At 38.4% G+C, this 62,330-nt stretch overlaps 1 protein-coding gene, 1 non-coding gene and 1 pseudogene across 2 annotated transcripts; all 3 read right to left on the reverse strand.

Moving 5' to 3' along the window:
* Positions 1-457: 457 nt before the first annotated feature.
* Positions 458-58,388, reverse strand: LOC129044322 (ankyrin repeat domain-containing protein 18A-like; annotated as a pseudogene).
* On the reverse strand, positions 40,264-40,366 carry LOC129044769 (U6 spliceosomal RNA). The gene has a single exon (XR_008504767.1). It is a non-coding gene; the product is annotated as a U6 spliceosomal RNA (small nuclear RNA).
* A 29-nt stretch (positions 58,389-58,417) lies between the features above and the next one.
* LOC134737941 (translation initiation factor IF-2) lies at positions 58,418-59,888 on the reverse strand. Its single transcript, XM_063650135.1, is given in 5 exon segments — positions 58,418-58,944; positions 58,946-59,002; positions 59,004-59,401; positions 59,404-59,480; positions 59,483-59,888. Coding segments are annotated over 5 exon segments (1,296 nt in total). The 3' UTR covers positions 58,418-58,586.
* Between the last annotated feature and the right edge of the window lie 2,442 nt (positions 59,889-62,330).

The following is a 62,330-nucleotide window of genomic DNA, read 5'->3' on the forward strand; positions in this document are numbered from 1 at the left end:
TGCTCTTGAGCCTGCTGCTCATTTCCTCTATGTGGCTCCACTTGCAGCACAGTTGTTGCACTGAGGCCTGTGCATGCCAGGCAAGGCCAAGCTGGCTCAAAGAGCAACCAGCCACCTCTGCAAGAGTGTGCCAGGAGCAGGTGGACCAGCCACCAACCTCACTCACTGCCAGTCAGGGTAAATCAGTTATTCTGCCCTGGAGGTAGGGCCCTAGTGCCATCTGCTTTTCCTCAGGCCTCCGCTCCATCAGCCGTCAGGTGGCAGCCCCTCAGGCTGTGGGAACCTGGCCACCCCTGCTTCCTTGAGTGGGTGAGGTTGGTGGCTGGTCCACCTGCTCCAGGCACACCCTTGCAGAGGTGGTTGGTTGCTCTTTGAGCCAGCTTGGCCTTGCCTGGCATGTACAGGTCCTGGGTACTGACACGGTACTCTGAGTGAGCTTGTCCTGTGTTTGGCCAAATTCTAACTCTGGCGAGGGCCACAGAAGGCTGGGTCCTCTGGGTGGTAATCCTGACTGCTGCTGGGGGGCCCATAGTGCCCCTCCCCTCCCAGGGCCCAGGATGAGGCCTGACTGGGCCAGGACCCTTTAAGTATGGATCTTTGTTCCCCAGCAGGGGGCCTCTGTCCCACAGGTTGGATGAGAAGATGCTGCTGGTTGCCAGGGTTGTTCGGATGCCACGTTCACCCTTTCCTCCAGGGACATCAAAGTTTCCAGCTTCCCCTTTAAGAATGACTTCCCAAGGCCCAGGTGCCATCTGGGGCTGCAGGGCAGCTGGCTGCATGCTGCCCTGGCTTCTTCCATGTTGTGCTGGTCACTACCCACCAAGGGGGGTCAGATGCAGGCACCATGCAGGGTGGTTGTCTCTGGACCTGTGTCTTGGTTATCATGGAGCCAGACTGGGCCTGGTGACAGGGCCATGATGGGGTTGTCCTGGTGGTCCTGGGAGTGTCCAGAGGAGATGCATAATGGAATTGCTGCAAGGATGAATGAAATGACTGTCAGCAGAGAACAGGCACCCGGTGAGTGCTCAGGGATTACCCTCAGTAGCTGCCCAGAGGCCAAAATCAACCATCTGATAGCAACTGTTCCCAAGCCAGGAGGAAGAGAAGAGAGCAGGTCCCACTCACCTGAGTCTGATCAGTCAGCTGTGTTGAGATGTGCCTTTCACCTAGAAAACAATCCTTCACGCAGAGCCACTCACAGAGACTGCTGTATGTCTCTAACTGCTCCACAACACAGAGACGATGGGGACTCAGCAAGAGTGACATCATGGGGTGACACAACCCACCACAACGGGAGCCTGCTTGAGTCAAGAGGGCCAAGAGTCAGTGTCCTCTATCCCCTGAACTGACATGTGTGCATGCATTGTGTTTGTGTGTGTGTGTGTGTGTGTGTATATGTGCATATGGGTGTATTTTTCTTGCTTCTCTGGCCAGGCCTAGCTGCTCCACTCACAGGTGCACCCAGGTCCTCATCACTAACACCACCAGGGCCCAGGGCCAGGATTAGAGCCTCCATAGGTGCTCCCCAATCTCTGCCCTCCCCACCGAGGGTGGTCCTGGGGATGAAGACAGAGGAGGGGCGCTGAGCAGAGCAGAGAGGGCTGGTACCCTCTCTAGGTGGAACCCAGGTTGTGTGTAAAGTTGGAGGTCTGCCAAGCAGTGCTGAATTCAACACATCTTCTGACATTCTCTTTCCAGCAACTCTCCAGGGTGCCCTGACTCAGTTGCCCTACAGATGGAGGCAAGGAGGCTCCACAGACAAACCCCTTGCCTGAGGTCACACATTGGCTAACTGGCCAGGTTCCTACTGACCAGGTGCCCCCAATGAGGCCCCTAAAGAGCACTCCTCCATTGACCAGGTCCCACTGATCAAGTCCCCACTGACCATGTCTCCCTAACCAGGCCCCCATTAGTAGGCCTCATGGACCAGACACCACTGACCAATTTCTCACTGACCTGGTCCCCACTGACTGAGTTCCCACTGACAAGACCACAATTTACCAGGTTGCCACTCACCTCACCCCCACTGAACAATTCTCCATGGATCAGTCCCCAGCTGACTGAGCCCCCTCTGACCAGACCCTCAATGACCAGGCTCCAAGCCACTAAGGCCCCACACTGACCAGACCCCTAATATACTGAATATATCCCACTGACCAGTTTTTTATTGTTTATGTTCCAACTGATCAGGCCCCACTAATAAGGCCACCATTGACCAGATCCCCACTGACTAGGCTTCCAATGACTAGGTCACAAGGTACCCACTCATGAGATCTTCACTGAGGAGGCCACCGCTAACCAGGTCCCTGCTGATCAGGTCCCAACTGACCAGGTCCTGATGGCTAGGTCATCTCTGACCATGGTCCACTGATGAGGCCCTTGAGCAGCTGTGTTCAAAGTCTCATTACAATGCCCCCATCAGCCCACAGACCCTTCCTTCCTGCATGTGTGCCCAGAGGTCAGGCCCTGGGGGTTTTCTTGGGCTGTAAGGCCTCTCCTCCAAGACACAGGGAGGGACAGTCAGCCTCAGGCTCCAGGTACCCAGCTTCACACTCACCCTCCAAGGCCCTCTAGGCCCATCTCAAAGGAGACAGTGAGGTGGCCTGGCACTGTCTAGACATGCCATGTAGCCTATTTCTGAGTGTCAGAGTAGGAGGAAGGGAGGGACATTTGGCAGATGACACACCCTGTGCTGCTGGGTCTCCCAGGGCCCTTCCCACAGAGCCCTGATCTGGAGACACAGCACAGAGGCTGCAGGGAAACTAATCCAGAACTCTTGAGGCTGAGCCAGGGACCACATGAGGACTGTCCCCAGACAGCTAGAAGGCCCTTTGCTAGTTTCTTGGTACCTCAGTGGATGGGGCAGCGGTTCTTCTGTTCGGCACTAGTGAGCACGTGCTGGGGAGGGCTCGCCTGTGCTTCCTCGGTGGCTCCAACTCTGCTTCTAAGAAAAATTACTCATTCTAGGGCTAGGGCAGAGAAAATACAAGATTAGTTTAGAACATCTTGTGCCAGAAAGTAAAAAAGTGCTGACAGAGTAACGGGGACAAATCAAAAAGACATAAAGTCAGCTTGAAATGTCTACCACTGGCCTAATCTCAGGGAATTGGAGCACCAGAATCATGAGCTTTCCCTTCTCCTTTATTTATTGGTTTTATTTCACCATGTAGAACAAAGAAGAGAATAAGAAAAATAATCATCTGGCAACTGTCACAGTAATACTTGTTCAAACACAAGTCATCCATAAAATGCTAAATCTAGTGTGTTTTGAGGAGTAACCAGATATTTACAGCGCCTCAAAGTATCTCCACACAAAATACTGTTGAACTACACAAAGAAAATCATAACATTAGTATGGACAAAGCTGGCAGATACTCTTTAAGTCTCCTATTATATATAGTAATAAAAACTGTAAAATGCAAAGAAGCCTTCGATGACCTTTACTAAAGTATCAGCGATGACTTGGTTATTTGGCTGTTTAAACAGCTGACATTCAGGCAATTTGAGTAGGTCAAACTCAATAATACTGGTGTTCATTTGCAAGATCCACTTAAAACTTAAGGAGGCTAAAAAACATCATTTAAAATAACATATAAATATTCATCATACATGATATGAAAATATTCTACTTTAGTAAAGATTGTGATGTTTTATATTTTATGAGAAACAATTAAAATTTCATGTAAATAGCCCAGTAATAAAGTTTTATGATCTTTTAAATCATACTTTTCCTTAAGATTTTATGGTTAAATATTCTCTTCATTAGATGTGGCTTACCAGTGGATTCTAGAGAAGAAAGTAGATGGGAGCAAGTGTCCAACACAGCAAAAGCTGGAAAGAAAAAGAAAGAATTGTGTTTTTTACCTAAAACATTTCAGTTAACAAAGTGTAAGTTTAAAATCTAAAGAGTTGAGAATGTTATCAGAGTTAATAAGAATGAGAAATATGTACATACAATTACAATACAAAATTACTATTAAATAATTTACACATGGCATTAATTCTAATTGTGGTTAAATGTCACAGCTTTTTCATTCTTCATTCATGTACTCAACAGCCACGTGCTAAGGTACTAGAACCAGCACTGGAATTACAAGATGAAGATGGCATGGTCTACCTCCCAATAGTCATATGCTATAACCTAAAAGACAGGCAGGTAATGTCCATATAGAGTCATAAATGCCATGACAGGTATACAGCAGGGCACTACTGGAACACACAGAAGGGACATCTATCCCACTTTTGTGTCAATATCATGGGCTTTCTGGTGGAGGGGATAGATAAGTTGATGCCTGAAGGACAAGGAAAATCTTGCCAGATAGAGGGAAGAGGCAAAGGCAAAGAGCCTGAGGTAACAAAGAGCCCTGCAGAGTTCTACTCTGTCCACTTTGGTGCTAGAGCAAAGGGCAGAGTGCAGTAAGTGGCAAAAGACAAGGCTGAGTAACCTGACAAGAATTACATTGACATGGGTGTTTTTATTTCATGGTGAAATTTTTGGAACTTTTCCTGAGAACAGATGTAAGCCAATGACACAGTAAATGACAGGAGATTTAAAATGTCACCTGTCAAGTGACTGCTTATGAAGGGTTATTGCTCAGCTAAGTATTTCTAAATGAATCTGAGGCCTCTTGGCCTTCAATTTCTACCAAAATCCTGAGAACCTGATGATGGCTTTGTTTTTGGAGAATTGTTTCAGTGTGCCAGCTGACAGTTCCATGAGGATGGCAAAAGTGAAGAAATTGTAGAGCCAGTAAAAAAGAGATGGATACACTTCTTGGGAATTTTTTTAAGCTATGGAACATGATGAATTAATGGTGCATAAGTATACTCTTCACTGTGAAAATTTTTGTTTTCACATCTTTCATTAGATGTGTGTGAGAAAAAGACACCGAACGTAGTATCTACTAACCCAACAATGAAAAGGAATGTCATTTGCTATTTACACTTTATTACTAAAATCAACCTAAATTTAATTAATACATTTTGGCAACATACTTTTCTTTGTTTCTGTAATTATTTGTTCTACACAGTCCGGCTCCATCTAAAATAAGTAAAAAAAAAAAAAGATAATGTTTAAGTTAAACAAGAGACATTATCATGAGATTAATATATCACTTACAAAATGTGGCCTTTAGTATTTTTAGTGACTAGACATAACATGAAGTTTGCTCAAATAGAAAAATAATCACATAAGTAAAGTAAAATTTCTACTTATTTTAAGTTGAGATAATAGAGGATGTATCTGTGTAATGCTGTTTAGAGTAATCTGACAAAAATAGATAATACTGGTCTATTAGATATACATAATTTTAGAAAGGTGGTGTTTTATTAGTACAAAGGTTAAACAATGGCCGGGCATGGCAGCTCATGCCTGTAATCTCAGCACTTTGGGAGGCAAAGGTGGGAGATCACGAGGTCAAGAGATCGAGATCATCCTGTCCAACATGATGAAACCCTATCTCTACTAAAAATACAAAAATTAGCTGGGCATGGTGGTGCGTGCCTCTAGTCCCAGCTACTTAGGAGGCTGAGTCAGGAAAATGGCTTGAACCCAGGAGGTGGAGGTTGCAGTGAGCCGAAATCGTGCCACTGCACTCCAGCCTAGTGAGAGAGCAAAACTCTATCTCAAAAAAAAAAAAGAAAAAAAAAGGTTAAACAATTAAAGTCATATTTTGCAATGAATGCATTGCTTTGAAATTCTTAGCAAAACTCTGTCCTTTATAAAAGTTTAATCCATTTTTTTCAATAAATTTTTTCTTAAAAAGGAATTTATATTCTTTACTTATTGAAAAAATTTGTAAAGTTTTCTTTTTTTTTTTCTAGTTTGTATTCTAAATTACAGTTGTACCTGTGTAAGTTTCTTTTAAAAGTATATTGAGGAATGCTGAAGTTTGGAGTAAAATTGAACCCATCACACAGGTAGTGAGCATAGGACCCAAGAAGTAGTTTTTCAACCCTGGCCCGCTCTGTGCCTCCCCATTCTTATTTCCCAGTGTCTATTGTTCCCATGTTTATGTCAATGTGCACCTAATATGTAGCTCCCACAAATGAGTGAAAATGAGATATTTGGTTTCTGTTTCTGTGTTAGTTTGCTTAGGATAGTGGATTCCAGTTGTATCCATGTTGCTGCAAAGGACATGATTTTGTTCTTTTCATGGCTGCATAGTACTCCATGGTATATATGGAATTTTCCAATCTACCTTGGGTGCACGCGGCTTGACTCCATGTCTTTGCTATTGTGAATAGTGCTGCAATGAACATACATGTGCACACATCTTTTTGTTACAATGGTTTATTTTCCTTTAGGCATACCCCTAGTATAGTAATGGGGTTGCTGCATGTGGGATTACACGTGCCTGTCACCATGCCTGGCTAATTTTTGTAGTTTTAGTAGAGATGGGGTTTCATTATGTTGGCCAGGCTGGTCTCAAATCCCTGACCTCAGGTGATCCACCTGCCTCAGCCTCCCAAACTGCTGGGATTACAGGCGTAAGCCACTGCACCTGGCCAAGCACAAAGCTTTTAATAGAAAAATGGAAATGAACCTTTCAATGTTTTGTTTATTTAATTCATAAAATGCACTTATTTTGGATTCTATTAAATAATAAATATCTATATGTGGTTAAGTGTTTGGTTGCCAGTCATTCACTTGTGATTATAGATGGGAAGAATTAAGATGGTGTAAAGAAACTTTAGAAGTGGTACGGGCTGGGCATGGAGGTTCACCCCTGTAATCCCAGCACTTTGGGAGGCTGAGGTGGGTGGATCACAAGGTCAAGAGTTCGAAACCAGCCTGGCCAATGCGGTGAAATCCCATTTCTACTAAAAATACAAAAATTAGCCAGGTGTGGTGGCGGGCACCTGTAGTCCCAGCTACTTAGGAGGTTGAGGCAGGAGAATCACTTGAACCTGGGAGGTGGAGGTTGCAATGAGCTGAGTTCACGCCACTGCACTCCAGCCTAGGCAACACAGCGAGACTCCATCTCAAAAAAAAAAAAAAAAAAAAAAAAAAAAAAAAATTATGTGAACCACAGACAAACTACAGTCAAGTAGAGTAAGACAAAGCATCTCCAAGTATACCATCAGTTATTAGGCAATAACATGCAATTTCTAAAACCTAACTTAAATGCAGCTTTTAAAGAAATTTTAAATATGCCAGTTTAGCCACATTTATTGAATAAAGTTAGCAAATGGGTGCCTCTTGAAAATGAGAGCTCTGGGGAATTAAAAAAATATAAAGTTCCCATTTCCTTTCTGTGTTAACAAAGCTAATTGTAATCTTTACTTAGCATGCATAAGTCAACAGAACAACTCAGTATTTCACCAAATTAAAAACAATAATTATATTAGAGAAATGAAACCCAAAAGAGAAATGGTCACATAACTAAACTCAGTCAAGGAGTTCTTGCAGTTATTTGAAGTCTGTGGGTTTGAAGTAGGAATTCTTATGGGCATTTTGGGAATATATTTTCTGTTGAGTCCTATACTATTAAAATTTTCAACATTTCAACTCTTCCTCATAGGAAGAGTGCTGAGAAAATATTTCATTCGCTCTTTCTCCATAAGGAGCTTGGTGCTGATCACTGCTATTTTCTTATCCAATCTGTAAAGAGAGCAAAGACAAATGCTCAGTATTTCATTTTTCCTTGAATGATTCTTAATGACTTGCATTTTTTGAAAAGTTGCCCTGAGAGTAAACCAAATTACCCACTAAACAGCGTTTTCACATTAATATGTGTGAGAGCATACCTCTTGTAAGTAATTATAATTTTAAAATCATTCTAAATAATTGTATGTGTTTCTAAGGTGATTTCTACTGAACAAGCAGTTCAAAGTAGACAGGGAAGAGAAATGGCTATCAGTGATGTACAGCTTAGTAGGTAACCTAGCTGCCTTCTAAAATAGCTCTACTTATAAGATTCTAAAGATTCCTTTAGAAATACTTGTATTTAAAGGGTAACTATGTGGGAAAATGATTATGTTAATTTGCTTGACTATAAGAACCACTTCACTATAAATAATTATATCAAAACATCATGTTGTACTCCTTAAATAATGTAGACTAAGAAAACTAAAATGAAAAAATAATCTAGAAAAAATCTAGAAAAAATAATCTAGAAAAAATAATCTAGAAATACTTGTTTAGTAAACCAGTTTCATGTTTCACCCTTGTACATTTCACCCATTATCTAAGAACCCTTAAGTATTTGGCACTGAGGAATAACTCAGAGCAACAACTCCTGGGGGAGAACTAGACTGGTTGGTTGGTGATCAAAAAGAACTAAAGCATCTCTGAAGGCAATTAGCTCTCAACACTGTGACCAAGGCACTGGAGGTGGGGTTGTTCTTTCTGCCTTCCACACAACCCTTCAGGCTGAACAAGGTGTTATTTTTGAACCACCTTGTTGATTACACTTCTTTTCATTCCTGTGATAATTATTCCCTATTTCACAAGGATGCCTTTATGTAACACCTTGAAAATGTTACACAAATAGTCTTTCTTGAGGCACCCTCTAGTGATAACACCTAAAGATCACAATCAAAAACAGTCCCTGCCTGAGTGCCAGGATGTGCCCAGAGTAGCAGTATCACTTGACACTTTGGGTTTAGGTTGTGATCTACCAAAAAATAAATTAAACTCATTAATATTTCCATTTAGGGAAATTCTGACAAGTAATTTTGTAAAAAGATCACTTTATTAATCATAAAGCTTCAAAAATACTTAGTGAAAAAAACTAACAGGTCAGGTTAACTACATGAGACTTTTCAGGGGAAAAAAGCCACATAAAAACAAAAAAAAAGAAGAGAGACAGAAACTATCCTTGATGAACATTTTAAAGGTAGGATTATTTACTAACATTATTTTCCAAAATTACATTATCAAATTAGCATTTACTTCCTACTGATCTCCTGAAGCCATCTCACTAAAAATTATGCTTTCAAAACAAATTAATGAGCTTAATTCATTTTCTATGAGTATATGTTTTGACTTACTTCATTATTTTTTCTGACATGGAATTGTTGGCTTTCAATGCTACTGCAAAGGCTTCCTTATATTCTTCTAATTCAGTTGTAACCTCTTCATAAGCAGTTTTCATTTTGGAGAATTTACATTCCACATCTTTAAGTGTGAGTTCCTTCTTTTTTAGTGAAGCCATATTATCCTTGTTTAACTGCTCTAATTGTTTTCATATTCTGCTTGCTCCTAAAACAAATGAAAAGAATACACTTTTAAAACAATTATAAGTTAATTACCAGATGTTTGTTGCCTTTCATTTTGAATCAGTGATTCGAAGAGCAATTTTGAATATGTTAAAAAGAGGCTGAAGCTTAAAATATTTATCAGCAATATCAACAAAACTAATAACTGAATTCAGAATTAAGTCTGATTTATAAAAATTTGAAATCATAATTATGTTAGTATTAATGTAATCTGGTCCTATAAAAAGTAATAGAATCCATTTATAATTTTAAAAAGTGAACAATGAACAACATAGCTTAAGAGCAATTCAAAAGTATCATATAATTTCTAAATCACAGTTTTCTCTTATGCCAACTGGTCTTAATCATCAAATTCCCCCTTTTTACTCTATAGTGAGAATCATTACTTTGAAAGATTGATTTTGTTATAATAATAATGGAAATTTAAATATTTAAAAGGAAAAAACATCACTTTTTTTTCTAGAACTCTACAAAGGAAATTGCCATAAAAGACGCAGAGGAAACACAATATATACATATCCAAAATATAGTTTGCAGTGAAATAAATGAAAGCCCATTACAGATAAACTTACCTGATTTTAAAAACTAACCTGTAAATGTATTTCTTCTCATTTTTCTATTGCCTGCATTGCCCTTTCATCCAGCTCCGATTTATATTCTTGTACTTTACCAAGTTCTACCATATCTTTTTCCATATGTGTCTTAAGATTTAATACTTCTTCTTCCAACATCTTTTTATCCTTCTCAAGTTTTTCACATTTCTCTTGTACTTTTCTCATAGATAATAACTCCTGATGAAGAACTTCATTGTCTTTGGCCAAATTGACACATTTTGAAGATACAGCTTCCTTCTCAGCCATAAGATCATCAAACTGCATTAATAAAATAATAGAGCTTGATAATGAAGTAGGCTGAGAATAATCTAACACAAAACCAATAGCAAATTTTGAAATGCATTGACTTGCAATAAAATGTTATCTATAATGCAGTAGATTCTTCAAATGTGAACACTTAAATTACTCAGAATTTTAAGAACAAAGTTAAAGCTACCATGAGTCACAAAAATATGCTTTACTGTCATCATCTTTGCCACAGAACTTTTGCACTTGCTTTTACTTTTATTTTTCTGATAATTCATTTTTGTTCCTCCTTAAATGGCACTAAGTTATCTCCTAGTAGAAAGTGTCTAACCCTCTTCCCTCATCATCATTCCCCAAAATTTGTCAAAAAAACTTTCAGAGATATCATATTGAGTTGTTTAGGCCAAAGTCAGTAAATGGCTCTCAGAATAAGACTTTGAAAATAATATAATAATCTATGCTAAGCATGGTGGCTCATGCTTGTAATCCCAGCACTTTAGGAGGCTGTGGCAGAAAGATCACTGGAGGCCAGGAATTTGAGATCAGCCAGAGCAACATAGTGAGACCACCATCTCTACAAAAAAACAAATTTAATGAATTAGCCAGGCATGGTGGCTCAGGCCTGTAGACCCAGCTAGTTGGGAGACTGAGGCAAAAGGATGGCTTGTACCCAGAGTTCAGGGCTGCAGTGAATTATGACCACATCACAGCACTTCTGCCTGGATGATAGACAAAGACCATATCTCAAAAAAACACAGAATAACGAATCCTGTAAATAAGGATTCTGATGCCATAAGCCTTTCCCCAAACCGCACATGTTTCATGCTAATTTGAATGCATTTTAAGAAGTAATGATTCTTGGGGTAAAGGCCATAGAATACAGCATCCAGAAATAAATCCACATATTTACAGCCAACTTATTTTGGAATAAGGTGCCAAGAACATACATCGGGGAAAGGACACCCTCTTCAAATGAATGGCACAGGGAAACCATTCATATGAAGAATGATACTAGCTTCCTATCTAACACCATATAGCAAAATAAACTCAGAATCAACTGAAGACTGAAATGTAGGGCCCAAAATTATCAAACTATTATAAGTAAACATAGGGAAAATGCTTCAGGACATTAATCTGCACAAAGATTTGTATAGGTAAGATATCAGAAGCATAGGCAAAAAACAAATGATAGACAAATGGTACTACAACTGAGTGAAGAGAAAACCTATAGAATGGAAGAAAATATTTTCAAGCTATTCATCTACTAGAAGACAAATATCCAAAATACACAAGGAACTCAAATACCCTGACAGTAAACAAAAATAATCTGAGTTCAAAACTAGGCAAAAGATCTGATTAGATATTTCTCTTTTTTTTTTAACAGAAAAAAAGAAATACAAATGGTCAATAAATACATTTAAAAATGTTCAGTATCACTAATCATCAGGGAAATACAAATCAAACCTACAATGTGATATAATCTTGCTCCATTTCAATAAATGGCTATCATAGAAAACACAAAAAAAGTGCTGGTGAGGTTTCAGAGAACAGTGAACTCTTACATGCTGTTGGTGGGAAGGTAAATTAGTGCAGCAACTATAGAAAACAACATGAGGTTTTCTGAAAAAATGAACAGTGGAACTGCTGAGGGATCCAGCAACCCCACTACTGGGTATTCAGGCAATAGAAAAGAAAACAATAGATCACAAGTATACTTGTCCTCATATGTTTATTGTAGCACTATTCACAACAGCTAATGTATAAAATCAACCTACATGTCTATCAACAAATAAATGGAAAAAAAAATTGTGGTACATATACACAATGGAATACTCACCATATAAAAAAATGAAATCCTCTTACTGGTAGCCACGTGGATCAGTCTGGAGGATATTACATTAAGTGCAGACACAGAAAGATAAATACTGTACATTTGCACTCATGTGTGGGAGCTAAAGAAAAACTGAGGGCTGGGCAACATGGCTGATGCCTGTAATTTCCTAGCACTTTGAAAGACCGAGGCAGGAGAATCACTTGAAGCCAAAAGTTCCAGAGCAGCCTTAGCAACATAGAGAGACATCTCTACAAAGTAAAAAATCAAACAGGTGCAATGGTGCATGCCCATAATCCTAGCTGCTCAGGAGGGTGAGGTTGGAGGATCACATGGGCCCAAGAGTTTGAGGCTGCAGTGAGCTATGATCAAATCACCCTCTAGTCTGGATGACTACAGTTGCCCAGAGCCCAGACTACACTAGCAAGACCCTGTCTCTTAACAATAAAAAAGCTCATAGAAGTAGGGGAGGGGAGTCTGGTTAATGGATACAGAATTACAGTTAGATAAGAGGAATGAGTTCTGATGTTCTGTGGCATTGTAGGGTGAATATGGTTAACTATGATTTATTGAATATTTTTAAAAAGCTAGAAGATTTTGAATGTTCACAATTCAAAGAAATGAAAAATGGTTGAAGTAGTAAGAAGTAGTACATATGTTAGTTAGCTTGATCATTACGCACTATATAAATGTATCAAAATGTCACTCTATAGCCCATAATTATGTATATACATGTCAGTTAAAACAAAAGAGAATCTATATTCATCCCATTAAAAGAATAGAATATGGGCCATCCTTACTGATGGCCTTCTCCAAATGAATAGAATGTAGTACAAGGGATACCATGTGGCTTCCCTATCTCAGACTGCTTTCCCTTCGAACTCAGCCCCCAGATTGTGAGAGAGATCAGTCCACAAAGACAGCCTGGGAGTGCCAGTGTCAGTGTTCATGCTGCCTGCCCCAGCCAAGGTTCCAGCCAATGGCCAACATCAACCATCAAACATATGGGTGAGCAAAGCTTCAGATGATTCAATTTCTCCAACTTCCCAGGGAAGCTGAAGGGAGCAGAGGCAAGCTGTCCTGGCCAATCTTTTTCCAAACCACAGGTTCATGAACAATATAAATGTTTTTCTTTTAAGCCACAAAACTCTGGGTAATTTTAGAAAAATAAGTTTTAAAAAGAGACAACAGGAAACATAACTTATGTAGCAGAAAAGAGTCTCCTTTAAAGTAGGATCTAATAAATGTTGAGATTAATTTATTGATGACAAACATTATTGAGAAGCAGCAGATGACCAGGAGAGAGATGTAAGCTGCTGAGGAGGAAGTTTTCCTAAAACCCCCTTCAATTATGAACTCTGATAACAAGGCAAGGGTGTCTCCTTACAATTTCCCCACAAGTTAGGAAATAAGACTGTGAAGCAAGAAGACGTATGATTTGCAAAACAACTGGAAATGCTTGGTTACATAACCAAAATCAGACATTTACCTGATTTCAATTAATGAAAATTCTAAAAGAAGAAGCTTTGAGGATTTATTAATCAATCTAGTATTCAATTTTCATTTTCCTTTTTCTCAATGAGGAAATAAGAAGAAAATTATGGAATGAGTTTTACTCTTCACAGAAGTAAAATAAGCATAGCATACTTTGAGTGTTAAGACATCAAATGCAATTTCTCCTTTACCTTACTTCACATTCGTTTGTATGGAGAAGTTAAGACCATCCCATCTCTATATTACACCACAATGCTTCTCTGTAGCACACAACTTGGCTCTGAAATTTTGAAATTCAAAATACTAATCTACTATTTGTCTCTGATAAATTGCCTGAATATTACTTTATTTTTAAGTGCCACACTCCTAGAACTTTTTCTTGGAATGAGTTAAAATTTTTATTCCAAGAATCCTCTACTGAGCTATAAAGCAGAGCTGGGCATCTCTGTTTCAGTAAAAGGAGGTCAATACAGAAACTGTGGTTTCTGAGAATGCAAGACCTGCACCAAGAAAAGGATTAGCCACAGTGCTACCCAAGAGAACCAGCTACCAGGTGGAAAGAGGATCTGCAAAGTGAAAGATGATGACTTCACTTGATTTCCACTGAGGAAAGCTGGCAGCTTGGACTTAAACTTCTCCTTCCTGGACGGTAAACACCTATGGATGATTCTATGAATTATAATGAGTTAGTAAAACATAAGGCACCAAATAGTAGACTATGTCAGCAGATTCTGTGACCAAAATTTACTGAAAATGAAACTATAGAGGGAGGCACTGGATAAGAGACTAAAGGTTTGAATGGGGAAAAAAAGAAATAGTGTGTCTTGTAAGCCTGACTTCCCATCATGTCTTAGAGCAAGTAAGGTATAAGCTGGCCACAGACTCCTTTGAGACACAAAAGGTGAAGTTAAAGATATTCTACTACATTTAATTTTTATTATGATATAAGACAACTGGTAATAGGCAACATGACTGAAAAAATTTTCTCATTAAATTTGATTTGGTCCTGGTATAAGAATAGACATAAACTAAGAATAGACACAAACTAAGAACTGAGAATCTGAAAATACACCTGCACATTTACAGTCAATTGATTTTATACAAGGTTAACAAAAAAACAGAATGGGAAAAGCATAGACTTTCCAATCAATGATATTGGAACAACTGGGTATCCATGTGCAAAAAAAATTATAAAGTTGGACTCTCACCTAATACCACATTTAAAAATTAACTCAAAATAAAACAGTTAACTGTAACAGCTAAAACTATAAAACTCTCAGAAGAAAACATTGGTATAAATCTTTGTGAAGATATAAAGATGGATAATAAGCACATTAATAGATGCTTAATGTAATTAGTCATTAGGAAAATGTAAATCAAAACCACCTTGTGGTATCACTTCACACCACAGGATGAAATCTTTGTTCAATAAAAAAAGAAAATAAGTGTTAGGAAAAATGTAAAGAAATTAAAGCCCTTATCCAATGCTGCTGGGGATGTAAAGTGGTGCAGCCACTTTGGAAAACAAACTGGCAGCTCCTAAAAAGGTTAAGCATGAAGTTTATGACCCAGAAATTCCAGTCATAAGTATATACTCCAGGAAAATAAAAACATATGCAAGCACAAAACTCATACATAAATGTTTACAGCAGCATTATTATTATTATTATTTTGAGATGGAGTCTTGTTCTGTAGCCCAGGCTGGAGTGTAGTGGCATGATCTCAGCTCACAGCAACCTCTGCCTCCTGGGTCTGGGTTCAGGCAATTCTCCTGCCTCAGTCTCCGGAGTAGCTGGGATTACAGGCAGGCACCATCATGCCCAACTAATTTTTGTATTTTCAGTAGAGACAGGGTTTCACCATGTTGGCCAGGATGCTCTTGAACTCCTGACCTCATGATCCACCTGCCTTGGCCTCCCAAAGTGCTGGGATTACAGGTGTGAGCCACCACACCTGGCCTATAGCAGCATTATTAATAAGAATCAAAAAGTGGAAAGAACCCAAAGGTCCATCACCTCATGAATGGTTACATAAAATGTTTGATGCATCCATACAATGGACTATTACTCAGCAATAAGAAGAAATAAGTACTGATACTGATAGAAGCAGGAGACAGCAAAATGCCTAGGCAGATATGGAAGGGTCCCCAGAGAATCTCCAGGCCCACAAGTGTCTACACCAGATAAAACACCTGGTACAGATAAGGGAACCTGCAGAGGGGCTTGCCTGGACATGCCAGCAGCAGACTGGAGGCCCTCATGCACTGGGGGGTTGGGGTGGAGTCACCAAGAATTCATGCCTTATGCAGAGGAGGAGCCTGGCCTCTTCAGCTAATGTGTGCTGGTCCTGGTATTCAATTGTGAAGTGGAAATCTGTTTGTAGGACCCCTCTCTTTGCTGAGAGCTTCCCTTTCACTTAATAAATTCTGTCCTTCTCACCCTTCAATGTGTCCACGTGGCTAATTTTTCCTGGTCATGAGAGATGAACCCAGATTTAGCTGAACTAAGGAGCAAAAGCCCTGCATCAATACCTGCTACAGCACAGATGCAGCATGAAAAATTATGTTAAGTGAAATAAGCCAGTCCCAGTAGACCACTTGCTTTTTATTTCAGAGGCTTATAGGCAAATCTATACAAAGAAGGTGGGTGGTTCCCTAGGGCTGAGGGAGGAAGGGAAAACTAGTGAAGATAGCTAAATGATGTGGGGTTTGTTTTTAGGGTGATGAAAATATTCTAAAATTGATTGTAATGATGATTACATAACTCTCTGAAACTACTAAAATTCAATGACTTGTATATTTTAAAGGAGTGAATTGCATGGTGTGTTAATTATTTCTCAATAAACCTGTTACACCCCGAAATTTATTTGGTACTAGTGATCTGGACACATGGGCTGCTTGGTTTCAGATCACTGGCCAGGGTTCAAAACATAAGAGAATCAACAGCATGTCTTTTGTATAGAAAAATATATACATATATATTTTAAAGTATCCTTTTTATTAGTATCAAGTCTGTAAAATTAAGTGAATAATCTTTCACTGCTTAAAGCACTGAGAGATTTATATTGAGGAGTAAGACTTTGTATTCTTTTGCCCCAGTTTCTATCTAAAGGGTCTGGGAATCACACCCTTCAAACAATCAAATCTCATCAGATGGGTTTTATTAACTCTTATAATGTGGCTTACTTTCTAACCTGATTCTGGTACAGCATCACAGAGAGAAGAAGCTGAAAAAAATCAAAGTATTTTACCCCCAAATATATAGTTTTTGACATATTTTGAAATGGCTGTTGCAGGGCCAAGAGATTCAAATGGCCATACAAAGCTGTCTTCTGTGGGGGAATTTGCATCTGTAAGAAGTCTGCATTAATGTAGTCCAATCTCTCCCCTTCTAGGTCTTCCCAGATCTAGTGAAGATTAACTAAGATCCTGATGCATTTAAAGTCTGAAAAGATATATTTACCATCTATTTTCTCTGAGGGCTGCCAGCTAGGAGGCTTCATCTACATAATAAGAACCTTAACCTCCATAATGACCTTATCTTAATTAAGGCCTTCCTTTATACCTATTTCCAGTTTTAGACAACAGATTTTCTTTATCAATTGTCACCTAAAGAATCCTTAATACCCACCTATGACTTGTTAGCCCCTCTTTTTGATGTCCCACTTTTAGGCTGACCCAATGTATGCCTTCCTCATATTGATTTATGATTTTCCCTACAACTCTGTCTGCTGGAAACATACAAAACCAAACTGTAATGTCACTGTCTCATGAAACATTCTCAAGAGCTCTTGAGATTGGGTAATCCGGGGCCACAGTCACCATACTGGCTCAGAATCAACCTCCTTAAATGTATTTTGGCCAAATTTGGGTTTATCCATCATTAATATTTCTCCAAATTACATAATTTTAATCCCCAAACTGATTTAAAATTACCTTACGTTTAAATATGAATTATTGTATTATAAAGATATATGTATTTGTATGTTCATTGCAGCATTATTCACAATAGCAAAGACATGGAATCAACCCAGATGTCCATCAATGATAGACAGGACAAAAAAATGTGGTGTATATACATCATGGAATACTATGGAGCCATACAAATGAATGAGATCGTGCTTTTTGCAGGGACACGGATGAACTCGAAGCTGTTACCCTCTGCAAACTAACACAGGAACAAAAAACCAAACACTGCATCTTCTCACTTATAAGTGGGAGCTGAATGATGAGAACACATGGACTCGGGGAGGGGAACAACAAACACTGGGGCTTGCTGGGGTCAGGAGGGAGAGCATCAAGATTAATAGCTAATGCCTATGGGGCTTAATACCTAGGTGATGGATTGATATGTGCAGCAAACCATCATGGCACACGCTTACCTATGTAACAAACCTGCACCTCTTGCACATGTAATCTAGACCTTAAGATAAAATAATAATTTTTTTAAATTACCTTCTGTTTTAGCTTCTTAAACAGAATATCCATTTTCAGTTGATCTGTATTTAAGTCTCCATGGCAACTGAAGTCTTCATTTCCAAATACATTTAACATATTTATTGTCATGTCTAGGCATTTCTTATATCTGCAGAAATGTAAGAACTAGTAAGTCAAGTATTTTTAAGAGTAAATATTTAATAATTGTTTAAACAGATATTATGTTATGGCATATCAAAGAAACAAATCTATAAACTATGATCCTCTCAGTTTCAACTGAACATAGTTTGAAAGCATTCTATATTAAATTATAATCTTAGATAAATAATATGAAGAACAATTTTATGGCATATATGGCAGGTAAAGTGATATTATAGCCATACAGTTTGTTTGTCTGTTTGTTTTTTTGAGATGGAATTTCACTCTTGTTGCTCAGGCTGAAGTGTGATGGTGTGATCACAGCTCACTGCAACTTCTGCTTCCTGGGTTCAAGTGATTCTCCTGTCTCAGCCTCCCAAGTAGCTGGGATTACAGGCATGGGCCACCATGCCTGGCTAATTTTGTATTTTTAGTAGAGATGGGGTTCACCATGTTGGTCAGGCTGGTTTTTAACTCCTGACCTCAAATGATCTACCTGCCTTGGCCTCCCAAATTGCTGGGATTACAGGCATGAGCCACCACACCTGGCCTAACCATACAGTTTTTTATAAATAAACTATTCATATCCATTTTGGTATGCTAAGATAAAATAACATATTAGTAAATATAAGGCATAACCAAGAGATGAGTAACCAAGATTTAAAAAAAGTAAAACACATATATGTTTGAAAAAGACACAAAAATACATTTTGATATCCATTGACCACAGTCTATAAGAAGAAAAAAAAGTACACACAAAAAGCATAAGGACATTATTCAATATAGAAAAAGAGAAGAAAACATCTTTAATGTCTGAATTGAGGAGAAAAAGAAAACAGGCAGTTTCAGAAAAAAGGAAAGGTGAAGAGAGATATGTGATGATTTAAAGACTTTGAAGAAGAGATCTAGAGATCTTTACTGACATAATGTCAACAAAATGAAAGATACAAAACCATGTAGAGAAAGGCAATGACAGAAAAATGTTGATTAGAATCAGAAAACCAACTTAAGTGCTCAGTAAATACATAGAAAAGTAGCTTTGTTCAGGGCTTCAAAGACACATTCCATTTTTTTTTTTTTAAATCTGTGATCAAAACATGAATGCTCATTTTACTCTTTTTTTAGGTTATGCTTTTCTTATATATAAAATTTATTTCTGTAAAACAGAAGTTTAATAAGATGTATACTTCATGTATACAATGGGGGTACCCATGTAAAATGAGTAAATTTCCATGATATGTTTTACATCTAAAAGAAAAACAAAGAAGCAGAAACAAAATACAAGCTATATATCAAGATAAATTTTGATGTTAAAGAAGGACACAAATAGGTCTTTAAAAAATTTGAATGCAGCAGAGAAGAATATTACAAAAGGAAGAAAAGATGACCAAATACAGCAAAAATGTCTTCAGAAATAAAAGTTCAAACTAGATAATGAACACTTGACATTACATGTCAAAGCGTTGTCATTATTGTTTTCAAAACCATTAAAGAATACGTTGCTAAGTGCAGTGGCTCATGCCAACTTTGGGAGGCTGAGGAGGGTGGATCATGAGGTCAGGAGTTCGAGACCAGCCTGACCAACATAGTGAAACCCCATCTCTACTAAAAATACAAAAATTAGCCAGGCGGGGTGGTGCACACCTGTAATCACAGCTACTCAGGAGGCTGAGGCAAGAGAATCTGTTGAACCCAGGAGGCAGAGGTTGCAGTGAGCCGAGATCGTGTCATTGCACTCCAGCCTGGGTGACAGAGCCAGATTCTGTCTCAAAAGATAAATAAATAAATAAAAATAAGTGTAATGTTTTGGCATTCAAAAAAATTTCAGATTGTGTTGTAAGTTTCTTTTTTCACATATTTTTAATATAAATTTTTTCATCCCAACCTTGCCCCAGCAGCTCAGCTGACTCCAACCCCCTGTTTCTCCCCTTCCACTGGACTCTATGACACATGGTCTCATCCAGAGATCTATTTTTCATCGCTTATTTTGTTTTTATACTGAAATTTGATTTTTTAAATAATTCCAACAAAAAAGTACAAGGGTCATGGACTCCTGCTCACATGCCTATAAAGTTGTGTTGTGAGTTTCTGAAATACATTTTAAAATAGAATTCGTTTAATCATGAAAATGCAGACATAAAATGAATTTGTATCAAGGTTTTAGTCAAGTAGAGTTAAATCAATTACTAAATGGTTAAAATGTTCTACAATATGAAAACCATACCCAGTTGCCTCTTCTTCTAATTCATGATTTTTCTTTCTTATTTGATCCACATTATAGTCCAGTGATGATATTAACTCAAAAAGTTTTCTGAATTCTTCATGTTTTTCTTCAGGCTTGAAAAAAAGTGTTTAAAATTATTTTTGTAAAATCTAGAGACCCTCTTCTATCTTAAAAATATTATTTCTCATAAATTGATGAATAATATGTATTTAGGCAGTTGTATAAAGTGCATTTTATAAACCTGATGCCAATAATGAGATTTCAAAACTAGTCATTTTCTTAAAACAGCTAAAAAAGATTCACACTTTCATCATTATCTTTTCTGAAATTTAAACTGCCAAAAATGTTTGTTAAAAATGAGAGTTTTTACACACAAAATACTAATGGTTAGTAAGATAAGAGTAGTTATATTTACATTTTAGTTTTTAAAGATGCTCTAGAAACATTGTCATTAACAGTTTAAGATATTCCAAGTTAAATTACATCTTACTAGGATGATTTTTAGAAAACTCTTATCTAGTTCCCATTACATTTTTGATCCTCATCTATCTTCAGGCTGAGCTAAATACTGTCATTCTCTGTAAGTATTCACCTGTAGGTTTCAGTTTTTCCCTGTCTCTTAACCATTTCTCTTTAAACAAAGTTTATTTTTTCTATAATAAACAAATAATAACTTTTGTCTACTTTTTGTGGCTTTTCTATTATCCTGTTTCTCCCCTTCCATTGGACTCTATGACACAGGGTCTCATCCAGAGATCTATTTTTCATCACTTATTGTGTTTTTATATTGAAACTTGAGATAAACCAGTGCAAGGCTCTTTAGAGCAAAACCTAGATAACAGACATCTGGGTTGCTTGGCAAAGATCATGTGTAATCCTAAATTATGAACCTGTCACAATTTAATTAATTGTTCTGCCTCTGTATTCATGCTTTCATACCACTGTAACTGTAAGCCTGCTTCAAGCTAGCCCACCCCGTTTTTGAAGTGTGTATAAAAGTCAAGTGCTGTCTTTGTTCTGGGCCCAGTTTGTCAGATGTTGAGTCTGCTGGGTCTGAGTACACTTGATAAAGACATCCTCCTGTATACACCCCAAGGTCTCTCTCTGGTCCTCCTGATTCTGCAACAGTGTGATCTCCACTCACTGCAACCTCTACCTCCTGAGTTCAAGCAATTATCCTGTCTCAGCCTCCCGAGTAGCTGGGATTACAGGTGCCCACCAACTCGCCCAGCTAATTGTTTGTATTTTTAGTATAGATGGTGTTTCACGATGTTGGCCAGGCTGGTGTTGAACTCCTTACCTCATGATCCACCCTCCTCGGCCTCCCAAAGTGCTGGAATTACAGGCATGAGCCACCATGTCCGGCTGCTACTCCTCTTTTTAAATTCTCTCAGAACTCCTAAAATCTCAAAATGTTAACACGATTACCTAATATAAATTTCCAGCTCTGACCTTTTTACTGAGGCCTCTTCCCTCTAGTAAACATATTATAGACAATATTCTCAACGACACACTCATACATTGCTATTTGGTGCAGATTACTTTTGTAGATAGTGAATCTTGTCTATTTTATGTTGATTCTTATGGATGTTACTTTGAGTAGTGTTATTTTCTAATCTTGAAGGGGGCTGTCTCACCCTTAGGATATTCACCAGTATACTTTGTCTGTCCTTCCTTCTTTCCTTCTTTCCTTCCTTCCTTCCTTCCTTCTTTCCTTCCTTCCTTACTTCATTCCTTCCTTCCTTTTTTTTTCTTTCTTTCTTTCTTTCTTTCATTCTTCTTTCTCTTTCTCTCTCTCTCTCTCCTCTCTCTCCCTTTCTTTCTTCTTTTTTGGACCAGTACACTTTGTCCATTTTTTCTTTTTCTTTTTTTTTTTTGAGATGGAGTCACACTCTGTCATCCAGGCTAGAGTGCAGTGGTGCCGCCACATCGGCTTACTGCAACTTCCACCTCCTGGGTTCAAGTGATTCTCCTGCCTCAGCCTCCCAAGTAGCTAGGGCTACAGTTGCAAACCACCAGCTAATTTTTGTATTTTTAGTAGAGACAGGGTTTTGCCATGCTGGCCAGGCTCTTCTTGTACTTCTGACCTCAGGTAATCCACCCACCTCAGCCTCCCAAAGTGTTGGGATTACAGATGTGAGCCACGGTGCCCAGCCCTTTTTTTCTTTTATAATGAAAACTTTCCCACAAGAAACAGATTATCAATTGTTTGCCTTTGTTTTCTTTTAAAGAATTTCCTTTTCCATAGAGATATTGCATGATAAATATCTTGTTCTAAAGTTTCTTTTGGGGGACACACAACTATGTCATTGGGAAGCTCCAGTCAAGTAGAGATCTCCCTTCTTCCTAATCGAGATTATTCATCTCAGAATGGGTCCACCAAATGTCTTAATCCAGGTAGTCTCCTGCTTAGGAATTCATGAAATAAGAACCTCTGGAGAAGTTAGAGGCTATTGATTGAGATGGTTTAAAGCTGCCCCTTATTATATGTTTCACTCCCAAGGCAGACATCAAAGTGGCTAATAATTCTATGCCTGATGTCTAACTCAATTCTATGGGAATCTATACAAAACATTTTATTTATGAGACAGTGTTGCTCTGTTACCCAGGCTGGAGTGCAGTGGCTTGATCACTGCTCACTGCAGCCTTGATATTCCGAGCTCAAGTGACCCTCCTACCACAGCCTCCAATGTAGCTGGGATTACAGGCATGCACCACCATACCACAGCTAACTGTTTAATTTTTTTTTTTTTTTTTGGTAGAGTCAGGGTCTCACTTATATTGCTCTGGCTGGTCTCAAATTCCTGGGCTCAAGCACTGTTCTTGCCTCAGCGTCCCCAAGTGCTAGAATTACTGGCATGAGCCACCTCACCAACCAGGTGTTCCATGGAATGGTTTGACAGGCAGTTCTACACAGAAGCCAGAAGGCCTAGGTCTGAATCCCAGATCTACCAGATACTAGCTGTGTGACCTTGAGCAAATTAGTTTTCTGTGTCTCTGGTTCTATATCTATGAAATGGAGAGAATAATACCATCTACTTCACTGGGATGTTGGGAAGATTAAACCAGGGACTGACATGAAGCACTTAGAAGAGTACGTGGTGCATGGTGAGCTACAGATAAGATTTGCTTAGAAGCACTTAGAAGAGTACATGTACATAGTGAGCTACAGACAATATTTGCTATTAGCATGATAATTTTTACTGTTTTTTATATCTTGACCATTGTATGTGCTAAGCAGGTGGCATTCCAAGGAAGTGGTCTCCTATAGCTGCACTGAATCATTCTTCACACCACTGAAAGTGGCAGCAAATGGGAAGCATATAATTTATAGCTTTTCTCTCTGTGTGACTCAGTGGGCAACAGTCATGTATGTACTACAATGTAAACAGCACCTCCTGGATTGAGTAGTACATAACCGACATGACCAGCAGAGGCAGGCTGAGCCACGGAGCTGAAAACCCTGGACTCTATTGCTAAATCAAGTCTTCTGAATCCCCTCCCAGCAGCTGTTGCTGTGGCACTGCCTTCACGAGTACTCTCCTGAGCACTCAGATTAAGGGGCTGTGCTATCCTTCATCAGACAAGCTGCAGCCAGAACTGTTCAGCTGACAAACCGGCAACCACCCAGAAATACAGTTTGGCTACATAGTGAAGGAAGGCAAATTTAGATTCTTTTTTCATACCGAGAAAAACATGAGCATTTGATTGAACAATTCTCCTCTATTAGACTAATTGGTTTTAGTTTCATATTTAATTGCTAAAAATACACTTAGAGTAAAAGATTTACTGTGTTAATGTCTCAAAGAAGAAATAATTGGTATGGTATATTTTGTTCTATGCTGAAAGCTGCCAAGCTAAAATATTTTCAATTTATACAAGGATAGGTGACATGCATGTCATATATTATTTTCCCTTTAAGCAAATTTATGTTAAGACAAAATTATCTTCCATTAAAAAATAAAAGCCATGTCAAATTAAGGGCTAAGTTGTTCTGCAGACTGGGCAACAAGTGCTTAGCTGTAAAGTCAGTGAGAGAACAGTCAGAGAAATCTTCATGAAGAGGAAATTGCCTGCCAGGTCTGAATGAATGAGGCTAGATGCGCAGGAACTGAGAAGGCAGGAAGGACAGCATGGGAAAAACTGGTGCTGACATCTGCCCAGTTAACTCTGAGGATAAAGTCCAATAGCAGGGAATTAAAAACATATGTCCATACAATAACCTGTAAATGAATGTTTGCAACAGCTGTTTTCATAATAGCCAAAAAGTGGAAACAACCTAAAGGTCCATCAGCTGATGAATGAATGGAAAACTGCTGTAGCCATGAAATAGACTATTACTTGACAATAAGAAGGAATAAACTACTGTTATGTGCTAAAACATGGATAAAATTCTGTAAACATTCTGCTAAGTGAAAGACCCAGTCAGAAAGGACTTCATATTGTATGACTCTATGTATATAAAATATGCAGACCATGCAAATCTATGGAGACAAAAGTGGATGGTGGTTGCCTACAACTGGGGTAGGTGGAGAGACATGGAGTGGGGTTGCAGTCATGGCTAAGAGATGTGGGGTTGCTTTTCAGAGTGGTGAAAATGTTCTAGCATTGATTGTGCTGATGACCACACAACACTGTGAATATACTAACAGACACTGAGTTGTACATTTTAAATGGTTGAACTGTCTGGCATGTGAATTATCTCTCAGTGAAACTGTTTTTAAAATCCCATGGTAGGATCCAGATAATTTTCTGAGCTCTCTATTTTGGATGTACATACTCTATTAGATCTGAGTATTTCTACGCCATTACAGTATATTTTAAATGAAAGGAAGATGAAGGCAATGCCTAACTTTTCAAGTAGTTTGTAAATTAACCTAAAACGTGTGCATTTCAAAGAACAGTATGATGGCCTTTCTGTACAAGTTAACCTAGAATCCATAAAATGAATAGGCACAGCTTCTATGTCCATTCACAAAAGTGAAGAAATAAGACAACTTTCTGGAATATTCCATTAAACATTCTCTTCTGACTTAATCTGGCTTGCCTTACCAAGGCATTAAGGAAATTATCTAAAAATACTGTTTAACAGAAAAAAAGTCAATTTTCTGTGAGGAATGATGTATCATTCTCAACTTTCCCAAGAGTAGATACTGTAAGAGAAAACATATACAACTATTTTTCAAAATGGCAGAACAAGAGCCAGAGTTGAAAAAGTACGTTATAAAGATAATAAAATGATAATGATCAATTATAATGAAAATACAAAATCAAGCTGTCCACTGAAATTAGTATCCTAAAACACTTTATATTATTCAACCAGCTACAGATTAACTGTCTACATGTTAAATTCCATACATACTTGACTTTCTACTTGAAATAATTTCTTCTTTGAAGCCCGTGTCTCATCCAAATTAATATGACAATATGATGTACCTTCCAGTGGAGACTCTGACACTGAAAATTGTTTAAGGTGATCAGCCAGTTCTTCTTGAAGTTGTCTTACAATCACCTGACAAAATATTTTTGTTACCAATTTTATAAAGTACCTTATTATTAAATTATGTTAATAATATTTCACTCTAGCATACATACTTTGAAAATTATTACCACACACACAGATTCACTTTCTTTCCCTTATATGTACACTTTCTTCTTTACTACTGAATTCAGTGAGGGACATAGAAGGCGTTATCTTCCCGCCAAATCATATTCTCTTACATGACAGATTGAATCAGCCCGCTATTCATTCACCTTAGACCCTCAACTCAACCTGAGTTCCTCACATATTCTGTCGCCTGTTGAAATCCTTCCAACAGATTCCTATCTCAGAATAAAAGTAAAATTCCAACGGCCTTCAAGTCCCTAGGTAACATGGCCTCTACCTCCCTCCCTGACCTCAGCTCCTACAACTCTGTCCTGTACTCACTTCATTCCCACTCTCCGTGAACTCTGCCGCCCCTCATTAGTCTGAAAATGGGGATTCAATGTCAAACTCATAAATCACAGACAGCTACAAGTATCTTTGTACTGGACAAAGTTATATCCAAATGATAGTCATTGAGACTTAAAATGTAAATTATGAGCTAATTATTCATAAAAATATTCACAGTAAATTATAAATACCTACCAGTGGAAACATTACATCAAAGATCTTTTGCTAAAATTTACCACATTTATTCCAAATTGGATTTTATAACAAGTAGAAGTCTTTAAAATACTAAGTGGTCAGAAAAATACATAATGTGAGACTGACATATTTTCAGACTTAAGTCACATTGGTATGAATCAAAACAAAGTTATACCAACTAAAATACATAAAAGAGAGAGCCACTGAAGGAAAAGCATCACAAGACACTGCAACACACTTCAGTTCATCGGGGAAATCTAGAATTAAGTGTCAAAGCGGCTTACTTAATTGAATCTTAATTTCAAAATATACATTTCAGGTACAAGCATTTCCACTTACCCTCTTCATTACGGTCTTAAAATGTGGCAACATAAAGACATTACATTTATTATTTCAGTAGTATAAGAATACATACCTTATCAACAATGCTCTGTATCTACTAAAATTTCATAGGTGACATAACGTCTTTACTCAAAGGAAAGCATCTGTCAGCTCCACCTTTTATTTCCTGGAAACAAAGTATGTTTCCAAGCTGATACAGTAAACCCTTTTTTTGGTTTATTAAAACAGCTTCGTTGAAATATGATTTTTATTAAAACAGCTTTGTTGAAATATGATTTATAGAATTTATCTGTTTTAACAAACAGTTCAAAGATTTTTAGTAAATTTACTGTGTTGTGCAACCATCTCTACAATTCAACTTTAGAACATTTTCATCACTCCAGGACAATCCCTCATGCCCATTAGCAGTCACGACCCACTTCCAGCCCCAGGGCTACACAAACATTAATCTTCTTTCTGTCCCTATACCTGTATTTCCTGGATGATTCATGTAAATGGAATTATAAAGTATGGTAAACACATTTTAATCTATTTATTTTTATATTGAACTAGGTTCAACATATAGCCAGAATGAAATGTTTAAATTTTCTTTCCAGAAGGTTATAAATAGTTTTCTTCATACTTCCTTCTCCTTCTGCTTCTTCTTTTTCATACTGAAAGTTTTTCTTTTAAATAATTACATTCATTCATTAATTCCATATTTTTTTCTTCTAGAAGATCTTCCTTTCCATTCTCGACAGCCTCGTTGTATATTAATGACTATCTCTTCATTATTGCCTTCCTTATGAGCATCCTCTAGTTGTTGTTCAAGCAAGAGATTTTTGAGTTCATGTTGACATATTCTCTCCTCTAAAGAGTTCTGTTTCAAGTGGATTGACTCTCCTTAGCTTCCTCATTTGGATGCATCTCCTTCATTTCCTTTATTTGATGCTGTGCTTGCTTTAGGTCCAGCTGTACACTTTCTAAAGCCAATGTCTTTTCCCTGAGAGCATCTCTTGTCTCATGCAGCTTAGCTTTTAAGGTACTGAACTTCACCCGAGCTTTAGAAAGTTGTTTAGTAAGCAACTCATTCTTATCTGTTAGTTGAGAAATATCAGAATCCATTTTTTCTTGTCCAGAAACATCATCTGCTGTCTGTAAAACTAGTTCTAGGTCTTTTCTTTCCAAAATTTCATTGTACTCATTTATAGCAGTGGCCAGGCTAGAATGGAAGGATTTGACTTCAGCTTCTAGTCTTTCTTTGTTGTGTTTTTCTTTCTCCAATTTTGAATTCAGCCTTGAATTCTCAGCTTTCAGATCATTGAACTCTTGTGAATACTGGGCCATTGTTTTTGTTATCATTTCTTCATTGAGTCTTACACTCTTTTCAAAGTTAGCATTTATTTCTGTAATACTTTTAATTTCATGAATATATTCTTTTTCCTTTCTGAGACTGTCATTTTTTATTGCGTATAATTCCTGTTTGAGCATGGCAATGTCTCTCTTCAACATATAATTTCCATACATCACATCCTTCTTTTTTCCATAACTTTGAGAATCCTAAATAAAACAAAAGAAATGTTTAGCTAGCACTCAGTAAAACAACATATGATGGTTATTTCTGAAGTGAAAGAACAACCTGTACATTCATGCAATTAAAAGTTGCTGTAAGTGGATATCCAACTGGAGAAAAAGTTAAAGCAAAACCTTAAACCTTAGAGAACATACATTTCAAAAAGTTCAAAAATTTATTTGAAGTCAATGAATCTATAAAATACACACACACACACACACACACACACACACACACACTCTAGAGAATTTTTAAGAATATCAGAATTGGAAAAGGCTTTCTCTGAATCACAACAAACTCAAAGCATGAAGTTGTTAAAAAATTTGACTAAATTAAAATCTTGGAAAAAGAAAATTGCATTTATACTCTGATATCTAACCCAGACACCACCCTATAGTAAGAGCTTTACCTCCACATCTATTTGGACAGATAAAATCTCTCAAAGTTTTAAAAGTTCTGTTTCCCTGATCATATTCTATTGTGATTTGACAATAGAATAAATATATAAGCAAGCTGCAGGATTTTTCTCTGGGCTTCTGACTCTACTTCTAGTTCTCCATCAAATCACAGTTACTTCTATGGTGTGAATATATCAACACAAAAACAGAGTAACAAAAAGACACAGGCATAAAATGTGTCTTCTGCCTTTGTCACCTGGATTCTCCATGGAATAGCCAGATTGAGAGGATGTGACCTTGTGGGTCTTCAGAAACAGAAAAGCTTTCCCTTTTCTGAACTAAGCTTATTTTTTCCTTTGGATCCTGGGATACCAAAAAAGTGAAGGCGCTCACTGAAATAGAGGAACCAAAGTTTGCCACAACACAAGGAGCCGAGTGAAACTGCTGAGTTGCTAGTGCAGAATCCTGGAAAATGAGATGTTCCTCAAGTTTACATTCAATTACCACAAAAGTTTATAGCTGGAAGATATACAGTAGAGTTGTCCACTCTAGCCCCATTATCTACTTGATAATGGAAGTAAAACCAAGAAATATTAAGTAACTCATCCAAAGCTCCTAAGGTGGCATTACCTAGTATTTCATGGCATCAAAAGGGAAGATACAATTACATATTGCTGAATTACATAAATTACCAGATAAATACATCAAATTTGTCAAATAAGTTAAAAGTGTGACTTTGGCAAAGCAATTTAATGGCTCAGAGGGTGGTGGGGAGCCTCATCTGCTTTTACTTTGAAAGAGGAAAATCTCTAGATTTTTGTCTATCTTTAGAACAAAATGTACAGAACTCAGCCTTCTACTATAGAGTCAAATGCTAAATTTTTGGCTGAGGAGTTATGCTACTTATATGATAAAATCATACATGCTAAATCCTACCATATTTTATTAAACAACATCATGTAAAAGTCTGATTCAACGAAACATTGGAGAGTGGTGATTTTCTTAAATATATGAAAGTATATATATTTGTTTCCAAAAACATTTAAAGTGGCCATGATGGAAGTATAAGTTTAAACAGTTTGAGTCAAACAGATAAACTTGCATGCATGAAGGCACATTAAACAGACTTGTTTGGCTGGGAATATTTGTCGCAACTCTCAAGGTCAGATACATTTTCATGTCTCTTCTCAGTCATTGCTTCCCTCCCATTGTATTACCATTTTGTCATTTAAATAAATGTAATTCATCTTCAAATGAATTTAGAAAAAAGAATCTAGACATTATTTCTTTAGCAATTTCCCTTATGCTTATCTGGTTCAGAAGGTCACATGGTATATGGCTAAATAATTTTCCCAGCCCATATGCCACCTGGAAGACTCACAGTGAGACTTAGGTTGATGAATGAGCAAAGATTATAAGAATGTTTTCCAGAACCGTCATTTAGATAGCAGCATTAATCTACTTTGACACATAATTACACATTTAGGTAACCCCACTGTAACTATACACATGAGATTTTCTTCAGTAGAAAACCAGAACGAATCAGATAACTTATAATAAGAGAAGCAGCAAGGGAACTGCTTTCTTTTTATAGTTGAAATTTTTTCTTCAAAGCCAGGAACTCTACTTGTAACAAGCCCATCTCATTCTTAAGCCTTTGCATATCTTGCTGTAAGTCTTCTTCTAGATATGCTTTTGATGTTCTGTCACTATGTGGTGGAGAATAACTCACATTTTTAAATTCAGGTTTCATGCTTTTATAGATATTAGCAGTGGGACTGTCATATGTGGGTCCCTGAAACACACTTGCCAAACACCTTCTAAGCTTTAGAAGAGCTTCTAAGTTCCATATGGCTTGTGGAACAAGTGCTGTATTGGTTTTCGGTTTTTGTAAGTGTCTGTAACCGCAGAAATACTGTAGCTTTCTATTTGTATCACATGCTTCCATTCTTTGGAGTGAGCAAACCACAAATCAAAAAGACTTTTTGGATCTCCAGACTGAGGCCAATGTCTAATGACTAATTTCCAATCTGTGGTATTTTGGGTTATATTTTCTTGTATTTGCATATCAAACTCTTGGTCTTTTTTCATTTCAGCCATAACTACTGGGTTCCTTAATTTTTCAATTTCTGTATCATTACAACAATTCTCTTTCTTCTTCATCTCTGTGAGAAAAAGGCTACATGTCTGCTTTGTTATAATTTTTACAGTCTGATCTATTTTCATTTGAATAAAGCTTAGAAGATGACTGGCAAGTGTGTTGGAGGGACCCAGAGTATAAATGCAACGACAAGACCTGAGTGAGATGGGCTCCTTCTGTTCAGGCAATGCCTAGAATACCACAGAGTTAGACACTCCAGGTGCATCTGCTTCCTCACCATCAGGGATAGGATTCATCAGATTATGGGGCACTCCCTTTAAGTTTGTCTCTCTTCAAAGTTACAATGTAAGAGCTCTTCCTCAGGACAAACAGTAATTCTGGATTTTTCAAAACTTTCACCAATCTTCAGTTGAACTTTTTTGCAATGAAATTTTTTTTTTTTTTTTTTTTTTTTGAGATGGACTTTCACTCTTGTTGCTCAGCTGGAGTGCAATGGCATGATCTTGGCTCAACACAACCTCTGCCTCCCAGGTTCAAGCAATTCTCCTGCCTCAGTCTCCTGAGTAGCTGGGATTACAGGCATGCACCACCACACCTGGCTAATTTTGTATTTTTAGTAGAGACAGGGTTTCTCCATATTGGTCAGGCTGGTCTTGAACTCCCAACCTCAGGTGATCCACCCGCCTCAGCCTCCCAAAGTGCTAGGATTACAGGTGTGAGCCACTGCACCCAGCATTGTAATGAATTTTAAAGAAAGTCCCGAATATACAGATATATCCTCTTTATTACAATTCTTACTCAGTTCTGGTTCTTGAGGCATTTTTTTGCAGGTCCAAAAGTAGAAAATTAATTTGCTTCTTTTGTTTCTCAGATGTCTTTTCTGACAGGGTGCATGTTTTAAAATTAATTTTATTCTAAATTAAGTATGAACAAAGAAAAAAATAGAAAATAATTAAAATTGAACTGTGAAACTTAATCTATGTTTTACTACCCCTAAGTTACTAGATTATAACTAAGAAGTAAGAAATAATTTGCCTTGGCTTAATATAGGAGAAAAACATGAACCAGGAAGCTTAACTCTGTTTGTTTGGAGTAAACTTAATTCATTATCAATTAAATCTGACAGAAATGGGTTCACAGATGATATGTAGTATTCTAAAGGCTTTCTCTCTTGAAAAGATTTTTACCTCAGCATACCCTAAATAGTGAACCCCTACAGTGAATTCATATTTCTGAGGATTAACTAAAGATTAGGCAAATGTTAAATTATTCGAAGCCAAAATGAATACCAATCAGGAAGAAAAGAAAATTTTTAGATTCTACTTCAAATGTTATACTGTAATATGATGGTGTTATCTAGATAGGTTATCTGCGTATATCCAGGTCTAATATATTCTAAGCTCCACTAGTGACAGTGGGTTAAAATTTTTAATAGCATTTTCTATTTATGTAAACAACAAGAAAGTTATTGTTTGTACACTGACACCAAAGTCCCATTCTGGAAGGCATAATTCTCTCAATAGGCAGTTGGGTTGCTTTTATGACCCCATCCTCTCCCTGAACATAGACACCGAAGGCAACCAGAAACCAAAAAACAGATGAAGCCTTTAACCTCAGCACTGGTGACCGGCAACATAAAACTGCAAAGTTTGAACTACTGGGAATGATGACTCCTTTAACATGAGGTGAACTCAGTGGCCATCACTGTTCAATTGTTCATAATTTCTCTTGCTTAGTAATACAACTCAATTTTTGATGTTACCTTCTTTATCATGAAGAAGATTATAAAAATAAAAGAGCAAAGAGAGTTCTGGAAATTTCTGGCCTCAATTCCAAGGGTACAGATAGCTATGAGTTACTACAGACTATAAGAATATTTTAAATTTTATAACAGGCTAAAATGTTTTAAATTCAGTATGAAATTATGCTCTGTTGGATTCTAAAAGGATAGTCTAAAAGGTCACTTCATTTGGACTATGCTATGTTATTAAAGAAAAACAAACAAACAAACCAATATTAAACCAGAAATTTAAATTGTTACATACCTGTGGCTGTTTATTTTCACTCCTTTCAAGCCTTTCTTGCTTTTCCTCTGAAGCCACTTTTAAGTTGTGTTCTGCTGACAAATCCATATGTTTAGTTAAAATGAATGACTTAAAATAAAGACTATCATCTTTATAAAAATTGATACAAAACAACATATACTTTTATAAATTGAGAGTTTAAATGAAGCTTAATGTTTACTGGAATATTTACATTTTTAAGAAACACTTCCAATTATCTAAAACTTTAACAAACCACTTGGGGAGACACTAGATATCAGCAGGTTCAAGCCACGCAAAAGTCTCAGGGTCATCCAAAAATTATTCCACCCAATATAAAAAAAAAACTGCTGGAAACAAAACAAAATTTAAAAATACAGTAAAAACATATAAAGTAACACTTTACTATTCTCTACTTCATAATAGTATCTTTTTAACAACATGCTAAGTAAGTTGTTATTTACTAATAATTTGCAAAATTTTTGTTACCGTTACATCTTTATAGTGTACACCCTGTTTTTTATATCTGAAATTTTTTCCTCTACTATTCTGACAAATTTATTTTTGTGTTTTAAGACTCAGAATGCAGGCTGGGTACAGTAGCTCACACCTGTAATCCCAGCACTTTGGAAGGTCCAGGTGGGATAACTGCTTGAAGCCAGGAGTTTAGGACCAGCCTGGAGACTATAGTGAAACCCTGACTCTATAGAAAATTTGCCAGGGATGGTGGTGTGTGCCTGTAGTCCCAGCTACTCAAGAGGTTGAGGCAAGAGGATCCCTTAAGCCCAGGAGTTTCAGTTTGCAGTAAGTCTCGATCATGCCATTGCACTCCACCCTGGGTGACAGAGTAAGAACTTGTTTCCAAAAACAGAAAAAGAAAAAAGGAAAAAAGGCTCAAAATGCCATGTGAAGTCCTCCCTGAATCTGGCTATCTTTCTCCACATACACAGGTGTCTCCTTCCTAGGGGTTCCCTTAGTACTTTGTCCATTTTTCTAGTGTCATTTCACCATCTGAGCTGCACATCAGCTCTTTGCATGTCTATTCCCTTTGTTGCTAGACGTAGCGATCATCTTTGTATAGAGTCTTTATTTTACTAAATATTTATTGAGTTCCTGCTAAGTGGTAGGCACTGGGGTTTAAAGAATGAGAATAAAAGCTGTCAGGGATGGCTTTTCTAGAGATCATGCCTGAGCTGAGACTTAGACAGTGAGGTTCACCAGAATAAAAGAGGCAGAGGGCAGCAATGATAACACATGCCAGGCAGTGGCAAGAGAGGGAGAGAAGCCTCCCAGAGCGTATGTATTTATCTACATGAGAAGGATGGTGACAGAGGCATCACCAGCAGCTCAGTAATGCCAGAAAAAGGGGCAGACAGAGAAAGGGCTGCAGATGAAGATGAAGCCAGTTTCTGAAAGCCTTATATAAATCAACTATTACTGTCGTTTCTTAAATTTTTTTAAAAAGCAAAACAAATTAGAAAAGCATAATTGCAAGAAAAAGACCAACATTTTATTTGATCATATCTTATCTTATTTGACTTGATTTTTCTTAGAGATGGGGTCTCACTCTGCCACCCAGGCTACAGTGTAATGTTGCTATCATAGCTAACTGCAGGCTCAAACTTCTAGGCTCAAGTAATTCTCCTGCTTCAGCCTCCCAAGTAGCTGGGATCAGAGGTGCAGAACACTACATCCAGCTACAGTTTTTGAAAAAATAGTCACAAGGTCTGGTGATGTTGCCCAGGTTGCTGGACCTCCAAGCCTCAAGGGATGCTTCTATCTCAGCCTCCAACACTGACAAGATTACAGGCAGGAGCCACCATCCCCGGCAACACCAATATTTTCAAATGAATAAACTGGAGCTCTATCATTTTATCTTATCATGGATGGGTGAAAACCTTGTAATAGACTCATGTACTCCATGGATTTGTGACAAGGAAACTATAGCATTAACTATGGCTGAAGCTTCCCTTGTCTCCCAGTCTCTTTACATGGTTAAGAGTGGAGATACTCAAGTGTCTTACCTTTTGCACCTTCTTTTCTTTTTTTCAAATTTGCAGGCTTCATAGCTGCTGTTTCTGTCAAACATGCAAGCTTCTTAGATATTCCTTCTGGAAAACATCATCCCTCTGCCTCCTTACCTGGCAAAGTTTCACTTACTCTGCATGCTTACCCTAAATCCTACCCATTTTTTTTAGAAGCTTGCACTCATCAACACAAATTTAAAAGTGAATGGCATCTAATGAACATAATAAATACCTAGTAAATAATGACTATATGCTCCTAGGTGACATCTATCCTCCATCTACCCTCTACATAATGAGTCAGCACACTGCAGACCACAGGCCAAATCCTGCCTACCATATGTTTTTTCTCAATGAAGTTTTATGAGAGTACAGTCATGCCTATTCACTGACATGCTACCTATGACTGCTTTCACACTACAATGCCAGGGTTGAGTAGCTACAACAGAGACCACATGGCCTTCAGCTGCTTAAATCATTCTTGAAAAAGAGAGAGTGAGAGAGAGACCACATGGCCTAAAATATTTCCTATTTGGCCCTTTACAGAAACAGCTTGCCAATCCCTGCTTTATACCCGCAACAGAATGCCCTATATCTCAAATTGAATCTAATGCCTCCCCTGCTTACAATTTTCCAATGAATTTCTAGAGCAAACACTGCTGGCTCCCTACCCAAGAGCAGTTCCTTATTGTTTCTTGCTGGAGAATCACAAATCTATTTGGGTATTTATTATCCCAATACCTCTCCCTCCTCAGCTTCAAAAGATAAGTGATTATTCTAAGCTAATCACATAACTACATTTGCTTTCCCAGTGCCTGGTTTAGGAATGAGCATGTGGTGTGACCCAGCTAATAAAATATTACAGAAAGGGCTGAGCACGGTGGCTCATGTCTGTAATCCCAGCACTGTGGGAGGCCGAGGCAGGTGGATCAAGAGGTCAAGAGACTGAGACCATCCTGGCCAATATGGTGAAACCCCGTCTCTACTAAAAATACAAAAATTACCTGGGTGTGGTCGCATGTGCCTGTTGTCCCAGCTCCTCGGGAAGCTAATGCAGGAGAATTGCTTGAACCTGGGAGGTGGAGGCTGCAGTGATCTGAGATCGTGCCACTGGACTCCAGACTGGTGATAGAGTGAGACTACGTCCCCAAAGGAAAAAAAAAATTACAAAAAGTCCCCTGCAAGTTTTCTCCCAATTTAAGACACATGTGAAGAAAAGCAGCCCTTCCAGCCTTTAGATACTGTCTTGTGAGAACATGATGTTTGGAGCTGTTGCTAAGTAGCCAACCATGAAGGGAGACATGAACAAGACACTGCCAACAGCATAGCTGAAAGAGGAACAAGTGGGATCCAATAATATCACCCGACAACCAAAAAAAGTCTGGTTCTTACGGTTTTGGCCACTGTTAGGTCTTCTAGTATTTGCAGCCAAAAGCATTCTACCTCAGAAGTTTCCCCTGGCCTACAGGATAAGATCTACTCATTCCTATACTATTAAAAGTCTTTTATTGAACTGGTTTCTAGACACAGGTAAAACAACAACAAAGTCTTTCCTAAGCTTGCCTTCACTGACATATACTAAACATAATAAATATATAATAAATAATAACTATAAGCTATTTTCACCTCATTACCGAGCACTCCATATTTTTTTTTGCACTAGTAAATTTGAACTGCTCATAAACGCTACAAAGTTCACTCAGGTGTCCTACATTTTGAACTTGCTCCTTGTGTTTTAAAACTTTCATTCTTCGTGGCTGCTGCTTCTGTCAAACGTGCAAGCTTGTTAGATACTCTTTCTGCCAAGCATCATCCCTCTGCCTCCTTACTTGGCAAAGTTCCACTCACTCTACACACTTACCCCAAATCCTACCCACATTTTAGAAGATTGCATTCATCACCACAAACGTAAACATGCCTGGCACATACTGAACATGATACATATGTAATAAATAACTATAAGCTCCCAGATGACACTGGACACACAGTAACCACTATTTCAGGTAATAAATAAAATAAATAACAGTAGTAATAACAATCTCCTAACTCTAGTTTTTAAATGCATTTCGTAACATTGGAAAAATACTTAGTCTATAACAGATACATGATAGTTATTATTTAAGTGGACAAGTATTTGAATGAATTAAAATATTTTTCTTAAAAATTCTGTTGAAAAAACACAAAAATTAAATAGTTATCTATATTCTATTATGAGTACCTTAAAGACAAAAACTATGTCAATTCCATCTTTCTCTCCTGCAATTTGCCAAACCTAACTTATAGAAGTGGTTTGATAAATATGTACTAAATTAAAGGTGTCTTTATATAGTTCAGATTGTACAATGCATTAGGTGTTATATTTTTGTTATTGTGAACCATTTTTATAATTTTATTATAATTTTTTGAGCCTAGAGTTTGGCTATTGGAATATTTATTATGATTATCTCTTGCCTAATGGTAACAGAGTAACTTTTTTTTTTTTTTTTTTTTTTTTTAGATGGAATCTTGCTCTGTCAACCAGGCTGAAGTGCAGTGGTGCATTCTCGGCTCACTGCAACCTCCACCTCCTGGGTTCAAGCAATTCTCCTGCCTCAGCCTCCCGAGTAGTTGGGAATACAGGTGCCCACTCCCATGCCTGGCTAATTTTTGTACTTTTAGTAGAGATAGGGTTTCACCATGTTGGCCAGGCTGGTCTCAAACTCCTGACCTCAAGTGATCTGCCTTCCTTGGCCTCCCATGTGCTGGGATTACACATGAGCCACCACGCCCAGCCTGGTAACAGATTATTTTGTTCCAATAAAATTACTATTATTATGATAATTATCCAGCACATAAAAAAACACAGCTTGTTCTAAGAAGTGACTATATCTCATGAAGTTCCAACTTATGGTGAATAAATTAAAAATAGACCTTGTTTGTATAAGAATATATAACATAACTTCTGCTTCTTGGAAAGGAATTACTTTTCTGTCTTCTGCATTCAGTAGGTATTTTCAAACATAATCTTCTATTTGTATGGGTGCACACTGGCTCCATTTTATGATTCTTATTGCCATTTGTTTATGGTATCAGAAAGGGATTTTTGAATTCCTAGTTCTAAAGACAGTTACTTTCTTAGTGACACAAATTCCTGTGTAATGCAGTTGACTCTTGAACAACAAGAGTTTGAACTGCAAGGGTCCACTTATATGCAGATTTTTCTTCTGCTTCTGCAACCCAGAGACAGCAAAACCAACCATTTTCTTCCTCCTCAGCCTAATCAACCTGAAGATGATAAAGATGAAGACCTTTGGGAGGATTCACTTATGTTTATGAATAGTAAGTATATTTTTTCTTTTCTATGATTTTCTTTATAACAGCTTCATTTCTCTAGCTTACTTTATTCTAAAAGCATAGTATGTAATAATGCAACACATACAAATACATGTTCACTGACTGTTTATGTTATCACTAAAGTTTCCAGTCAATGGTAGGTTATTAGTAGTTACGTTTGGAAGAAGTCAAAGTTATACTCAGATTTTCAACTCCACAGGGATCAGAGTCCCTAACCCCCACAATATTCAAGAATCAACTGTAATTAACATTTATTTACTAAATGCAAACCATTTACTATAAAAATTAAATAGAAGATCCATTTGCATAACAAGTCCAATTTGTAACAATGTAATTATAGAGGAAAATGCAACATATTAACTTAATCTAATTTCTTATTTATATTAATACAAAAATATGTAGAATTTCAGGGATCATAAGTAGGTAAATGAATTTTTTCAGACAATACTGTTTGAGACTGAGAATTAGCTACAACTAACTTCTTAAATAACTCTGAATTCTAAACTAAAGAAATTAAAAAAATTTATATATAAACATATATATTTTAAACTGCTCTTTTATGATTAAAAATATGTAATCTCACTTTTTTTGTTTTCTTTGGAGATAGAGTCTTGCTTTTCCATCCAGGCTGGAGTGCAGTGGTGCAATCTCAGCTCACTGCAACCTCCACTTCCCGGGTTCAAGTGATTCTCCTGCCTCAGCCTCCCGAGTAGCTGGGATTACAGGTGCCCGCCATGACGCCCAGCTAATTTTTGTATTTTGAGTAGACATGGGTTTCACCATGTTAGCCAGGCTGGTCTCAAAATCCTGACCTCAGGTGATCCACCCACCTTGGCCTCCCAAAGTGCTGGGATTACACATATGAGCCACAATGCCTGGCCTGTAATTTTGCTTTTTTAAAATCAGTAAGATCACCAAGGGAAATCAGAAATTTATTATCAGAAGTCTTACCTTGATTGTCATTTCAAAGATGATTTTTAAGTATCTTATTTTTATGTTCCAAAATTTATTGTTGAATGCTATGCATAATAAATGTAATAAATAAAATTAGTATTTTAACAGTGATACGAAAAATCTTTACCAAACAGATTAAATTCTTAAAGCATTTCAGACAATATCAGAGCTAATATCAGAGCTCTAATGTCCAATACACTTTAAAATTTTAAGCTCTATAAACTTATTAAGCTTCTAATTAAAGAAGAAAAACAGGAAGTACTCATAAACTGAGAAAAGAATAGCTCAGTAAATTAATTCTAGTTAGCTAGCTTAACAGCCTGGAAACTGTCCTGCATTCAGAGTAAGTCGTCGCTCTGTAACCAATAGGTATTTTGTTTTCAGACCAGTTGCTTCTCTTAGGCTCCATGGCTTCTTCTAAAAAATAAAGATTTTACTACTTGACTTCACTAGGTCGTTAGGAGGATGTGATGAGATAACATGTTTAAATGTTCAGAGAAATAGTAAAGCAATGGAAAAATTTATTCTTGAACTGCATTGCTGAAACCATTTTGGAATCTCAAATAAAACCTGATGAGTGTTTTTCCATAAGTTCTAATATTTGAATGTTACAGTTTTCAGAGAATGTGCTAATTTTTGTTATATTAGTTCTATTCATTGTGGCTTGTAGTTCAGAGCATTTTAGCTAGTTCATAACTTGTAACTAAATTTATATATATTATTATCTCATTAAAACATATAACCTAATTGTCCCCTATTACTGAGCTCATCAATCACACCAAAGGCAGAAAACTAATAGGTGTCAAAACCCGGCTGGGACAACTACCATTCCTTCTCTACCTCCTCAAACTCAGAGCCAGCAGGTCTGTGTTACAGGCTGCATCTTCTTGATCCTCTCCAACTGACATACAAGACAAAGTCCTGCTTGTATTGTTTTTCAGTTCCATGAAAGAGATGCAAGTTGATGTTTCCTCATTTCCAAGTCATGTACTAACAATATATTTGCATGTAACATCCCATGTGCTACTCAGCTCTGTTCTCATTTCACAGATCACCTTACATGAATACTTTTATAATGATCATAATAACAATTTCCATCTCAGGTGTCTCCTGTTTTGGTTTGACTCACATTGTTTCCTAGAAGCTAGTAAACAAATAGTCGAATGACCTTCTGGGGACTGTGCAACATGTGGAATGCTTTCTGAATTTGCGTGCCCTCCTTAGGCAGCAGGCATGCTTATCTGTTCTGTATTGATCCAATTTTAGAATATGTGCTGCTGAAACAAGTATAAAGCCCTGTTTTATACATGGATACTGATGAGTCATGGGTAAGGCTTAGCTCTGTTAAATCCAAATTACCTACTTTAGATACAGAGAATTGTATTGAATGACTTCTGTGAGGTAAAATTTTAAAATATTTTAAAAACTTCAGGTAGAGATGCAAGTAGCCTGAGAGATTTTCATTATTATGGAAACACATTACTTGAGGGGCCAACTCCAAGTTGGTGCCCATTACTCTATTGAAGGATAATGTGGAACCTTCTGCTATCTAACAAAAGCTGCTACACAGGTCAGAAAAAAGCCTCAAGGTACAGATGTGATAACAAAAGGCAAAGGGACCTCTTCTCTCTTCTTCCAACATTATTTGAACATCCCTAACTGTTGAGTACAATCCCAATTAATATTTGCTAGAGAAAAAATGGACACTGGTCTCAAAGGATAACATACCATGAAGGTATAGGCTAAGCCTAGCCAAGAGGTGGGCTACAAATAAGATTTTTAATGTTGGGGGAAGGTCAATTTACTCACTATGTGTGTGGGTAGAGCCAGGAGGCCTCGCTGCCAGAGCAGGGTGCTGGGAACAATGGCTAAGCCTATGTACATGAACTAAATAACACTGTAGCTGTGGGCTGGGTGCAGTGGCTCACGCCTGTAATCACAGCACTTCGGAAGGCCGAGATGGGTGGATCATGAGGTCAGGAGATTGAGACCATCCTGGCTAACAAGGTGAAACCCTGTCTCTACTAAAAATACAAAAAAAAAAATTAGCCAGGGTTGGTGGTGGGCGCCTGTAGTCCCAGTTACTTGGGAGGCTGAGGCAGGAGGATGGCATGAACCCGGGAGGGGGAGCTTACAGTGAGCTGAGATTGTGCCACTGCACTCCAGCCTGGGCGACTGAGCAAGACTCCGTCTCAAAAAAACAAAACAAAACAAAACACTGTAGCTGTGGACTCTGTGTATGAGTCACCATGTAGAGTGATGGATCTGAATCAGTAAGGGCATTCTGGTGGCAAAAGTCAATCATTACCAGATTGCAGGACCAGTTACAATGGCAGCAATACAGCAAGTGAATCAATGGAAACAACAGAATGATTAGAATGGCCTTTCCCCCCCTTCTTCTGACTTGTAAAGCAAGATTGTCTTCCTTGGGCTTAGGGAACCCCTTAGCTTTTTGAAAAATTCAAAGGAGGAAGGCATAGGAGATGGCCCCAGGGGATAATACAAGATTTTCTGCTAAAGTGGACATTTCAAGACCCAATAACTAATTAGGAAAGTCAGGCCAGGCATGGTGGCTAGCAGTTTGCGAGGCCGAGGGAGGAGAATCACTTGAGCTCAGGAACATGAGTAACATAGTGAGACGTTGTCTCAAAAACAAAAAAGAAAGAAAGAAAGAAAGAAAAAGTAAAAGATGTGACATTATTTCTATCTCACATATAAGGGTTATACTTGGAATAAAATGAACAACACTGAGATCCCTAGGGATAAAGGTCTTTAAAAGTCCGGAAAGAATCTTGCACTCATTGCTACTTCTAACTAGTCTAGATTTCTGTTTGATTTCTGGCTAAAAAGTGGACTAACTTGTTGCCATTCCAAACTACATCAAACAAATTATGAAGTCACCTAATATATAAGATGCAATAGTTGCAATTATTTTAAACCTTAATTTAGTATTAACCGGTCTTTTAATATAAGCACATACCTTCTCAAATCACAACAAACAGCATAATCCTCGGCCATTTGGCCAAACATGTCTTGAGAAAAGATATTTATATTTTGTTGAAGGAGGAGGCTGATGATACTTGATGAGCTATGCTGTACTGCAAGCATGAGGGCTGTTCTAAAATAATAAAGAAATAACAGCACTCAAGAACTTTAATAAAGATATTTAATTGGCAAATTGGATACACTTTACCAATTTCATATCTTGCTTGTCAGGATAGACATAATAACCATTTACATGTACTAGCTTATGTGTATAAGCATCTTGGGTGCTCAAGTGTTCATCTTGGTAAATTACCACCAAGGCTAAAAGGCAGGGACAACAAGCAAGCTTCATGTTCTGTTGGGATATGACATAATACAAGTTGCTAATTTATAGTCCTTTGATGGCCAAGAAACTGTGCCGAGGTCACTTATCTAAAGTAGGCAAAGATTTAGATGAAGATTTTCCCGTTGCTTTCCTAGTCTGATATATTGTAATTCAAAGTCAGCTAGGGATCAAATAAGTAAGAGCTATCTGCAGACTGAAAACAACAGCAACAACAACAACAACAACAACAATAATAATAATAATAATGATAATGGTAATAGTAGTAGTTGTAAACTGAAAGTTAAAGTCTACACTTTATAAAATTAATAAAATACAAAACCCCTTTAGCTAATATAAGATTACAGGACCAAAAACATCAAATTACAAATAACAGTCTATAAGAGAAGATGAATCCTACCATATACTGTTTTTTATGTTACTCAGTCCAAATAACTGCTTTTCTACCTAACTGATTATTCGTGTTATTTTTTACTATATGCCAATAATTATAAGTTTAATCTTATTAACATTTCTGACTTGAGTGACTCTTACCACTCTAGAACACTGAGGTTTTTAGAAAAAACCTCAAAAACAAAAACTATCGCACCTTCTGAAATTGTCAACGGCATGTATATTTGCCTGGTTCTTCAATAAAAATTCCACCATATGCTGTCTCCCAGAATTTATAGCAAACAAAAGTGGAGTGTTTCCCTCCTGTAAAAAGCAAAAACAATTTATAATTCACAAAATTATGTATTTCTCAACTGAACTAAAAATCTTCCATAAGATGCTATGAACTTAAACATGCAATATAGAGAGAAAGTAAATGCAAAGCAGTCCCGTCCTTTTCACTCCTCTGTGCTTTCCCACACACTGCCTTGTGAACACCCCTCCTCTGCCTCCCCACATTAACTTCGGTCATCTCCAAAACTCCCTTTTTTCCCAGTCCCAAAAATCCTTGCTTCTGTCTCAGCATTTAGCACAGTACATTGTAATTATTTCATTGTTTCCCACTGAAACCAAGAGCTTATTGAGGGTAATGGCTGTATCTTTTTTGTCTATAACCCTAAAACCTAAGACATAGTAGTGAATGCTTTGTTTTTAAAATAAATTAATGATCTAAATTATTATCTCTAGAGCAGTGTTTCTTAAACTATATTTCAAAGAATATTTGTTTTACCAGAAGAACTGTACCCCAACAAAAAGATTCCATGATCATCTGCATTTGAGAAGAATTTCAAAACTGTATTACATGGCCAACAATCTAGAAATCCCTTGAAGTTTGCCTAATCTCAATTTGACAATACTTTTTGTGGCAAACATTAACATTTTAGGAACTAGAGTTTCAGGGATACAGTTGCCAGAGCTTCCCAGTACAAGCGGAGGTTTCTTCTGGGTGACACAAACTTGCTTGATTTACTTCTATCAATGGTGTCAGGATGCCAGTGTCAGGCACTCCTGATCCAAAGGGGCCACTAAGGAAATGAGCTCTGAATTAAGAGAGATTGGCTTCAAATGCACTTCTTTTCCTTATTATTATATAGTCCATGGGATTTTTTCCTAATACAAGAGGATAGATTTTTATCTTAACTCTTAGAAAGCTCAGTATGTTCTGTGTAAGACAGACTGGTTAAAAATTTTTGAAAACAAATATTAAAAAGCAAAGCTCAGTAAGAAATTCTATTCTCAATTATAATAATCCTGGGATGCTAATGCAACTTTACTTTTTAAATCCATTTGTATTGATTTCCATTTAAATTGCTATTTAACATAATTTTTTTACTTTAGGCAAAATATAAATCAGAAATAAAAATACAATGGCTTATCAAAAAAAGTTCTAATACTGATGTATAGGGCTTATTTCTAGCATAATAAAAGCCAGTAAGTCCCTTGCATTTTTTTTCTTTTTTCTTTTTTTTTTTTTTTGAAATGGGGTCTCACACTGTCACCCAGGCTGGAGTGCAGTGGCATGATCTCCCCTCACTGCAAGCTCCACCTCCTGAGTTCATGCCATTCTCCTGCCTCAGCCTCCCAAGTAGCTGGAACTGCAGGTGCCTGCCACCACACCTGGCTAATTTTTTGTATTTTTAGTAGAGATGGGGTTTCACCGTGTTAGCCAGGATGGTCTCCATTTCCTGACCTTGTGATCTGTCCGCCTCGGCCTCCCAAAGTGCTGGGATTACAGGCATGAGCCATCGCACCCAGCCATCACTTGCATTTTTAAGGGACATTGCTGAGAAGAAAGATATAATGTCTGCAATACTCATAATCTATCCACTTCTCAGCAGGAATAACCTAAAAAGGCTTCTAGGCATTCTTATGAGCAGATGACTATTTGTGGTATAGATATAAAAAAAGAGTTTAAAAAACTTCTGAATTCTAAAATTCAACTCTATAATTGAGGGACTTACATAAACTATAGACTATATATTATGAACCAATATATGCTGTCTTGAAAACCTTGAAATCTTTATGAAAACATACTATAAAACAGGAGTTGTAAACTCAAATACTTATAAGGATGAAGGAGGTTACCTAAGTAAGTGAAGTACTCAGGTGGGCACAGTAGCAAACTGGAGAATATGTGCCTCCTACACAGGGCAACCTCTGCGCAGCAGACCAAGCAGTGATGTGGTTCAGGGGACACCAGATTTGATTCTTAAGCCTGAGGTCCAGATTTCTGCATGAGTCCACTAAAGTTTACATGTTGACTCAATTCAAAGAGGCAAAGAACAAATCTATATGCCACATTTAGACTATAGCCCTTGTGTTTTTATATTTGCTATGAATGTGTTGCTAAATGATTGTGTATAAACCAAGTATTTGCATGTGGAACTTTTTCTTTCTCTAGTATCATATGTTTAATAAAAAAACTCAGGCCCTGATATATACATAATAAAAATTGCTGTTAACACTCATAATACCCACCTCAAGAATTTTCCCAACATTTATTCATTTGCAATCTATGTGTATATAATTTTCCCAGATTGTTAACCAAATAGATAATTAGTTCATAGGAATGCTGAAACTAAATTATTAAAAGAATTCCTATTGTATTCTCACTGACTTCAAGGATTTCAGTGTTTAAAACTGACATCCTGATAATGCCAAAGCTCTATAAACTTAATAGACATACTGAGATAGTCCCTAATACAACTGCAACTGAAAAAAAAAAAAGGTTCAAGATTTGCTACTGATCTAACTGAGAAAATCTCACTTGTAATGAACACTTGTTGACACATAATCGCTTGAATGGTGACAAAGGAACATGAAATTGTGAAAGGGTCAGTCTCTACTTATTGAAAGATTACCCACAAGTAAATTGTTAAAACTTTCTGAATGGCAGTGAATGATTCACGGTGGGAAGCAAAAGGTGTTATTCTGTAAGCTGAGAGATATTGCCAATGATACTTCCTTTCACTTCCCAGTCACAAACGTAGAGAAAGACAGATAAGTCAGGTTAATGTTATTGGAAAAGAGAACTTTGAAGAAAGTAGCACCTATCAAATGCCAACTCTTTTAGAGATTTCTTATGTCTTTGAGATACGGGAATTTATATACTGCACTTATCTATTCTGTGCTTCTTAATCAGGAGTGTATTCGAACACTGAGGTTTTGTTTTTTTTTTCTCTTGTTGTTGTAAGAGACAAGAGTCTTATTATGTATATTTAGTAGAGATGGGGTTTCACCGTGTTAGCCAGGATGGTCTCCATCTCCTGACCTCGTGATCTGCCTGCCTCGGGCTGGACTAAAACTCCTAGGCTCAAGCAATCCTCCCACCTCAGCCTCCTGAGTAGCTGGACTACAGGAACATGCCACTGTGCATGGCTTCAAGAAAATATTTTTAACCATACATGTTCAGAACTTATTAGATCTATTACATCAAAATCCTCAGGGGAAAGCCTACACTTGTAGACTTTTAACAAAATTTCCCCAGGTTACTGTAATGTACAATTCTAGCTGAGAATTACTGCAGCAGACAATCACTTCAGTTTCATCTCTCACCCACACAGCCAATATCCTTTATTAGCTTGGGATGTGGCCAGAGAGAAGAGTATGAGATAGAGTTATGTATTAAAACTCCAGTTAATTTTCCTGGGTGTGGGTATAACAGGGACAAGTAAACTCAAAATCCCAGTTGATTTTGCTATTTATAAGCTGCTTATCTCCCACCTTCCCACCAAGATATTCTAGATTTGAAAGAAGAATTTACACTCTTAGCTAAGTGGCTGTTTTTGCCAGGATGAGTAGTAAGTCATTTACTAATTTGTTCCACCATTTGCTGAAGTGTTTCTCACTTCATCACTGTATATTCACTGCCAATCTGGTTTCCTCAGAGTCCTCTAAAAATTAATCTTTAGGCAAGTTTCAGTCAGCTTTTTACCAAACCAAAAATGATTACCCCAAAGCTGAAGAGCGCTTTGTCTCAATACATAAACTGGAAAAACAACAAACTAAAAAACAAAACCTCTTCTTGGCATTTTCCCTCATTACCTAATTTCCAAGTGACCTGCATGTTTTTGATTGCTCTCCTTTTCCCTTCCTATTTTTCCCTCTTAAACCTTGCCCATGAAAGATACATCCATTTTTTTAGAAAACCATCAGCAGCAGCAAGACTTCCATTTATTGTAAGTTGTTTTAGTTTTGAGTTTTTAGATAAAGCCTATTTCCAGGGCAATTTTTTTCCTGTGATGTTCTTACACTAATTAGAAAAAAAATACACCTGGGGTAGGAAATAAATACTTGAAAAGAAGAAGTTTTACCATAACAAATTCACAAATACTTCCCATAAGTGCACTAAAATAGCTGTGCCCTCTAATGCTTCTTTAAAAGTATCAATATTTAAAATAAAATTTTAGACAATTAAGTTATTTCAAAACATTTTCATTCAGGAAAACTTGAGTTCCAAATATGAAAAATTGACTCTTACCTATGTCAATGTTAAAACAAACATTTTGAAAAGAAAGTTGATTGATCTGTACCTTGTTTAGTTCTTTAATATTTGCATGGTGGGAAAGCAGTTTTTCTGCCAGTGAAGTCCCCTTATTATACACAGCTTAATGGAGAGCAGTGTTGCTGTAGATACCCTAAATGTTTGGATTGGCACCGTGTTCCAGGAGAATAATGGCACAAGCCTCTTCCTAGCAGTGTACAGCCTATTAGTGTTGGATAAAAAATTAGACTATAAATTCTAATAATTCAAAATACATATTCCACAGGTTCCACCAACTAGCTATATTTAAATGAGACAAACTCATTTCAATTTGGTGGAAGAGCCAAGATGGCCGAATAGGAAGAGCTCCGGTCTACAGCTCCCAGTGTGAGCGATGCAGAAGACGGGTGATTTCTGCATTTCCATCTGAGGTACTGGGTTCATCTCAGTAGGGAGTGCCAGACAGTGGGCACAGGACAGTAGGTGCAGCGCACCATGCGCGAGCCAAAGCAGGGTGAGGCATTGCCTCACTCAGGAAGCGCAAGGGGTCAGGGAGTTCCCTTTCCTAGTCAAAGAACGGGGTGACAGACGGCACCTGGAAAATCGGGTCACTCCCACCCTAATACTGCGCTTTTCCAATGGGCTTAAAAAATGGCACACCAGGAGATTATATCCCGCACCTGGCTTGGAGGGTCCTACGCCCACGGAGTCTCGCTGATTGCTAGCACAGCAGTCTCAGATCAAACTGCAAGGCAGCAGCGAGGCCGGGGGAGGGGCGCCCGCCATTGCCCAGGCTTGCTTAGGTAAACAAAGCAGCTGGGAAGCTCGAACTGGGGTGGAGCCCACCACACTCAAGGAGGCCTGCCTGCCTCTGTAGGCTCCACCTCTGGGGGCAGGGCATGGACAAACAAAAAGACAGCAGTAACCTCTGCAGACTTAAATGTCCCTGTCTGACAGCTTTGAAGAGAGCAGTGGTTCTCCCAGCACGCAGCTGGAGATCTGAGAACGGGCAGACTGCCTCCTCAAGTGGGTCCCTGACCCCTGACACCCGAGCAGCCTAACTGGGAGGCACCCCCCAGTAGGGGCAGACTGACACCTCACATGGCCGGGTACTCCTCTGAGACAAAACTTCCAGAGGAATGATCAGACAGCAACATTCGCGGTTCATGAAAATCCGCTGTTCTGCAGCCACTGCTGCTGATACCCAGGCAAACAGAGTCTGGAGTGGACCTCTAGCAAACTCCAACAGACTTGCAGCTGAGGGTCCTGTCTGTTAGAAGGAAAACTAACAAACAGAAAGGACATCCACACCAAAAACCCATCTGTACATCACCATCATCAAAGACCAAAAGTAGATAAAACCACAAAGATGGGGAAAAAACGGAGCAGAAAAACTGGAAACTCTAAAAAGCAGAGCGCCTCTCCTCCTCCAAAGGAATGCAGTTCCTCACCAGCAACGGAACAAAGATGGACAGAGAATGACTTTGACAAGTTGAGAGAAGAAGGCTTCAGACGATCAAACTACTCTGAGCTACAGGAGGAAATTCAAACCAAAGACAAAGAAGTTGAAAACTTTGAAAAAAATTTAAGCGAATGTATAACTAGAATAACCAATACAGAGAAGTGCTTAAAGGAGCTGACGGAGCTGAAAGCTAAGGCTCTAGAACTACGTGAAGAATGCAGAAGCCTCAGGAGCCAATGTGATCAACTGGAAGAAAGGGTATCAGTGATGGAAGATGAAATGAATGAAATGAAGCGAGAAGGGAAGTTTAGAGAAAAAAGAATAAAAAGAAGTGAACAAAGCCTCCAAGAAATATGGGACTATGTGAAAAGACCAAATCTACGTCTGATTGGTGTACCTGAAAGTGACGGGGAGAATGGAACCAAGTTGGAAAACAGTCTTCAGGATATTATCCAGGAGAACTTCCCCAATCTAGCAAGGCAGGCCAACATTCAGATTCAGGAAATACAGATAACGCCACCAAGATACTCCTCGAGAAGAGCAACTCCAAGACACATAATTGTCAGATTCACCAAAGTTGAAATGAAGGAAAAAATGTTAAGAGCAGCCAGAGAGAAAGGTCAGGTTACCCACAAAGGGAAGCCCATCAGACTAACAGCAGATCTCTCGGCAGAAACTCTACAAGCCAGAAGAGAGTGGGGGCCAATATTCAACATTCTTAAAGAAAATAATTTTCAACTCAGAATTTCATATCCAGCCAAACTAAGCTTCATAAGTGAAGGAGAAATAAAATCCTTTACAGACAAGCAAATGCTGAGAGATTTTGTCACCACCAGGCCTGCCCTAAAAGAGCTCCTGAAGGAAGCACTAAACATGGAAAGGAACAACTGGTACCAGCTGCTGCAAAATCATGCCAAATTGTAAAGACCATCGAGGCTAGGAAGAAACTGCATCAACTAACACGCAAAATAACCAGCTAACATCATAATGACAGGATCAAATTCACACATAACAATATTAACTTTAAATGTAAATGGACTAAATGCTCCAATTAAAAGACACAGACTGGCAAATTGGATAAAGAGTCAAGACCCATCAGTGTGCTGTATTCAGGAAACCCATCTCACATGCAGAGACACACATAAGCTCAAAATAAAAGGATGGAGGAAGAGCTACCAAGCAAATGGAAAACAAAAAAAGGCAGGGGTTGCAATCCTAGTCTCTGATAAAACAGACTTTAAACCAACAAAGATCAAAAGAGACAAAGAAGGCCATTACATAATGGTAAAGGGATCAATTCAACAAGAAGAGCTAACTATCCTAAATATATATGCACCCAATACAGGAGCACCCAGATTCATAAAGCAAGTCCTGAGTGACCTACAAAGAGACTTAGACTCCCACACAATAATAATGGGAGATTTTAACACCCCACTGTCAACATTATATAGATCAACGAGACAGAAAGTTAACAAGGATACCCAGGAATTGAACTCAGCTCTGCACCAAGCGGACCTAATAGACATCTATAGAACTCTCCACCCCAAATCAACAGAATATACATTTTTTTCAGCACCACACCTCACCTATTCCAAAACTGACCACATAGTTGGAAGTAAAGCTCTCCTCAGCAAATGTAAAAGATCAGAAATTATAACAAACTGTCTCTCAGACCACAGTGCAATCAAACTAGAACTCAGGATTAAGAAACTCACTCAAAACTGCTCAACTACATGGAAACTGAACAACCTGCTCCTGAATGACTACTGGGTACATAACGAAATGAAGGCAGAAATAAAGATGTTCTTTGAAACCAATGAGAACAAAGACACAACATACCAGAATCTCTGGGATGCATTCAAAGCAGTGTGTAAAGGGAAATTTATAGCACTAAATGCCCACAAGAGAAAGCAGGAAAGAGCCAAAATTGACACCCTAACATCACAATTAAAAGAACTAGAAAAGCAAGAGCGAACACATTCAAAAGCTAGCAGAAGGCAAGAAATAACTAAAATCAGAGCAGAACTGAAGGAAATAGAGACACAAAAAACCCTTCAAAAAATTAATGAATCCAAGAGCTGGTTTTTTGAAAGGATCAACAAAATTGATAGACCGCTAGCAAGACTAATAAAGAAGAAAAGAGAGAAGAATCAAATAGATGCACTAAAAAATGATAAAGGGGATATCACCACCGATCCCACAGAAATACAAACTACCATCAGAGAATACTACAAACACCTCTATGCAAATAAACTAGAAAATCTAGAAGAAATGTATAAACTCCTGGACACATACACCCTCCCAAGATTAAACCAGGAAGAAGTTGAATCTCTGAATAGACCAATAACAGGAGCTGAAATTGTGGCAATAATCAACAGCTTACCAACAAAAAAGAGTCCAGGACCAGATGGATTCGCAGCCGAATTCTACCAGAGGTACAAGGAGGAACTGGTACCATTCCTTCTGAAACTATTCCAATCAATAGAAAAAGAGGGAATCCTCCCTAACTCATTTTATGAGGCCAGCATCATCCTGATACCAAAGCCTGGCAGAGACACAACCAAAAAAGAGAATTTTAGACCAATATCCTTGATGAACATTGATGCAAAAATCCTCAATAAAATACTGGCAAACCGAATCCAGCAGCATATCAAAAAGCATATCCACCATGATCAAGTGGGCTTTATCCCTGGGATTCAAGGCTGGTTCAATATACGCAAATCAATAAATGTAATCCAGCATATAAACAGAACCAAAGACAAAAACCACATGATTATCTCAATAGATGCAGAAAAGGCCTTTGACAAAATTCAACAACCCTTCATGCTAAAAACTCTCAATAAATTAGGTATTGATGGGACATATCTCAAAATAATAAGAGCTATCTATGACAAACCCACAGCCAATATCATACAGAATGGGCAAAAACTGGAAGCATTCCCTTTGAAAACTGGCACAAGACAGGGATGCCTTCTCTCACCACTCCTATTCAACATAGTGTTGGAAGTTCTGGCCAGGGCAATTAGGCAGGAGAAGGAAATAAAGGGTGTTCAACTAGGAAAAGAGGAAGTCAAATTGTCCCTGTTTGCAGATGACATGACTGCATATCTAGAAAACCCCATTGTCTCAGCCCAAAATCTCCTTAAGCTGATAAGCAACTTCAGCAAAGTCTCAGGATACAAAATCAATGTACAAAAATCACAAGCATTCTTATACACCAATAACAGACAAACAGAGAGCCAAATCATGAGTGAACTCCCATTCACAATTGCTTCAAAGAGAATAAAATACCTAGGAATACAACTTACAAGGGACGTGAAGGACCTCTTCAAGGAGAACTACAAACCACTGCTCAAGGAAATAAAAGAGGATACAAAGAAATGGAAGAACATTCCATGCTCATGGGTAGGAAGAATCAATATCATGAAAATGGCCATACTGCCCAAGGTAATCTATAGATTCAATGCCATCCCCATCAAGCTACCAATGACTTTCTTCACAGAATTGGAAAAAACTACTTTAAAGTTCATATGGAACCAAAAAAGAGCCCGCATCGCCAAGTCAATCCTAAGCCAAAAGAACAAAGCTAGAGGCATCACACTACCTGACTTCAAACTATACTACAAGGCTACAGTAACCAAAACAGCATGGTACTGGTACCAAAACAGAGATATAGATCAATGGAACAGAATAGAGCCCTCAGAAATAACGCCACATATCTACAACCATCTAATCTTTGACAAACCTGAGAAAAACAAGCAATGGGGAAAGGATTCCCTATTTAATAAATGGTGCTGGGAAAACTGGCTAGCCATATGGAGAAAGCTGAAACTGGATCCCTTCCTTACACCTTATACAAAAATTAATTCAAGATGGATTAAAGACTTAAACGTTAGACCAGAAACCATAAAAACCCTAGAAGAAAACCTAGGCATTACCATTCAGGACATAGGCATGGGCAAGGGCTTCATGTCTAAAACACCAAAAGCAATGGCAACAAAAGCCAAAACTGACAAATGGGATCTAATTAAACTAAAGAGCTTCTGCACAGCAAAAGAAACTACCATCAGAGTGAACAGGCAACCTACAAAATAGGAGAAAATTTTTGCAACCTACTCATCTGACAAAGGGCTAATATCCAGAATCTACAATGAACTCCAACAAATTTACAAGAAAAAAACAAACAACCCCATCAAAAAGTGGGCGAAGGACATGAATAGACACTTCTCAAAAGAAGACATTTATGCAGCCAAAAAACACATGAAAAAATGCTCACCATCACTGGCCATCAGAGAAATGCAAATGAAAACCACAATGAGATACCAGTTAGATTCTCACACCAGTTAGAATGGCGATCATTAAAAGGTCAGGAAACAACAGGTGCTGGAGAGAATGTGGAGAAATAGGAACACTTTTACACTGTTGGTGGGACTGTAAACTAGTTCAACCCTTGTGGAAGTCAGTGTGGCCATTCCTCGGGGATCTAGAACTAGAAATACCATTTGATCCAGCCATCCCATTACTGGGTATATACCCAAAGGACTATAAATCATGCTGCTATAAAGACACATGCACACGTATGTTTATTGCAGCACTATTCACAATAGCAAAGACTTGGAACCAACCCAAATGTCCAACAATGATAGATTGGATTAAGAAAATGTGGCACATATACACCATGGAATACTATGCAGCCATAAAAAATGATGAGTTCATGTCCTTTGTAGGGACATGGATGAAATTGGAAATCATCATTCTCAGTAAACTATCGCAAGGACAAAAAACCAAATACCGCATGTTCTCACTCATAGGTGGGAATTGAACAATGAGAACACATGGACACAGGAAGGGGAACATCACACTCTGGGGACTGTTGTGGGGTGGGGGGAGGGGGGAGGGATAGCATTAGGAGATATACCTAATGCTAAATGATGAGTTAATATGTGCAGCACACCAGCATGGCACATGTATACATATGTAACTAACCTGCACATTGTGCACAGGTACCCTAAAACTTAAAGTATAATAATAATAAAATTTAAAAAATCATTTTAATTCTATGTATTTAAATCAAATGCATTTCATGCTGAATGAGTTGGCTACTATATACCTTCATTAAAGGCATCCTGTTTAGTCTGTCACAGATGTCAATCTGGCATCTTCTGCCCAGCAAGAGGGTGACCACTTCCACACAGCCATGGGCACAGGCCAAATGTAGAACAGTCCTAGGAGAGCGAGAGGAGTTTTCAGGAAATGTAGTGCAGTATCTCAAAACCTACAATGGTTCATGTAATTGTAAACATTGAATGGCATGTTATTCCTCTGCCTTCAAAACAAATAATTTTCTTTTGAAGAAAGTACAATATTTATTAGCTCTTACTGCTCCCTACCTTAATGAAACAGCAGCCTATTTGGATAGAATGAGCTTGGTGTTTGGATTCAGTTCAACTAGGGTTTGAGTTCCACTTTGAACTCGGTCACGTACCAGCTATTGCTTAACATTTCTGTGCCTGAATTTCCTCATTAATAAAGATGACAACAGCAGCTAGCTCACAGGACACCACTGTGATGCTTAAATGAGACTCTATGTAAAGCATTTAGAACCATTTCCAGAACAAGCAACAACTCAATAATTGTTAGATTTTTGTTTGTTGAGACACAGTCTTGCTCTGTTGCCCAGGCTGGAGTGCAATGGTGTATTTATGCCTCACTGCAGCCTGGAACTCGTAGGCTCAAGCAATCCTCCTGCCCAGCCTCCTGAGTAGCTGGGACCACAGGAGTGCACCAGCATGATCAGCTAATTTTTAAAATGTTTTCGTAGAGTAGGAATGTCACTTTGTTGCCCAGGCTGGTCTCAAACTCCTAGCATCATGGGAACTTCCCACCTCAGCTTTCCAAAGTTCTGGAATAACAGGTGTGAGCCACACACCCAGCCAGATGTTATAATTATTACTATTACTACTACTTAACAAAAACATTTTAATTAAGTAAAATGATACAATTATTGCTATTTTGCAGGATGATTTAAAGATTAGGTCACATTTTAGCATATCTGATATTGGAACGGTATTTATAATTCATAATTTTTTATAACTGTAATTGGTAGAATTTAAAAATCATCTTATTAATATAGAAAATAGTAGGGTATCACACAATCCATGAGGCCTTACATTAAGTAGAATACTATATATACAGCAGGTATAGGGCAGTTCTAGGCGTCTAATTGACACTTAAATACATTTTAATTCCTAAAAGTACCATGGGGAAAGAGCACTGAAATAACAACATATTTTTTAAACAAATTACTTCTTACTCTGATTTTTAAAAATGTGAAGCTGGCCGGGTGCGGTGGCTCACGCCTGTAATCCCAGCACTTTGGGAGGCCGAAGTGGGTGGATCTCTAGGTCAGGAGTTCAAGACCAGCCTGGCCAACATGGTGAAACCCCGTCTCTACTAAAACTACAAAAATTAGCTGGGCGTGGTGGCAGGCACCTGTAATCCCAGCTACTCGGGAGGCTGAGGCAGGATAATCGCTTGAACCTTGGCAGAAGAGGTTGCAGTGAGCTGAGATCACGCCACTGCATTCCAGCTTAGGCGACAGAGTAAGACTCTGTCTCAAAAAAAAAAAAAAAAAAAAAAAACCGTGAAGCTAAAGAAAATTCATCATTGAGATGAACAGGTATGGCTCATTTTAGTGAACACTTAGATTTACAGAATATATGCAAATCATACTTTCCAATGATTAATATTAGTATTTAAGACTGATAAATTTTCAAAAGGGCAGTTAAAGTTTATCTCTTATTGTTTTCTACCTTCAGAAATGCTTTTGCTTGAAAGGTGGGAGGAAAAGCTTCAATAAGATTAAGTCCTACTATTCCCATTTTAAATCTCTCATCTTGCTGAGGCAGAACAGGTAAACATAAAGTTTTTAAGTATGGAAGGGTCCTGGGAGATAGTGCAAAATGTCTGCTACATAACATATTCAGGTTATGTTTGATGAATAAATGGATTGATAGAATACAGTTGGGGAGCTCAATATTTCAAAATACAACTTCTATAAACCAATATTTTTGTGATAGTAATAATATTTGCTATTTGTTATTTTTATAAGACTACAACTATAATGAAATGATTAATCTTTGTTTGCCTATATGTAACGAATCTATACATAAGAAAAACATATATACATAATAAAGTATATACATAAAATCTGCAAGCAAATAAAGATTCCCTTTTTACTTCTGAAGAAGCTAAAAGTTCAAACAAGATAACAATCCTCACAATAATAATGATAAAAAATAGTGAGAAATTATTTTTATCTGTACAAGATTCACATTTCTCTCTTCCCAAAATTTATTCCATTAATAATAAATTTTTACCAGAAATTTTATAAATGCTAACTTCAGAAATCAAAGGTAAGAAAAAGGAACAAAAAACTTTAAAATACAAATGCTCAGAAGTCACAAATTTTATCCTATTTTGTACATAGTTTTTCCTAACACCAGACCATAGTATGTTTGTGTGTATGTGCAAGCAAACTGATTTGTTTTTCCTCACTGGCTGTAACAAAATACATCTTCACACATCAACATACTTCTCTACCTATTGCCACCTTCAATGGCCACATATCCATTCCATGGGTTCTTGTTAACATAAGTGCTGGGAAAAAAGGTGCATGTATCTCTATTTTCTGAAGGTATTTTAATACAATGGAATTGATGGGTAAAGGGCATATACATTTTTAAAATGTGGTAATTATCTCCAAATTATCCACTTGAAAAGTCATCAGCAAGTTAAACTTCAAGCAGCAGTGTAAGTGCCACTGCTCTTTATTCTCACAAACACTGTGGATAGAAAACAGTCTCATTCCTCTTTTAACTTAAATTCTCTTATGAGAAACACTAAGGAATTTTTCCTATGTACCTAAGTAACTTGTGGGTCTGCAAAAAGTATTTTGCTCACTTTTAGAGTTCTTTTATTTTGGATTTGATTGGAAAGAATTCCCTGTAAAATAAAGATGTGCTTTTTATCTGTATATATATATAACATTATATTAGTAATATATACAATTTGTTATACATATAATCAGTAATATATATATTATATATAATAAAGAATAAATTCCCTGTAGGATGAAGATACACTTTTCATCTGAATACATATTTTTATATATTAGTAAAAATATATATAGTAAATATTTTTCAATTGTGTTATCTTTTGTTAATTTTTTTCTGATACACAGGGGATTTTAATTTTAGTTTGCTAAATCAACCTTCAGAATGCCTGCTTGTAAGGTCATTCTTAGGAAGGCCTCTGTTAATGTAAAATGTACCTGTATAAATAAGTCTTTGTGTTTTCTTCTGGAACTTTTCTCATTTTGCATATGTAAAAATTTCAGTCTAAATTCCATCAGGAACTCATTTTTGCAACATAAAATTTCATTAGTTTTCTTCACATAGCAGGCATTTTATTAATAACTCATCCTTTCCTACTCATCTGAAATGTTACCATTATTAATCTCTGTGTATATATCTTACATATATTTCAGTGTTTTTGGATTTCCTATTCTGTTCCATTTATTTATATGTGTTTTTAGCTGTTAGTAAATAATTAATTGTGAGAATTAATAGCACATTTTGATATCTAGAGGAGCAAGTCTTTTTTCACTCCATTATAAAAATTTTTAAATGTCAAAACAATGGTAAGATAGACAGCAAGTGTAATGCAAAAATGATAAAACCTTGATATTTTCATTCGATTTATGTAAAGCTGATAAACATATTAAGAGCTCACATTTGGAGAAAACTGAGTCTTCTCATTCAAGGAACTCACCTCCCACTTCCAAGTGTCCCTCTAAGAAGCCGCAGTAAAGAACCTATCTACCTAGGTAGATTCGGATGTAAAACCCACACAGGGTTTAATCTGAGAACTCTTCGCCTACTGAAAATGGTTCATGGTATTTTTGACGTGGGGATGAGTTCTCATTAGGCACCTCCCTATCATGTATACGGCTCCATGTTTTAAACGTGGATATACTTAACTTTGTGAGTTAAATCACTCAAATTATCCACCAAGCGCTACAGGCGGGAAATTGCCAGGGATGGAAAGCAGCTGAGGCTCCATTTGGCTCCGCGGCTCGAGGGCCCGGCGACCTCCAAGGCCCCCGCGTCAGGGGCTGCGGGGAAACCGGGGCTGCGGGGAAACCGGGCCAGGGGCCCCCTCCCACCGCGGGCTGAGCCCCCGCTACCTGTCCTTTCTGTCGCGGGGGTCCAAGTCCCGGAACCTGCGCGTCAGGCAGCGCTCCACCTCCGCGGCGTCGCCCTTGATGGCCGCCCTGTGGATCTTCCGCAGTTCCCAGTCCCCGATGTGGTACCCCCGACCCGCGTACTCTTCGTCCATGGAGCTCAGGAGCGCCTGGCCCAGGCGTCTCCTGAAGCTGAAGAGCTTCCTCATGGTGGCGACTTCTCAGACGCCCACCACCCGCTCCTGAGCCGTCGCGGCTCCTCGTGGCCTTTCCACCCCCACCAAGCTCCAAATCCGCGATCCCCCTCCCCACCCCGCGATCCACCCCTAAATCCAAGATCCACCACCAAACCCGCGATCCACCCCCAAACCCAAGATCCACCCCCAACCTCACGAATGTAGCTCGGAATCCGCGATCCAGCGCGGTCCACCACAGCCTTCAGCAGCGATACTCGCAGTCTCCGACCTCTCAGACAGAGTGAGCTCAACTAAGCCGTTACTAGCGCGCCAGCAGTTCCGCGCTCCGACCTCTCAGACCGCGTGAGCCCAGCAAAGCGATTAGGCGCGCGCCTGCAGCTCAGCGCTAGCCTGGACTCCGGAAGCCGCTCTCGAGCTCGCGTGGCGGGCAGAGGGCGGCTGCAGCTCGGGCGCAGGCGCCGCTGGCTTGCGGGTTCTCCTGGGCTCGCGCGGCATGTCCCGGAATCGCAGGCGCGCATCCCTTCCTGCCTGAGGGCCCGCCTGGGCGTGACTCCCGCCCCTCTCCTCCTCCGAAGACAGATGGGGCCGCTGGCAGGGGCCGTCCGCAGCCACCGGGGATGGGGCTGAGGGTCGGTTCCTGCCCCGGTGCAGCCGCCGCCGGGCAGACCGCCTGGCTTGCCCGCAGCCACAGCGACATCTAGCCCCGGTTCTGCGAGGGTGCGCGCCAGCCAGCTTGGGAGTTGCCCAGCGCCTGTAGCTGGGCGCCCAGGTGGTGCCTGGCCGGCCCCTGGATCGCGAGTGCCCCTGGCCTGAGAGCCCGCCAGACCCTTCCCCCGCCCGGCTCCTCCTCTGCCAGAGCTCGAGACCTCTAGCCAGGGGCCCTCTGCAGCCACCGGAGATGGGGCTGAGGGCAGGTTCCCGCCCCTGTGCAGCTGCTGCAGGGCAGACCGCCTGGCTTGGCCGCAGCCACAGGGACATCTGGCCCTGGTTCTGAGATGTGGGGAGTGCGGGCGGGCTCGGGAGTTGCCAGGAGGCTGCTGCCTGCACACAGAAGGCGGCTGCAGCTTGGGTGCCCAGGCAGGCTGGAGGTGCATGGCCTGGTCGGCCTCGGGATCGCCAGCGCGCCCAGCCTGAGGGCCCCCAGGCCGTGCCTCCCGCCCACTCCTCCACTTGAGGGGGAGATCGGGGCTGCTGGCCTGGGCACTCGGCAGTCACCCCGTGTGGGGTTGAGCGGCGGGTTCTCAGTTCTGCTTCTGTGCAGCCGCCGCCCGGCAGAATGCCTGGCTTGGCCGCAGCCACTGGGACACCTGGCCCTGGTTCTGCGATGCTGGGAGCGCGAGCGGGCTCGGAGATTGCCAGGCAGCTGCTGCCTGCACACAGAGGGTGACTGCAGCTTGGGCGCCCAGGCGACGGAGCATGGTCTGGGTGGCCTCTGGAATGCGTGCACGCCAGGCCTGAGGGCACCCCTGCTGGTGCCACCTGACCGGGTCTTCCTCTGCCGGAACCTGGAGCAGCTGGAATGGCCACTCTGCAGTCACAGGGGATAGAGTTAAGTTTTCTCATCCCAGGCATGCACACAAAAAGGTAACTATTCTGTGAGGTAATTAACATGTTAATTGACTTCATTTTGGTAATCATTTCAGAATGTGCATATAAACGCATCGCATGTACAATTTTCTCTATTACACCTCAGTAAAGCTGAAATAATTAACAGAATTGACAGGATAAACCCACAGTTCTATAGTAACAGTTGGACACTTCAATACCTCATTTTAATTAATGGATAAAAAAACCAGACAGAAGCTTCATGAGAAATACAAGACTTAAACAACAGTATAAGCCATTGAGAGCTAATATACGTATACAGAACAGTCCATCCAACAACAGCGGAACATACATTCTTTTCAAGTGTATATGGAACTTTCTCTAGGATAGGCCATATCTTCGTCCACAAAATATGTCCTAATCATTTTTGAAAGTTTGAAATCATACAAAATATAATTTACAACCACAATGGAAGAAACAACAGATAAATAAGTGAAAACTGGAAAATTCACAAAAATGTGGAAATTAAACAATACAGTCTTAAACTACCAGTGAGTGAAAAAATAAATCACAAGCAACATTATAAAATATCTTGAGACAAATTAAAATAAAAACAAAACATACCAAAACTTATTGAATGCAGTGAAAGTAGAGTTCAAAGGAAAATGTATGGATATAAACAACTACATTTAAGAAAAAATCTCAAATCAATATCCTCATACTATACCTAAAGGCAGTCGAAGAAAACAAAAAAAGACTAAATCCAAAGCTAGCAGAAGGAAAGAAATAATAAAGAGCATAATTAGAGCATAAATCAATAAAATAGAAGGTTGGAGAGCAGTAGAATAAATAAACATAGATTCTTTGAAAGATCAAGCCTTTCACTATATTGACTGAGCAAAAGATGGAAGACTAATTATTAAAATAATAAATAAAAGCAGAGCCATTACTACCAACTTTACAGAAATACAAAAGGATTACAGGAGTATACTGTGAACAACTGTCTAACAACAAATTAGGTGCCCTGGATGAAATGGACGAATTGCTAGAAAGACACAAACTACCAAAGTGGCTCAAGAAGAAAGAGAAAATCTGAATAGACCTATAACCTAAGAGATTGAATTAGTAATCGAAAGTGATTAACAAAGAAACATTTATGACCAAATCACTGCATTAACTGGTGAGTCAACCTAACATTTAAAGAAGAATTAATACCATTTCTTCTCAAACTCTTCTGACGAAATATATGAAGAAGGAATACTTGCTAATTCATTTTTTGATAATAGCATTATCCTTATACCAAAGCCAAGGAGAGCACAAAAAAGAGAACTACAGCACAATATCCCTTATGAATATATAAGCAAAAATCTCAGCAAAATACTAGCAATACTACCAAAATACTAGCAGCAATACTGTATAATCAAAGGATTGTAAACTAGCACCCTGTGATATTTATCCCCAAAATGCAAGGGTGGCTCAACATATAAAAAATCAATCAGTGTAATATACTGTAACAGTAAAACGAATAAGCACATGATTATTTCAATTGATGCAGAAAAAACTGATGAAATACAACACCCTTCTATAATAAAAATACTCAATAAACTAGGCATAGAAGGGAACTTCTGCAACCTGACAATGGGATGTATAAAAAACCAACAGTTAATATCATGATCAATGATGAAACACTGAAAGCTGTTTTCCTAACATCTAGAACAAGACAAGGATGGTGCATTTGCCACTTGTATTCAACATAGCATTGACAGTTCTACCCAGAGCAATTAGGCAAGACAAAGAAATAAAAGGCATCTAAATTAGAAATAAAAAATAGAAGTAAAATTATATCTGCACATGATCTTATGTGTATAAAGCTCCAAACAAAACACAAAACCGATTATAACTAATAAAAGAGGCAGGATGCAAAACAAACATATGCAAATGAGCCATATTTCTATATAGTTGTAAAGAACTATGAAAACATTTTAAAAATTCCATTTATAATAGCATCAAAGAATAAGTTATTCAGGCATAAATCTAACCATGGTGGTATACACAAAACTTTGCTGAAAAAAACTAAAGAGAGTGGAAATAACTGGAAAGACATTCTGTGTTCACGGGTTGTAAGACAATATTGTTAAGATGACAATACCATCTAAAGTAATCTATAGATTCAATGCAATACCATCAAAATCCCAAAGGCATTTTTGCAGAAACAGAGAAGCTCATTCTAAAATTCATACAAAAATTCAAAGGATCTGACAGAAAAAAACAGTCTTGAAAAAGAATATTGGAAAACTCACATTTTTCAGTTTCACAACCTACTACAAATCTACAGTAATCAAGAGAGTGTGGTATTGGCATAAGACCAATAAACTTTTAGACCAATAGAATAGAACAGATTTGAGATCCTACAAATTAGTCATCACATATATGGTCAATGACTGTTCAACAAGGTGGCCAAGTCTAGTCAAGGGAGGAAAGAACAGTCTCTTCAACAGCTGGATGTCAGTGCACAAGAGAGAAATTAGACCCCTACCTTGCAGTATATACAAAAATTAA

Source organism: Pongo pygmaeus, chromosome 13, assembly GCF_028885625.2.
Source record: "Pongo pygmaeus isolate AG05252 chromosome 13, NHGRI_mPonPyg2-v2.0_pri, whole genome shotgun sequence".
Lineage (NCBI taxonomy): Eukaryota > Metazoa > Chordata > Mammalia > Primates > Hominidae > Pongo > Pongo pygmaeus.